Source organism: Excalfactoria chinensis, chromosome 5 (assembly GCF_039878825.1).
Source record: "Excalfactoria chinensis isolate bCotChi1 chromosome 5, bCotChi1.hap2, whole genome shotgun sequence".
Lineage (NCBI taxonomy): Eukaryota > Metazoa > Chordata > Aves > Galliformes > Phasianidae > Excalfactoria > Excalfactoria chinensis.
Window position 1 is genome coordinate 15,320,144 of NC_092829.1, and position 65,581 is coordinate 15,385,724.

The 65,581-nt window shown below is 42.6% G+C and overlaps 2 protein-coding genes across 5 annotated transcripts; one reads left to right on the top strand and one right to left on the bottom strand.

The window, feature by feature from the left end:
- The first annotated feature begins 1,842 nt into the window (after positions 1-1,842).
- Positions 1,843-26,489, top strand: NRDE2 (NRDE-2, necessary for RNA interference, domain containing). Of its 2 annotated transcripts, none has more exons than XM_072337152.1 (14): positions 1,843-2,238; positions 8,652-8,755; positions 9,792-9,983; positions 10,113-10,262; positions 10,833-11,295; positions 11,475-11,877; positions 15,429-15,562; positions 17,288-17,411; positions 18,741-18,916; positions 19,589-19,975; positions 21,002-21,930; positions 22,983-23,121; positions 24,530-24,601; positions 25,235-26,489. In XM_072337152.1, exons 1-14 carry the CDS (start codon positions 2,080-2,082, stop codon positions 25,358-25,360), a joined length of 3,558 nt encoding a protein of 1,185 aa, XP_072193253.1. In that variant the 5' UTR covers positions 1,843-2,079; the 3' UTR covers positions 25,361-26,489. The 2 variants fall into 2 exon arrangements, with proteins under 2 accessions (XP_072193253.1, XP_072193254.1); XM_072337153.1 differs by having other exon boundaries at positions 1,844-2,238; positions 8,652-8,760; positions 9,795-9,983.
- A 1,626-nt stretch (positions 26,490-28,115) lies between these two features.
- On the bottom strand, positions 28,116-35,633 carry PSMC1 (proteasome 26S subunit, ATPase 1). 3 transcript variants are annotated; one of them, XM_072337155.1, is made up of 11 exons: positions 35,551-35,633; positions 35,068-35,121; positions 34,512-34,608; positions 34,208-34,332; positions 33,549-33,734; positions 33,220-33,348; positions 32,375-32,471; positions 32,038-32,227; positions 30,805-30,956; positions 29,191-29,345; positions 28,116-28,395 (listed from the first exon to the last, which is right to left on the bottom strand). In XM_072337155.1, the coding sequence occupies exons 1-11, from the start codon at positions 35,551-35,553 to the stop codon at positions 28,261-28,263; spliced, it is 1,323 nt and encodes a 440-aa protein (XP_072193256.1). In that variant the 5' UTR covers positions 35,554-35,633; the 3' UTR covers positions 28,116-28,260. The 3 variants fall into 3 exon arrangements, with proteins under 3 accessions (XP_072193256.1, XP_072193258.1, XP_072193257.1); XM_072337157.1 differs by lacking the exon at positions 35,551-35,633 and adding an exon at positions 35,461-35,480; XM_072337156.1 differs by lacking the exon at positions 35,551-35,633 and adding an exon at positions 35,344-35,413.
- Positions 35,634-65,581: the final 29,948 nt, after the last annotated feature.

Genomic DNA, 65,581 nt, shown 5'->3' on the forward strand with positions numbered 1-65,581 from the left:
TGCCAGCACAGAGAGGGCACTAATACAGAGGCCACCAAATGCAGCAGCTGTCGGAATGTACCTGTAAAACAAGTGTGAATACAAAAGGTGCTATTAGAATTTGCTCAGGATTATGGTCAATGTAACAGGATTATTACTGCATGGGAACCATAGAATGTATGTAAATTGAGGAGATGGGTGTTTCCTAGGAAGCTGGTCCCACTAAGAAAAATGATAACACAGATAACCTAAACCATGCTAGCATACTCTCTTCTGGTATAGATCCACTAAGTGCAAGGTTGTGCACTAGTACCAGTATACCAAGTAAGGAAAAAAAACTCAGCTGGCCAGGAAGGAAAAATGTGCTGAGAAGAGAAGGCATTTCAGTGTACCAGGTAAGCAAGCATATATTAATGGATATTGAATCAAGACATTTCCAGACGACTGAAATCTAAAGGTGCAATAAAACTTCTGTAACATGATTCACCTAGAGATCAATCTCTGCTTGCCTCTACACCTACTGGATTTAAGTAGCTGCCCATTTCAGAGAGGAGTACATAGAAAACAGCATTCTTAAGACATGTGAACAATTTAAAAATGCTGTTCATCAGCGTGAAGTAAAGAACACTTCCACCCTCATTACTAACTGCCCTATAAAAGCAGACAAAAGGTGAAAAAAACCAAGCTGTGGAGTTCAGGATGGTTTCTAACTGCAAGACAACAACATTCTGCTGTGCAAGTCCAGCTACTAATGAGGGGCAGTACTCCACATCCATGTAAAGAACACTGAAGCTTAAAAAACGGCCAGAAAATGTCCATCTAGGCAAAGTCTACAATGTGTTTTCCCATACTTCGCATAAGCACCTCCCAGTATGAACTGCACACACATTGCAGTTTTCTTCCCACTGAAAATCCTGCTCTAAAATGCCACCCGTTTTCATTTAATTTATAGTAATGCAATAACCTGTAATCTCCATTTAAATTTTGTTGAAATTGGTCATGAGTTCTAAAGACACCTAGAAAAATTATACCAGACAGAAGGACAAGTGCTTGTTCAAGTAGCGTAATTACATTATTTGGTCACAAATTGGCAAGGTGATTTTTTGAGATTATCCATCCTATTTTCTGTGTCAGTTTCAGGTAGATATAAATTTCTATATATAAACACACTACATTTTTCACATTCTAAAGTTTTACTTCAAAATCTGACATGTTCACACACTTAAATGCATTGCTCAACATCAGCATGTGAGCATATATTTTAACGCTTTTTTCATACTAAGTTGGCAGTCAGGCCCTGCTCCTCTTAACCACACACATTTGATGACTTCCAGACCACCAGAGATGAGGACTACCGTTTTGTTCTGAATCCCATTCTCCCACTACCTCACATTCTTCTCTCTAGTTGTTAAAATAATACCTTATACAGTAACAGTAGGTTAAAGGTTGGAAACAAGGATTAAGAAACTGAGCTGGCTTTGGTAAGCAAAGGAAAAATAAACAAACAAAAAACCCAGCAAAACAAAACAGAGCTGTTCATCCAGAAGATAAAAAAACTTTAGTATCTTAATGGCATGTAAAATTGTGTGCAGAAATAAATATGGATGCTTGCATTTTTCCTCACAGTGCACACAGCTCATAATTAAACGTTCCGTGCAAGAGGTCAAAGGAATAAAAGTGTTTGTTGTTATCCCATCTCCTTTATGGAGGGCTTGCTCATTGATGCTATTTAATATAGTGAGCATCTCCTCCGGTTAGAAAGCGTATAAATGCTGAATATGGGAAGAGTTATTTTCCCCTAAGCCACTGCTACCGCCATTTGGGATAGACTCTGTCCAGGCAGACCTGCAGTCAGACCTGCAGTCAGTGTTTGCTCCCAGCGTGCTGCATGAGGGAAAATGGGGCGGTGGGGAGGGAAGGACTGCCTCTGGCTGTAGAAGCCTCATCCCCTATTCTTCCTTACGGACTGAACGGCAGACCCGTCACAAGTCCGGAGAATGCAGGACAGCCGCAGCGCCGAGCCTGCCGGCCTTCTCTAAGCAATAGCCGCCTTCCTGCCGCCATTTTGGGTGCTCGGGCAGGCGGACTACACCTCCCAGCATGCCCGGCGCCGCAGCGCCATCTTTCTCCGGCGCTCCGCGGGGCACTTCGGGCAGGTACTACCGAGGACGAGCTGGGACATGGCCTTGTTCCCGGCTTTTGCCGGCACCCCAGAGCCCGGGGAGGCCCCGGCCGGCAGCAGCGAGGGCTCCAGGAAAGGTAAAGTCGTGGGGAATTCTCTTCCTCCCAGCGGCGCTCCGCGGCCCGGCTGAGCCCTTCCGCTTGCCTAGGGAGCTTCCTGCGCCGTGCCGGGCCGCGCAACCCCGTTCCGGGGGGTCGTTCCGGTGTGCCGTGCCGCCGCTGGGTGCTGTGTGCGGCAACCACGGCCTGCTTGTGGGATCCGCGGGGAGCGTAACCGACCCGAGAGCGCTCCGTGAGCGCTGCTTTATAGGGAGGGGCCGCCCTTGGCTCCGCCCTCGCCTTCCGCGAGATGGAAATGTTGAGAGAATCCGAAATAGGGACATTCCGCCAAAATGGTGCTGGCCTCTCATTGATCGTTTCCAGTGTGCTTTGGGTGTGCTCGGTTTGATCCCAGCTCTTCCTGGAGCCATGACTGTAGCAATGCCCGTCTTTGTTTGGAAAGTATACGCACATCAGCTTTGTATCTGCAAGAGAAGGTGTGCTTTGTCTTGTGCAGCAAATGAGTGTATTTTCCCTACTAGCCCGGATAGCATAAAAAACAGAACTTACTGTGTTATCTCAGTTTCCTTAGTCGCATTTAGAGCTGCAAAGGATCATTTCTGGGAGGTTATTACTGGAATGATGATTCAGTTTGTATTTCTGACAGTCATGGTTGCTGTCTGGTGAGTTATACTTCTATTAAACAAGTAAAGAACTCTGTATAGTGAAGGGGAAGCTCAAAGATAATTCTTGGTCTGGGGTAAGTTTCTTGTAGACTCCATCACGGTGAGCATGTAAGGCTTTCAGGAACACAGGCTGGGTAAGCTTCTTGCCAGGTCCTTACCAGTTCCACGTTTCCCTAAAAGTATTGCAGCTGTTGGTACTGCAGTCTCTGCTGGTACAGAGATGCATTAGCCATGATGGAGAGCCTTTCTGGTAATTACACTTGGTGCAGGGAACAGTGGAGGGAATAAGATCCCAAATTATAGCTTCTAGGAAGAGAGGAGCTGCTGTGCCAAGCAGAGGTGCAGTGAGATTTCTCTAATAGTGAGGCCTCTGCTTATATTTTAGAACTCTGATAATAGATCCCTTTAGGTTTGCCATTCAGAATGTGTCACCACAGCCTGCCTGCCCAGGAGATCAAGTTACACAGTAAAAGATGTTAAGGCTTAGTTTCAGGTATAGAGTATTTATTTATTTATTATTTTCATTGTTCATGAGTTATATTTTGGTCTGCTGGGTGTTTTTTGTGTAACTATTGGCATAGCTTTAAGGATCATCATTCGTTCATTTTATGTTTTAGCCACTTTCATGCTTAGTTTTCTAGTATCGTGTTTCAGTATAAGTCATAAAAATTAAGTATTAACTCAGAACTACATTTATGGTGCCATATATCAAATTTCACACGTTCAGCTTGTGAGAACTTGAGAACTTGATGGGCAACTTCAGTATCTCTGATAGATGGGTTCTGTTTCCTCAGAGCTGATATGAAGCCAAAGTCCATCATGATACAGAGAAAACCAAGTACGTGTTTTTTAACATGATACATTCAGGACTGCTTAGTAGTTTTATCATAAAAGCTGAGGTAGTAATGCAAACATTCTTGCCCTGTTTTGCTCTTCTCACCTCTGTCTGACATTGTTACAAGCTTTCATAACCCATTTATATAAATCTAACTGCTCTCTGAAACAGAAGTAGGGCTGTACATCTGTCCTGCTAGGTGGCTGAATTGCAGCCTCTTCTAGAGTTCAAAGTAATATTGTATGCATTTTCTTACAGTTAGTTATATCGTGAAGATTAATTCATTTTTTGTATAGGCTTGATCACAAATTTATCAGCAGCCTGAGTATCTGTAACTCTTGAAAACTGTCCCTGCAGAAATGCACTGTAATTGCTGTCATTTTTTATTATTGTGGGGAAGGTATGAAAAATGCCACTTGGTTGCTTCTAGAGAATCTAGAGAATCACCAAGGTTGGAAAAGACCTAAAAGATCATCCAGTCCAGCCATTCACCTATTACCAATAGCTCCCACTAAACCATGTTCCTCAGTACAACATCCAAATGTTCCTTGAACACCCTCAGGGTCAGTGACTCTACTCTCCCTGGGCAGCCCATTCCAGTGCCTGACCACCCTTTCTGAGAAGTAGTATTTCCTAATGGAAATAACAAGTCCTAATAACAATAACAATTTCCTAATGGAATAACAAGTACATGTGTATTATCACAAAATAAATGTTTTACGTCTTTCATTTGCTACGTTCTCTCAGAACATGGGTCTGTTTTGCCAGAATACTAAGCTTTTCTGACAGCTGACAAGCAAAAACATTGAGATGGTGGGATTTAAAGTTTGGAATCCATTTTGATGTTTGAAATGTTTGTATCCAGCTAACTGATGCACTGAAGAGATTTACAAGGAAGTTTGGGCTTGTGTGTTGTGTAATGGAAAAAATGGTTCAGTTGTTTCCAGAGTATTAGGTCAGTTTGATTAAATTGTTCAGAAAACGCTGCAGTTGGAGAATTCTAACCATTTCCCTGATGTGTCCACAGGGACATACTGACTGTGCTACAGGGTTTGAGCCTGCTGTGTGATTCTTCAATATTTAAAAAATGCAGCTTGATCTCATCATTCAGGTAGAATGAAGCTACAGGCAGGGATTAATCAGGGATTAATGCTTACGACCCCATTTCTCAAGGTGAGTTTTCTCTAAGGCAGTGAAACACCCATTTGAGCTATCAACAGATTGCTTATGCTCACCACTGCAAGTGTATTGTAGCAAGTTTAGTGGGTTACTTTCTATCGGTAAGGGAGTAACAGGTAAAGCTAAGTCAACATCTTCAAAGTTTGTTAATAACACTCATAGATGATATTAGATGTTATTTCACCATATTTAGTGCAGATTTCCTAAGGAAATGAATCTGGTGTTTGCTGTCTGCTGGTCTGCTCCTTCAGTATCTCTTTTCCCCTTCAGGAATTTTAACCCTTTCAGTAAAGTGCATTTTGAGTGGGAAGTAAAAGTGGCAAATCCAGAGGCAGACAAAGACCTACACTTGCTTAGAATAGAGAAATCTGTGTGAGTACCACTCCTGCAAGAGAGGCTGTAACGTGAATTAAACTGCTTGGCATCAAACAGACATATGCCAACGAATAAGGATCTGGTACAGCACAGGCTGCCTGCTGCCCAGGCAGTGGTGAAGGGATGTGGGGAAGTAGAAGGTTCTGGAGAATCCAAGTAATTCCTGAAGCTCTGGCAGCAGTGGGCAGTATAATGGTTGTAGGATACAGCTCTGAAATCCAGGCTTTATTCTATTGTAAGCTGCAAGATTAATCTGCTGACTTTTGAGGGAGAAGAAAAAGTGGGAGTTTCTCCAACTCACTCTTCATGTAAGAACGTGATTCCTGTCAGCCTTCTAAACAGAGAAATGTAAAGGTGGTGTTCCACTCTTCTGCCAGATCCACTATAGGTGCTGTCAGGACTGACCTGAAGACTTCAAGACTGTGTTGTGCCTCAGGGAGATTTATATGGTTGATCAGCCCCAGGTTTTATTGTTTCTTTTAAAGCAGCTGAAGCTTTACTACTTTCTTGATTAAACTGATAAAATGAACAGAGATTTAACAAATAATGCAATTTAAAAAGGTATATATCAGTGGATTGTGGGGTTTTTTGTTTGTTTTGCTTTTGTTTTAGTTTTTCAGACCGACGCTCTTAGTGCTGCTTAGGACCTGTATCTCCATTTGAAAATTATTTGGTACCGTAATGCCTTAACTCTCAAAGTTAGAGAGGTTAACATACCTGTTGTTGTACACAGGCATTTTTTCTCCATATTTGGGCATTCTGCACCTAATATGTTCCTATGGTTAAGTAATATTGAAAAATGCATTACTTGCATTAATTATTGGGGGGCCAGATACTATGCTTTTGAAATTGGTGAGAAACCTCTTTTGTGATGTATGGCATGTTTAAGGTCTTGACCTAACATCTTTTAACATGTCAGAGACTTTTTTTCCTAGTGGTCTGGATACTGTAAGTCTTGAATTCTGGATCTTATCCCAACAGTTCTGTGTGCTTATAAAAGAAATTATTTAACTTCATTTTGCTTTGGCTTTTTTCTCTGACAAGCCTAAGCCAGTGTTTTATTAAGTGTCGTGAGTATTGGTATTAATATATTTCAAGTGGTTTTGATCCATTATACTTCATTCAAATCAGTACAGAACTATATCACAATAAATTCCTGCCAAAATAAATAACACTAGTAAATGACTTATTACATATTAGAAAGAGAAACGGTAGTTTATCACAGAATTGTAGGGGTTGGAAGGGAGCTCTAGAGAGCATCAAGTCCAACTGGAGTGCATTATGAAAGGTCTGGCCAGTGACAGATTGGATTATGTTCCACATGTCTTTGAAACAGATATAACAATTTGGAGATCTGTCTGCCTGGTGAGTTACAGTTTTGTAGTCATACGCCTTTACACCACTGACTGCCAACCAGTAAATGTTCCTGCTTTGTTGGGTGGATCTGGGTGGTACTAGGCAAATCTAAACAGCGATGGATTCTTTTTCAAGGAATCGGACTTATCCTTCATTTCTGTAAGTAAATAAAAGGTCTTATGCACAGATTAGTTGTATTGACTTAAATCTGGAGTTCTCTGGGCTGATTTATCTTCTCTAAATTTGTCTGTGTAAGGATCACCAGAGTGTGACCAATGGAAAAATATTGTAGGGCTGCATTTTGTTCCTGCATTCCTTGATCCTGCTTCTTCAATACCAGTGTGAGCAGAAATAATTGAATGTATGGAAGATAGCCCATTTTTATTTCTTAAATCAACATCATATTTAATTAATATACTCGAGGTATCTCCTGTGCAAGGCAGCACTCTGCTGTGAAACAGTTATTGAATTACCTCAATTAGGGATGGAGTTTTCAGATGTTAGAATTTTAGTCCTGTGTGTTACACATATGGAACGGTTAAGGAATTTCCTTGGTGGGATGTAAATCTTGTGTTAGTTGGCACCAAAGCATGGCAATGTTTGCCTTGCGCGCGGTGATTCCAGTTGCCAGGCAGAAGGATGCAGTCACATTAGACCGAGTTTTCATCATTCAGTCTCACCTGTCAGGTTTTGGTGAGCTGAGAACCACGTTACTGTGCAGGGCGTTGGGTCGGACTGGGCAGTGAGGCTGTGACCCAGCGCCCCAGCACAGAGGTTTGGCAACCTGGGAGGAGCTCTCCTTGGGGTGCTGCCATGTGGCTGGGCCCCTCTGCTGGGGAATGAGGATGGAGCTGTGCTCCATTACAGGGATTTGAGAGTTCATCTTAGGTTAGCAAGCTGCTCTGTATCCATTTTAAAGCCTTTTGTGGACAACAATTCAGAGACACGAGACAGGAGAAAGCATCTTGGTATGAAAAGAGATTTCTGAAAGAAATACTCTGAAGGAGGAGAGATGTATGGCTTGGCAGACAGTGAGATAGTGCTATTTAAGGATTAGAGGTCAGTGTAGTCAAAAGCACAGAGACAAAAATGTGACAGGAAGAACACGGAGGCAAAAATGGTTGTAAAGAGCATGAAGATGAAATGTGTTCCTTTTGTCCTCTCACATGGGGTGGCACTGCTGTTAAACACAGTGCTTCTGCTAAATAGCATTTCTCATTTAACGATAGCAAATTTCACACACCTAGAAATTTCCAGGATTCCTTTATGAAAATAGGAGTGTTAATATCACTAAAGTTATGGCAGAATCCACATCCCGTCGGCGCCTTATCCAATGACTGACATGGCTGAGGTCTAGATGCTAAATGCCAACTACATCCACATGAACATCAGTTAGCTGCTTCTCACACAATTTCAAAGGGTAACGATATCACAGTGGTTCAAAAACTGAGAATCCAGAGAAATGGATAAGTAGAAAACAGTGTATAAAACATTTGAGTATTCTTAGCAGTAATGGTTGTCCCTATCAGTAAAATAGTGTTAAATGTATTTTCCATACAGTGAGTAAGGTGTATTTTGTTATTTTCTAACTTTGCATATGTTGCATTACATTCATTAACAACACCTCTCAATTAATTATATCCTCCATTTTTTGTCAAATTTACTCTCCATGTTAGAATCTTTCTATGTTAAATGAGTATGGGAGAGATTATTTTGTTCCAAGTGTGTAACAGTAAATGAAATGTGTTATCTGCTTTCCCTATGAACCCTTAAGTATTGTTACATAGTGTCTTTCTAAGAGCTTAGATTGATGTTGCAAGAAGATTCCAGCTCTTAAACCTTTTACCTTGTTGAAACCTAGCCTTCTGCCAAATGGAAATCTGATGGGCTGCTTTCCAGTGCTCAACCATTCCTCACCACTTAGTGACATTTGCTGCAAATTTAGCTGTCTGTTGACTAGATTAACCTCCCAACTTTAAAAAACACAGCAAATTAGTTTGCACTGATCTTTTTATCTGCAGAATTGGACTGGCTTAGTAATCCAAGTTTCTCTACGGAAGATGCCCTGTTACTGCATCAGCGCACTACAGAAGCTGCAAATCTCACCCCTGAAAAATCACCACTAGTAAGGTAGAATATACTTTAGTGTCTCTTTAAATAGCCTCGTTCTTATGTCCTGCTTATCCTTTGTTATGTGAGACCAAAATCAGGAGCTTTTAGTGACGCTTTTCATTCCACTATTCACTATTTTAAAAGTCCTGAGTCATATATAGAAGCATGAATAACACTTCCATGTCCTTTAACTTAAAATAATGAGAAATTATACTTACGTAATTCCCATTTTCGTTTTCTCACAGCTACGTTTAATTCTTTGTAATTTTGGCAGGGAAAGGGGGCTGAGTGATGATTCTTCATTAGCTTCTGAATGTCCTGTGACCCTTGAAATAATGTAAAGATTAAGGATCATCATTGTGATTATTCTTTGAAAACTGGTTCAATCAACCATTTCACAGTCAAGCATAGGAACTATTTTACTTTTTAAGAACTAGTTAAGAATGTGAATTAAAGAGATATTACATGTATCAGTTTGTGCAGCCACATGGAACATGCTCATCACTGAAGTGGCTGATTTTATCCTTTTACAGAAACGTGCTCTCGGCACCATATTTGCTGGAGGACTGGTTGGTTTCCGTACCTTCGCCAGAACAGTTGCTATACTTGACATATCTAGACTATAACTAAAACCTAATAATTTATGGAATCCAGTTGTAGTTGCCAAGTATGAAAACTTAGTCATGTTTAATTTGATACAAGTTCTCACATTCATGTTGACTGTTGGTGGAAATGAGACAATGTCTTTATTATAAGAATCACTGTTGAATACCTCTTTCCATATGCTTCTGCTTACATTTGCATGTGTTGTTTGAGCTAAATGCCATCACAGTTCTGTTTATCAGTCATGTATTCTATTTTTTAATATATTTTCAGAATTTTACTGTATGTTATTTACTGCAGATTTATTGTATTTCATTGTATGGCTTGCTGATAACTCTCTTCTCTCAAAATACAGACAGAATAAAGGTAAAAGGGAACATGATTATGAGCTTTCTTACAGTGATACCTCTTTAGAGTTTTACTAGTCGGATATGCTTGTTTCCAAGTAGGAGTACTTCAAGATCAGATTTATCAGGGGAAAGTGATACAGATGAGAGCCTGAAAAAGTCAAGTAAGAAGAGGAAAAAGAAAAAGAAAAAGCATCACCACTATAAGACAAAAAAGAAAGCCAAGGGGGACTCCAGTAGCAGCGAATCAGACCTGGACACAAAGCACATTAAGGACAAAGCTGCAGCAAAGTATGTACTTAGTAATACTATACTTGGCTAAATTAAGTTATTGTGAACTACAGAAATGAAGTGCATTTTGTTTTTGTAAATGCTGAATATGCACATGAATAATTAGACTATTCTTCTTGTTTTTATCAGTCTAGATGATAAAACATCAAATCTTACCAGCAACCGCTTTGTTTGGCTGGATGATGTCCGGGCTTTCACAGAAGAAACTTTCAGAATAGACAAAAAATCAGACCCTGCAAACTGGGCCTACAAATCCCTGTATCGAGGGGACATTGCAAGGTACAGTAAGTCTCTTGCGGTACTGGTATTCAAGCTGTCATGGGATGCCTGTAAGACTTGGTAAATTGAGACTGACTGTGAAATGTTTGACAGTTCAGATTTGTATAAAGATGAGAAAATTTCTGAACAGCTTTGTTTCTGAGTTTAACTTTGCATTGGGTGGAAATATCTTAAAGGATGCCATGAAATAAAGGGAATAAAGTACATTTTCATATTTTGATTAAACATTTGTTTTGTTGTAGACGGGATTGTTCATCTTTGTCCAAGATTATCTACATGGATGCCTTAAAGTGATAGGAGGAAAAATTTTTTCTTTTGCAAGCATGACATGCTGTTGAACTGAGAGGAAGCTTAGAATGATAGTATCAATTCTGATGGCACTGCAAAAATAATTACATTGGAGCATTAAGTAAGAAGCAGTTTGCCAAGTTCTTGCACTTTTGAAGCTCTGTGCAAATGTTATTTGGGTCACTTTGAATTTATGTACTTTTTCACGTTTTCTTTGAAAAATGAGTTATTTTTTTCTACTCTGTCTTTTAGAAGATGTTTAATTGTATTTTTCCTTCTAAGATACAAAAGGAGAGGAGAGTCCTGTCTTGGCATAGATGCAAAGAAACAGTGTATAGCTTGGGACAGCCCAACATCAGAAAAGAAGCAATTGCAGAAGCGACCTGAGCGCTACTTCTCGAAGAGCAATGTGAAGACTCTGAACACAGATGGGATTCCTGTTTGCAATAGAAGTTCTCCATCTGACCCAGCTGCATTTATACCAGTTTCCCACGTGGAAACCAGTGATCCTTCTGACACAACAGAGGTAAATCCTCTTGGGATTTATGATCCATCAACTACAGAGTGGCTACAAGGAAAAGGGCACAAAGGTGAAGAACATGAGCCTGTAAATACGCAGCAGGAGTTTCAAGAGCCTGGGATAAATGTTAACCCCATTCTAATGGCAAAAGTGGAAGAACATAATAAGAAAGTCAGAGAAAACCCAAGAGATATTCAGGCTTGGATGAATTTTGTTTCATTTCAGGTATGTATGTTGACAGATTGCTTATTTCCGAGTAATAATTACACAAACATTATATTTCACATTCCTTTGTGTAGAACTATGAATCTTCTACATAGAATGAGCTGTTAATTCATTTTCACAAGCGTCAGCATTCTTTTCGTGATGATTCTTCCTAATTTTGTCACCATCTTTGTTTAAAGGATGAATTAATGAGAGGACCTAGCCCTTATGCCAGTATGGGAGAGCAGGAAGTAAGAAGAAAATCACTGAAGTTAATCTTGGAGAAGAAACTAGCTATTTTAGAGAGGGCAATTGAAAGCAATCCAAGTAACGTTGATCTGAAACTCGCCAGGCTGAATGTTTGCACGGAATTCTGGGAGTCACCAGCTGTGATCAAAGAATGGCAGAAGCTAATCTTCATACATCCCAATAATCCAGAGCTGTGGAAGAAATATCTCCTGTTCTGCCAAAGTCAATTCAGTACCTTTTCTGTCTCAAAAATCAATAGCCTCTATGGAAAATGTTTGACTACCTTGGCAGCTGTACAGGATGGCAGTATGGTATCACATCCTCCACTGCCTGGCACAGAAGAAGCTATGCTTGGTAAGGTTCTTTCTCTCTGTTTTGTGTTACCATTGGAAAGGTCTTCATAGGAGTTGACTACATTCCCTAGAAGAATAGAATTTCCTGTCTATTATGGGAATTTTTGTCCTCTTCAAAATCTTGAGTTTTTAGCTGAGAATTGAAGCAGATATTCCACCCAAATATGGATGGAGCAGATGCTTCCTTTCCCTGTAGAGTTTGCGATGTAACATCTAGAAAAGTCTAGTGTGCTGAGGAGTACATGGTACAAATGTCAAGGCTGAAGAAATGCAGTCAGCAGCCAGGAGATGTGCTTTTATCTTTAAAAAGTGTATAAAAGAAAAAAAAAAGGTTGGCTTGTGAAAGCAACAATCAACAATTCCTTTTGTACAAAAGGTTCTTCATTAATTACTTTAAAAAAGAAAATGGAAGGATGGTAAGTTTTCTTGTGAGTCCCAATTAGTAGATTCAGAATCCTGAGCTGTAATACCATACACTTGTGCCTTTTGTATTCATTATATGCGTTTATCTTCAAGTTAAAGTTTATTATATAATTATCCCTAGAAGGATAGTTAGTCAGATGGGTAGGATGCTGGACTGGATCCAGGGAAGAAGCAGGTTCTGCTCAGTTCTGGCACAGCCTTTGAATTTATTTGGAGCCAAATGAATGTAACATATCCCGTTTCAATTATGCTTCCGTACCTCAAAGGGTCGTTGTGATCATTAATCTATGAGCACACCGAGGGGGAAATAATACTGTCGCCGTGAACATGGATTTATTTGTCTATTGTCCATGCTTCTTCATTTGTAGTATAGCTGAAGAAATCTTTTTTGTCCAAATCCTGTAACTGCTGTTTGAGGAATGATGCTATCATCTGTTATACAGCATCCATCTGGGATTTTAAGATTGAGATGCTGGGTTATGAACTATTTTCAATTTCAGATCTGTTATGGTCTCCTTTTGTATTCATTGTGGATCCAGCACTGGACAATGTGCTGTAAAGGAGAAGTCCTGTGCTGGCAGGTGGCTGTTGTACTGCCTGGTATTTTCTAATTGGTCGGACTGTCTCTGATTTCTAATCTTTCAGTCACTTTGTACACCAATTGCAATGACTGTTTCTCAGGACAGACGTTTTATTCAACCTTCTGTACTCTGCAAACAGAATGGTTTTTCTCTCATTTTTCCCTGTGCAGAACATAAATGTCCTGGTAACTCTGCTAGGAGAAACTTGTTTTGTATCATCTCTTTAACTAATTGAGTGTTTTTATGTTGATTGACAATTTCAGAAAACTTCTTTCTTGACACATCTACCCTTATAGACAGTTTGAAAAGAAAATCAACTCTCTTTGAGTTTCTGTTCACTCTTAATTTCTACTTATGTATTAACACTGTAGTGGAGCGGAGAAACTTCCAGTGTGGAGTTTTCTTGGTCTGACAGGAGCTTTGGTTCTTTGGTTGTTTGTTTGCTTGTTTTACTACAATGCCTGTGCAATTCTTGAGCTGATTTTGATCTGCTAGTTTACTTATTAGGAAAATGACCATTTTGTTTATTTACTGTTAACATAAATGCAACAAGCATTTCACCAATTAGTTACAAGAGGAATAGCACTGTAGATGGATGGTAGACTTTATCTTCAACCTTTGACCTTTGATTATGATAAAATATAAGAGCTGGTTTGAAATAGTGTTTGACTGTGCCATCTAGCGTGCAGTTCCGTGCAGTGCATAGGATTGTGCTTGGAAAGAATTGTTTTTTAAAAACATTACATTTAAGAAAGTAGGCAAGCTTTGTTTTAAAATTATAGGCCAGTTTATAAAATATTTAATAGAGTTTGTTACATTTCAAATTTATTGGGGTCTGGGAATGTAAAGCAAGTGAAAATAAGCACTGTCAGGTTTAGCAGTGGGAAGATTGTCCTACGCCTAAAATTGTATGTACAGGTTTGGGCAGAAACATTCGTATTTTAGGTTCATCTGCAGCAGTGTCTTAGCATTGGGGGTGGAATCAGGTACCCATTTGTGACGTCTTCAGCGTTTATCAACAAAAAATGCTCATCTTTTTATTGCCTCAAATACGCTTTGCTTTTTTTTTTTATCATGCAGAAAATCTAAGGTTATCATTTATTTTTGGCTTCCATTTAGCAGTAAGTCCTGATGAGATAATCTCTTCAATCAGAAAATTTTCATCAAAGTTCATTAGCAAGGAAACATTTATTTCCCAGTGGCAATTAGATACCAGAACTGATGGGAAAATTGCCTAAACTGCTTACAATACTTTGGAGGATTTGCTAGGTGAACTACACACACTTCTTGTTGTTTAAATACCTTCAGGAATCTCTTTAAGTCTTTCTTCATTATCAGAAACCATTGATGGCTTCCCAGGACAGTTTATTTAAATGCCTACTCTGTACTGTATGTTTTACCTGAATTCCTAGTTTTGTGTGCACGCATCTGAATTTAAGACAAAAGGGGTAAGATGCTTAATATAAATAGATAGATAAAAGAACCAGTTATATTAACCTACATTGTTACGTGTGTATCTAAACATGAAATCAAGAGGTCTTCAGATTGATCAGGCCACAACAGTTTTGATATTCTTTGATGCCGGTTATTCCCATCTTTTGGATTCTGATATCATAGAATCATAGAATTACTCAGGTTGGAAAAGATCTCAAAGGTCATCAAGTCCAACCACAGCCTAACCGTAGTACCGTAACTCTAACAACCCTCTGCTAAATCACACCACATCCAAACGGCTCTTAAACACATCCAGAGATGGTGACTCAACCACCTCCCTGGGAAGCCTATTCCAGTGTTTAACTACCCTTTCTGTAAAGAAGTGTTTCCTAACGTCCAACCTAAGCTTACCTTGGTGCACTTGAGGCCATTTCGCCTCGTCCTGTCACTTGTCACCAGTGAGAAGAGACCTGCCCCGCTCTCACTGTAAGCATCTTTCAGATACTGGAAGAGAGCAATAAGGTCTCCCCTCAGCCTCCTTTTCCCCAGACTAAACAGCCCCAGCTCCTTCAGCCTCTCCTCGTAGGGCTGATTCTCCAAGCCCTTCACGAGCCTCGTTGCCCTTCTCTGGACCTGCTCCAGTACCTCCGTGTCCTTTTTGTACTGAGGTGTCCAAAACTGGACACAGTACTCAAGGTGAGGCCTCACCAATGCTGAGTACAGGGGCAGGATGACTTCCTTAGTCCTGCTCACTACACCATTCCTGATACAAGCCAGGATGCCATTGGCCCTCTTGGCCACCTGGGCACACTGCCGGCTCATGTTCAACCGACTGTTTATTAGTATACCAAGGTCCCTTTCCATCAGGCAGCTTTCCAGCCACAAATTGCTCAGCTTGGAAAAGACCTTAAAGATCATCGAGTCCAACCACAACCTAACCATACTACCCTAACAACCCTCTGCTAAATCACATCCCTGAGCACCACATATCATTCCAGAACAATTACACCACAAAGCACTTCATTTATGTTTTTGTATATTTGTAAGTTGTAATAAAATACCTCACGACAAAATCTCTTTGAAATATTAACACTTCATCTCCTTTACTTTGCAGCTATATTTATTCAGCAGTGCCACTTTCTGAGACAAGCTGGCCACTCCGAGAAGGCAGTGTCTTTGTTTCAGGCTCTGATTGACTTCACCTTCTTTAAACCTGACAGCGTAAAAGATCTGCCAACAAAGGGACAGGTAGCAATTTCTATTTAAATGTGTCTATGTCCTTGTGCTTTTCCTACTTTTTCACAAAGTAGCTGTTGTCTTGTTCTGTTGTTGATAGGGAAAGCTGATAGGACCTATAAATTAGAACCTTCTCTGGATGGTTTTTGGTTTTTGTAGCCTTTCTTAGATTATTCTTTGTATGTTCTCAGTAATTCTTTGACATTTACATTAAGAGCATCTTCATGCTTTAAAGCATTTTTTAGTTGTCCCGTGATATTCCATCCAGCATTTCCTATCTAAGTATTAAATCATTATTCTCTAGATTTGCTCAGGAGATTGTTAGGCACAGGCCCCAGTAACAGAGATAATGTTCAGAGAGTGAGCCATTGCCAGCATAGCATCATCCCGCTGAATTGCTGGGAGCTACTTCTTTTTTAACCACTGGTGTAGAGAGGCACCAGTTAGGCAGTTAGCCTGCTGTAAGTGACAAAAATCGGGTAATATTAGAAATCCTTTTATTACCCCACCTTCTCCAGCATCTGCTACTTAGCTACCATTTTATTTGCTCTCTAAATTAACACCACTGACTACCAGGAAAGCGATGTTGGAGTTTAGATAATACCAGCATCCTCTTAAAGTCCCAAAAGTTTAAACTTCAATTATTGTGCAGGATGGCAGCTTTGGTATAGCTTCTAGCTATAGTGTACACACAAAAAAACTGAGTTACACTCCCAATTGTACAAAAAATGGTACAATTCTTTGTAGTCACAAGAATGCAGATGGAAATGAAGCAGGATTAACAGGACAGCGTCGAGGCCTGGGAAGTGCAATTATGGAAAATAAGAAAATGTTAGATTTACAGTTGGTGGAACATCTTTAATTCTGCCTTCTTTTAGAAACATTATGACTCAGTCTTGGATTAGTTGTTTCCGTACTGTTTCCATAATTCACTTTCTCACTCGTTGCAAAGAATAAATCCATAAGGAGCAGAAATTAGATTTTGCAGTTGCTGTAAACTCTGCATTTTCTGATATGTTGATGCTTACTTTTTGTTAGACTAAATTTTGTGGTTAACATTCAAATTTGAGCCCCATGTCAATGTCCATTCCAAGGTTTGGTACACAGTAGAAGCACGTAATAGAAGAGATGATCGTTAGAGCTAAGTATACAGAAATCAGGGTAGGAGTTGAATCTAAAGAAGATGGATTGCACACAGGCATTGACAGAGTTAGGCCCAGAACCGTGGACTTTTGACTCACTGGAAAAAAGCCCTGAGGTTGTTAATTATCTTGAAACCTGAGAGATGAGATTTTCTTCTTTGTCTCAATCCAGTCATATTTATGTCTGACTGTAGCATTTTGATTTGGCCATAGCAGTATGGTTATCTGAATCATCTCTCCTTGAACCAATTTCTTCCTGGACCCAAAAAAAGATGAGAGGAGGGAAAATTTGGGTTCAGAAAGCCCCATCCTGGGGACTTCAGATCCTTATCTTCAAAGAATCTTCACAGAACATTTGACAAATAAAGTCTTCTGCTTTCTGTAAAGCTTAATACCATTCCAAAACAATCATTATGTTAATAATAATGACAGCTGTGCTGTGTCACACATGTATTTGAGTTGCTGCAAATTGTTAAGCAGCATCTGACAAGATCTTTAGATACAACCTAAGTTGATTCAATCAGTGTCTGTACTAGAGCAAAAATCATTTTTCTAAGCATGTTCTGTTCTTGTTCCCCCTGCCCAAAAACAACAGGTGGAATTCTTTGAGCCCTTTTGGGATAGTGGAGAACCACGAATTGGAGAAAAAGGAGCAAGAGGCTGGAGAGCATGGATGCACCAACAAGAAAAGGGTGGCTGGGTTGCTGTTGACAATCCTGGTACGTCCAAGCCAATACGTGTAGTTGAGCATCCATTTGATCTAAAAAGTTCATTTAGAATGATGCAAGCTATTTCTGCTCATATTCTTGCATAGAAGCATTAGCAAGCTCAAGATGAACTCTATCACACTTCACGAGGAAAAATGTGTCTGAGTGTTTTCTGTCCCACATTGTTTATGGCATGCTGTTGTCCTTCCTAGGGAAGAGAAATGAGGGAGAGTGGGAGGGATATCTCATTCTGTGTTCTGAAAGGCATGACTGTTTGATTCAGACCTATGTCCATCTAAAGTAAAAGGAAGCTACTTTCCTTAACACTCCGTTAGCACGTAGAGCAGGTAGGATTATAGTATTTAGATGATAGTTGCCTACACATTTCCTAGTTTAATTGTAGGAGCAAATGAGTTTGGTTTCTTACAGCAAATAACACAGTAGCAATAAAAGGAAAAACTGGTCTTTCTCTGTGTGACACAGAATAAAGGAATTGCTTCTTCATCTCACTGGAGTGCTTCTGGGACTGGGAACATGCAGAAGTGAAGGTTGCTGTCTCAACAAGGGATGCAGAAAATGCCTCCTTGCTGCTTACTCCCACACTGTTCTGCCATTTACAGTGCTTCCCTTCATGTCAAGGACTATTTCTTAAACAGATACATCTTTGCCTTAACTTACAAGTGCTCATCAGTTACAGCACAGAATTAACATATTGCTGTCACAGAAAAAACACTCAAATAACATGTGAGTGTCTAGGATCATCAAAAGTAGGATGTGGTTAGACACTCCTTTTTGTGTCTCTTTGACCTCATTGGTTGTTTCTGTTACAGTTGCTTACAATTTTGAAAATACTAGATATTTTAAAGCAACATTGCCAAGCATTGTTTTTAATGTTTGACATCATAATATTTTTTACTTCGAGCATTTTTGTCAGTATGTTTTATGCACAGGAATATTCATAAAACACATTTGAGTTAGCGCTCTCAGGTATGAAGTGAAGAGCCTACGCCTGTGTGAAAAGGTAGCCACTGGCTCTTGGCTGCTGCTTCTAAACTGCTGTTGTCAAGTGTCCCACAGCCTGCTGGCACTTTATTTTATTCCATATGAGAACGTTTGAATGCTGACATTGATTCACTCGTTCAGAAAGTTTAGAAACTGCGGAGTTGCTGTCAAAACTCAGAGCTCTGATGTGAAAATGCTCAGCGCTCTCATATGTCTGGTTTATTAACACTGTATTTGTTTACATTTTTAAAGTAGTTATATTGTATGTCAAGTAGATTTGGTAGATTAATTTTTCTTTAATAATAGCATATCGTGGGGGGTGCCCTGATTTGTTTTTAGATGATGATGATGATGAAGAGGTAGATGAGGATGAAGAAATAAAGGATAAAACTCTCCCCAAGTGGCACATTTGGATGGATATTGAATATTCTCGTGAATCAAGACATTGGTTACCTTGGAGGCCAGACAAAACCAAAAATCAAGCAGAAGACGACTGTGAAGATCCAGAAAGACAGGTCACTCTAACAGAGTAAAACAAGGGGTGGTTAAAAAATTACCCTTGCATTTGGGTTCATTGCCAATGGGTATTTTCTTTTTTTTTCTTCACTTATTTGCAATTCAAAATCCACCTGAGGTTTGATGCTGACTCTGCTGAAATCCTCAGGGATGCTTTGGTAAACTTAGGAAAGGGCTGTAGGCAAACAGTCTGCCTTTGCTGTTCTGTGGTTTCCCTCATGTGTCACAGATAAGAAACGTCACAGATCTTCTGTTCAAAAAGATACCTGCACTAAGTACACAAAGGCTCTGTTGCCTGCTGTTAGCTTCCAGTCAGATCGTTGGAAACTTTTTCTTCTTGGGAGATGGACATTGAGTCAGACATTGATTTTCAAAGAAAAATGTGTTAAATGGCCTCATCAGTATCTTCTCTGGACTTGTATTGCATGAGGTTCCTGTAGAGATCTTTGATATTCCAGGACAAAGAAGTCTCCTGGTAGACTTAAAACCTGACTGGAAAAATGCATTGCTTGTTCAACTCATCTGTTTTTAATTTGAATCAAATTCCTTACTATTTAATAGTAATTATAAATCTTTATTGGCTACAAAAGCTTCTTTAGTTACTTAAGTTGCGGATTTGTTGAATTTTGATTGCATAAATTAATTGAGTTTGTTTTTAATTTTATTTTTAGGTATTATTTGATGATCTTGGGCCATCTTTAATCCAGCTTTCTAATCCGGACATTCAGCGTCAATTACTGTATTCATTTTTGCAATTCCTGGGGGTTCCATGTATAAATAAGCTCTTTCCTCCCAACCTCTATATTGCCATGGATGAAAATGATATCTTTGACAGCATGCTTTCTGATGAAAAGCCACTGACTTGTATTGATACATCACTTTCTGGATTCAGCAATATTGGTCACATGGACACGATGCAAAGGAGGAGACATCACATAGGCCACCGTAAAGATGGAGAGGAGTTCATCCAGAATGTTTTTCAAGCTCTATCCCCACTGTTTTCAGGAAAGGAAAAATCAAACCTGTCCATTTGTTGGTTGCAGTATGAAATATCGAAGGTAAGGAAGAATCTGCATATAATTGCTTTTATGATGTGTAAACTTTCTTGTGTGTTTACGTTCAAGTAAAATAAATACTGGGGAAAATTAAGTCTCATAGGACTGAGTATTCAAAGTAGTTGATGCCAACTAAGAAAAGGAAAGAAACAAACCCTGTTCTTCAGTCTGTGTTCTATAGATGCATATTTTCATGGAATAAAATACGTGTTGCAGTCTTGGGTGGATGTTAGTATATTGTCTCCTGCCGTGTGATACTTCATGTGCTAGGCAAGAATGGATGCAAGTCATTTTTTGCAAGGCAAAATGTGTGAGCCAAGTACTTTCATCAGTGTTCTTCAAAGTGCATATTCCCCCATACCAAGGTATGATCACCTTATCAGGAAACCATCTACTTCCTATACAAGTTTATTTGCAGTGCTATTGGAGGAAGTAACACCTTATCACCTGAGCATGGATTTAGTTCCATAAACCTGTTCGAATAGATGCCCACAGAAGTCAAGTTTGTCCTCGTAGCACTTGAGAAACTTTAACATTGTGTTTACCATGTGGAGAAGTTTCCTGTCTCTTGCCCAAAGACTATCTAACCAGAAGGTCTCTAATGAAACATGCAGGCTTCCCCCCCCCAAATACATTTCTGCTGTGAAAGCTACTTGAAGGTTTAATTGTGCCGGTCATAAGCTTCATCTACCTGCATCTCATATTTTGTTCTGAACCACTGCAGCTTAGCAGTTCTTTTTTTGACTGTTTGGCCTTTTAAAGGAGTGGCATTTGATGCTATTTAAGGTATGCAGTGCCAAGCATGAGAATGATAAGCCTGCATAATTTAGGTGTGTAGAAGGGAGCTGATGACACACAACTCTGACAGCTTTACTCAATAGCAACAGATCTGGCCAGTGGTGAAATATAGAACGATATGAAATCAAAGACAGCAATGAAATAAAAAACAACAGTCAAACCTCACAGTATATTTCTGGTTTCACTTCTCTCGCCTCTCTTAAAACATGTGCTATTTATTCTCCCCTGCAGGTAGTTCAGTGTATCCAAACAAAAAAGAAGAAGAAGCTGAAAGCTCAAGGGAGAAAAAGTAAAAAATTGGCCAAGAATCTCCTTAAAGCACCTGACAACAGAAATAACCTTGCTCTCTGGAAACTCTACGCCTACCTGGAATGGCTGCTTGGTAACACTGACGATGCTAGGAAGGTGTTTGACACAGCCCTGTGCACAGCAGGGACAGGAGGACTGAAGAGCCCCCAGCTGTGCAGCCTTAGTCTGCTTTATGCTCAGCTGGAAGTGGAGCTACTGCAGAGTCTAGAAGGAGCTGTTACCTCACGCGCTGTTCATATATTGACCAAGCTGGGTGAAAGCGGACCATACGTACCCTACAGCGGACAAGTGTTATCTGTCAGCGTTTTGAAAGCTCGTAAGACATACGAGCATGCACTGCAAGACTGTTTAAATAAAGCACCGGTTTCCGATCAAGACCGGACAAGTAATTCTAATCAACTGGTTAACTTAGTTGGCTGTTTCACAGTGTTCCAGTATTTGACTGTAGGAATTGATGCTGCAGAATTAGTGTGTGTGCAGGCTTTAGAAAAGCTTGAAGCTCCTCATCCACAGAAAGGTGAGAATGCTGCAGAGACTTCCAGCATTCAGCATTCTCCCACTGCTCTGGAGGCTGTCACACTGCTGCGTGCCAATTTACTCCGATTCCACATGAAAATTAGCGTTTATCCTTTGAATCCTTTGCGAGAAGCACTAACAGAGGCCCTCAAACGGTTTCCTAGCAACCAGGCTCTATGGAGAGCATACATCCAGAGCCAGAGGAAGTCTCACAGTGCTAGCAAGGCACGAAGATTTTTTGATGGTGTCACAAGGTCTACTGACTCCTTAGAGCCGTGGCTGTTTGCCATCCAAGCAGAGAAGATGAGAAAAAAACTTATTGAGAATGTCCAGAGGTAATATCTTGCAGCTCATTATGACTGTGCTTTTCTTTTAATGTATCTGATTGCTTTACAGGAGAGAAGGCGCTTCTATCGTTCTCATTTTGCAGATGAAGAAGCTGTGACTAGGCAGGGTTCTTTGTCCAAGGCTGAACAGCGGGACAGAATCCTGAACAGAATTACAGACCTAGGTTTTAGTCTCACATCCTTTCTGCTGGATCAGATGGTGTACTGCTTGTGTTTGGCTACTTAGCACTGACATCAGGACAGTGCACATCTTTAAGTAACTTAATTAGCTCTGTCTGCTTAGATGGTCAGAGTAGATACAAGCTTAGAAATGGCTGCGTTTCAGCACATCCAGCAAGGAAGTACTGTAACACAGAGCTGCATCACAGCTTCTTGCTGAGCTCACTGCCCTACTTCACTTGTCACAGCACAGTTGTGGCAGATCAGTTTCCATAGTGAGTACATGAGAGTACAGGTCTCATACGGGGCTGTTGCTAGGTAGAAATTTCCTGAATTTGCAGTACGGTCTGGGCTCAGATGTTTTGTTCATGGGAAAGGAAGGAAGGGTTGGAGTTGTGAGGAATCGAGGTGTGTTTATTCTGAAAGCTTGGTCTCCTTGTCTGCCCATTGCTGGGAGGTACCTTTCTAGGGCCACCTACATACCCCATGTTGGCAGCTGGGCTCTTTGTGCCTCCCACAGAAACAGAGATTTCTAGGAAAATGTTGTCTTGAACCTTTATGTAGCTGTAAGCTTCCCATATCAATGACATTACAGAATTATCAGTATACATTAAAACAAGTGTGCCCACTTCGTGCTTTGCCAGTGTGGCACTGGGCATGCATTCATGGTAGTGGCATTCCTGAACTGTCAGTGAGTGTGATCCGAAACTGGAATTAGAACTCTACAGCCATCAGATGTAAAGTAAGATGATAATTTGATTTGCTGTTAATTACAGACTGGCACTGTGATGGGTTTTCATTATTGTTACTGGAAACCCATGTGAAATCCTATGTTGTGTCTAAGTGACGTGTTTTTCTGCTTTCCCCACTCTGTGTTCCAGGGCAGATGTTGGGGAAATATATTCTACTATTCCTGAAACTGGGTTAACAAATAGGATTATCTCTCTGTTTGAACACGCGATTCAGAGTGAAAGTGGTACCCACTGCCCATTGCTGTGGAGAATGTATTTGAACTTTCTGGTAAGAAGAATTATGTTTTACTGCATTTTATCACATCTGGACTTTCTCATCAGCACAGTATATACAATACCATGGGAAAAAAAACAACGTGAAATGTTCCCTATGTTGTTTTCAAGGTGATACATTTTTGAATTGTAATGCTGCTTGCTTACAGTATTAAGGAGAATTTAATTGCTGTGGATTAGAAGGAGCAGTAGCTTCTGGCGGTGTGGTGTCATGTAGGTGCTAACAGCTTCTTGCCTTTCCAGGCAACCCGTGTTAGCACTCAGGCACCTGTGCAGTACAGAAGTGCTGCCTGATGTTCAGATGGAACCTCCTGTATTCCAGTTTGTACCCAATCAATGCCTCTTGTGCTGGCACTGGGCACCACTGAGAAGAGCCTGCCTTAGTCCTCTTTGCACCTTCATTTATTTTGTGTTGTTAAGATCCTCCTGAGCCTGCTCTTTGCAAGCTCTACATTCCCAGCTCCCTCAGCCTCCCTTGTGGGGAGAGATGTTCCAATCTTTGTGGCCCTTCGTTGGCCTCCCTTCAGTGTCTCTGTTGTGCTGGCAGCCCAGAACTGGCCGAAGCCAGCAGTTCAGCCAGATTTCAGCACAGCTCTAAGAGTGGGGCTTCCAGTATTGAAATGCATTGCTGTCTGGTAAAGGGAGAGCTAGCCAGAACCAGCTGCTACAGCCAACATATCAGTGATACGAGGAACTGACAAGGGATCTGCTGGTTTGTAGCAGTAGTCAGAGCAAGAGAAAATGCGAGTTCACAGCTAAGGAGCTGTTATCCCTGAACATCTCAACACATTTGGTGTATCTTTGGTATCTTGGAATTAATGGATTTTCGGAGATGTCATAAAATCCCATATTTGTAAAGTAGGCTTGAAACTCAAAAGATTTCTTCAGGGGATTGTCAGTACTTCTACCCAGAACTGGGATGACTGAAGTCAAGCAGGCTGACTCAGCATTCTGACCTCTGCTGCCTGTTAGTAAAAACCCACAGCTGTGTTCCCCTTATCAAATAGTCAGGTGAATCGAGGGAGAACTTTTAACTCCTTCCAGCTATGCTCATTTAGTTCCCCATTTTCATATGTAAGGGCATCCAACTTTAACAAGTTATGCAGAGTGAGAAGTGCACACCTGTATAATCTCTTCACACACAAAGGAAACACATTATCACCTCTGTGGGACCAAAGATGCTCATGTGGTGGAAGTTCTGGGTTGTGAATTTGCACTGAAACCCCTTTCAGACTTCCCTGATGGCACCTATCCAACTGTAGAGCTGTTACTGCGTGCAGCAGTAAGGGCTCCCCAACAGAAGAGCACTGTGCTTTGCGGTAGTAATTTCCTTGTCTAAAACAGTTGTTCTATTGTGTCAGCCATTACTGTATTGAAACATGAACGCTCTTTTCCTCACATAGGTTTCAGTTGGAAAAAAAGAAAGAAGTAAAGGATTATTTTATAAAGCCATTCAGAACTGTCCTTGGGCAAAGGTGAGCACAGGAATAAAGAAGCCTATTACTACCCTAGTTTTCAAAGTTGTGTCTTCTCTTAAAGTAATAATTTAGTAGTTATGATAATGAGCAGCGTGCAAATGAAAGTAGACCTTTCTGAAGCAGATCTGCTGCAGGACTTCCTGCAAAAAGGATACACATCTGAAATGGAGACAACCATATCGGTCAGCACAGAAGGGTGCTGTGTGAGATGAGGACAGAATATGCTCCTCTCTGCGTGACCCAGAGGCGGCTGCATCTGGCAAACCACGCTTAACATAAGCACGGTGGTAGCAGAAGCGTATGGGAAAGTTAAAATGCATTTAACTAATAGTGAGAGAAGTTGCTCAAGAGCACCTGCAGCCCCCCAAGTGGTGTCTGTATCTGCTGCAAATGATCCAGCACCTCATGGTCAATACTTTGTTTTAACTCAGTAAGAGTTGAACGTGCTTGGTTAAACAGCTACATTGCTGTGAATACAGCATTGTTGTTTGTATTAATTTTAAGCAGCTTGTGATTGTTCTCGTATCCTTGCTGCAGGGTTGTTTGCATGTCTGCCTGCTTCCCTTACATGTGATGCTCTGACAGAAAGATGGCAGATGAGAAGTTCTCATTCTCTCGTTGCCTTTCTAGGTACTCTACATGGACGCAGTGGAGTACTTTCCTGAGCAGCTGCAGGAGACACTTGATCTCATGACTGAAAAAGAACTAAGAGTGCGGGTACCTATGGAAGAGCTGGATCTACTACTGGAGGTTTAGAAGAAGATAAGGATGAAGAAAATACAAAGCCAGTTCTACAACTAACACCTACAATCCCTTCAAACAAGAACCTGTTGTGACTTGAGCACTGACTTCTCCCCCCCCTAAGTTTGTATACAGACTGCTACCACCACAGAGCTGTAGTTGCAGGCTTTCTGGGATCAAATACTGCATTTAACCCACAAAAATGCATCCGCTCACTGAAGCAGCGCTGGCTTCCACAAGACGCCCTCTTACAAACAGCCATGTTGAACACTGCCCACATTTCTTATTGTACTGTTTGAAGTTACATTCCCTGGAGTTAGCAGAGATTCCACACATGCTAACTGTAGTTTGGTGAGCCACACAGGAAATAAACACCTGTTCCATGAGCACTCTGCTCTCCTCCAATCGGCAGAGCTCAGTCATTTCCTTCAGCTTGGTATGAGTGCATTTATAAGTACTGAGTCGCAGCACGTTACGTCTGTTCACAAACAGCTGGTAAAAGCCAAATCTTATCTTCAGCAGACACCTACTATGGACTTGTATTGGGATGTTTTGATAAACGTTTTAATATGAATATTTAGGAAATATATACTTTAAGTTTTTTATAATTCAAATGGAACTTTTGTTATCTTTTCTTAATTGTGAATTTTAAAATGAAATTATGTCTGAAGTGCATCTCAGTGCAGCCCATTTTGAATCAAGACTGAGTAACCCATTACTCTCTGGGCCCAAACATAAGCAATCACGAGAGAAGCAGAGGTCTGTTCTGCATTCAGTCCTCACCAAAGAAAGCATAATAGCTAAAGCACGACCTTAACGACTAGCTTCTATTCCAAGATACTTTAGGCATGCTCATGGATAAAGAGTATGAAATATGGTAATGATCTAACAGTGTCACTATGCTATATTTATTTGGTAAGACAATGCATGAAAATACATAAACGACTGCATGTAGCATCCCTTCTGCTGGCACTCCAGTACTCAGAAGTTGGACCATCAGAAACAGAGCACCTGCAGCTACTGAGCACCCCGCACCACTTAGAGGGTTATAGGACAAAAGCAACAGCTGGCAGTGAGAGCACCAAAACAGTCTGGAGCTGCTCAGCTATTAAGATCCTATTACACGGAAAACAAAGTCCTGCAACCTCAGCCTCCCCTTTGCCACAGTCATGGCAGTTGTCAGTTCAGGCTGCAACTCATTCACCTTTCTAAAAGTATTTTAAATGCTACAGTGAATGTGCAGAATTTTAAATAGCATCCGAGCATCTTCTGAGAGCCTTCGATCCTGGGAACTGGAGGTGATGCTGGTTTGGCTATGATTTAATCTTTGTAAAAAGCACGTGTTCTGCTTACCAAGAAGCAAGTTGCTTCTGAGAGGTTCTTAGCGATACCAAGCAAAGCATTCCCAGGTAGGCCAAAAGTCACATATAGAAAGAAACGGACTCACCAAGTGGAGCAGGGCTGTTCCGGCCATACAGCAGTCCTTCATAGGAAGCAGCTGAAGTACAAGAGATGTTCCCCCTTCAGTAAGGTGGCCCTTATATGAGTGCAGGGTGGTTTCACCCTGGGTTCACCCCTCCTGGTCACACGGGGAGCACAGGTGTGAACAATTTGCTTGTGCTCCCTGAGCAGCCACAGCCCTTCACCAGGTGCTCCATCACCAGCTGAAGCCTCAAAAAAAAACTGTTGTTTTTAAATTCCACTGTTTTATATGTGACAGAGCTCCTGTGTTGGAGGCAGGGATCGCTTTGTGCACCTAATCAGACATGGTGGATGTGTTGTTTGTTTCTGCTCTCCCATCAGAGCAGAATGCCGCTTCTTCTGAAGTCGTGGGAAGGCCATGAAGGAGTGGGAGGGGCAGCACAGCTGTGCTCCTGCTCTCTTTCTTTTTTCACTCACCTTTTTCTTCCATGCATTCTCCCTCAGGGGTCCTTCTGCTCCTTAGCACAGCTTTTCCTGGTGCACTGCTCACACTGCTCACACTGCTCGCTCACTGGAGCCCCTGAAGTGAAGTCCTACCTTCAATTCAGACCCTGCTGTTTTTTCCTGCATGGGGAACATGCTGGCTTTATTCACTTTTTTTTCCTCCTTGAGTTCCAAAATGTTGGAGATAGAGGCAGGAATTAAATTCTGCTGCACAAGGTGAGAATAAAGGTTTTCAAACTCATGCTGCTTCTTCAGCTACTCTCATGGCAGTCAGTGTACGAGAAGGCAGTTCTAGGTTTAGCATAACACAGTGCAGCTTGCCTTCCTCAGCTGCACCATCCTCTCCATGGTTATCACTCCCAGCATTAACAGCCACATTCCCCCTCCCCCACAAAAAAACCAGAGCCTTGTTTACCACAAGCTATAAAGCCCCTGAGCTCCACAAGCAATGACGAGGCCAGCTGTCACAATTAGGAGTGTTCTCCTAACAGACCTCTTCAGGCTTACAGGAATGCATAACAAAACTTTTTGCCTTTCTTTTTCCCCCTGCTTTCTCTGCAGCTGAAAACCAGCTCTATTTCGGGCTTCCTCTCATCCTCACGAACACTCCAGTCATGCACAGGGTTAGTTTTCAGCAATAAATCACATAATTTTAACATGAAAACCCAACAGCTCTCGGCCTTGCTGCTGCTGCTGTTACAGCACTGTGTCTGTGACAGCACTTCATGTCTAACTTGCTCGTTTCTGTCACTGGCCACGTTTTGCTCCCACAGAAAGTTTCCACAGCAAAGACTGCATTCTGTTCACCGAACAGCTGTGTCAGTAACTCCTCATTGCCTCCAAAGCACTTCAATTCAAATCAATGTTTTATTGGGAAACAAGCCGTCAGGCTTTATAACCTCTTCAAGAATAAGCATTAGCTGGACTATGTGGTTTTACACGACTGTCATCCCAACCAGAGTTCCCAATGGTCCTTGAGCAGAGAAGACTTAAAGATACAGTCCCTCTGGGGTTCCCTCCTGCTTCTTATAGAGAACGTTCTCTTTAGACTTTTTGAAGTCTTCATTTGTTACTTTCATCCGCCGTTCCCTCAAAGCCATCAACCCAGCTTCTGTACAAATTGCCTGCAACAGAGGAAGCCAAACAAGTCACTGGCTCTGCAGCCCTTCAAACAACACCTCGGAAGACAGTCTGAGCTACGTGACAATTCTGCTGAGTTTGTAATATTGGAAGATTGTTAGCACAATTTAAATGCTTTCGTGTGGGATACTGGTCAGTAGCACTGAAAAAGCAGCAGGTAAAACAACATGGACTAAGCTAGATGTCTTTCTGTGAAGTGATACTTCCATGGCACAAGAAAGGCAGCACTGCAGTAATACAATTCCCCTCCTCCACAGGGAGCAGCTCTCAGCAGTTGGCTGTTCTGTTTTACAGGGAGGTAACAGAGGAAAGTTAACATCATGGGGCAGCTCTAACTTAAAGAGCCCAGTTCACTTCACATACATGAGCTGCTTGTCTCAACCTTCCTCATCTACAACTGCATTTTTACCTGCTTGTAACACTGTCCCAAAAATGCTTCTTATCCCGTACTACCTTAAAGTAATGATGAACAGCATCTTGGATGCTTCTGCAAGATTCCACTTCCAATTTCCACTCTGGTGCTTATAGAAGTTCATGCTCAGCTAACACAGGTACATACTTCTACCCACACAAGCTGCCCAATAATGATCTATTTGGCAACAGTTTCCCATTTGTAAAGCTGAGTATGGGGCACTCAGGGGAGGTATTTTAGAGACCCAAATGACGCTCTGGGATGTTACCACAGGAAACTGAAAGAGGGAAGTTTCAACATACAAACATCTGCACACAGTACAAATGGGATCCACGTTTTGAACCATGAGCAGCGGTGACATACACACCTTAATATCTGCACCACTGAGGTCATCTTTTGCCATAATCAGCTCATCCAAGGTCACATCATCTGCCAGTGTCATCCTGCTGGTGTGAATCTGGAAGATGCGTTTCTTGGTTTTCTCATCAGGCAGAGGGAACTCTATCTTCCTGTCGATACGTCCTGCGCAGAAGAGAAGTTCACTCTTAGGGTTTTTTTGCATGCAGCTACTGAAATAGAGCCGGAAGAACATCTCAAATATAGATTGAGAGCAACAGTCTTCACACTGGTATCCATCACGTTTTACAGAAGAAACTGATCAGAATTATGTAGAGCCCTTAAACTGAACTGGAGAAAGAAGGCTCTGCGAAAGAAATTCTGCTGGAAGCTCCTATCAGATGTTTCCCTTTTGTCAGCTGGGACTGGAGTTGTTCCAGCTCCTACGGATCCAACTGTGTACGGATACTCCTCACAGACAGCTTCCAGCTCCGCACTCTGCCTGTTCTTCTCTTCTTTAACGCTGCCTTTTCTGAAAGCAGTTGATGGCACCAGCTGCAGTGCTCCAAACCAACCCACACGATGGTAAATGAGTTTACCAGGCTGCTGGAAGTGCCGTGGTTGCTCAAGCGATGGTAATAGTTTAAACAGCTGGTAGAGCATGCAAATTCCCTTTGTTAGTTTCAGATTACCCCACAGCTTGTCTTTTAATACCACTATAGTATTTTCTGCTCTGTACTCAGGTAACTGTTCTTGACATGAAGGGTAAGGCCACGTGGAGACAAAAGCTTTTTGCAAAGCACAGAGCAGCACCTGAGCAGGTGTTTCCTCTGAATTCCTTGGGTCCTTCCTTACGGAGCTCTGGCTGCTCAGAGATGTTCTCTAACCAATTCAACTTGAATTACATTTGTTCTCTATCTTACCTCTGCTACCCGAGAAGAAAAGTATCTTCACACACCCTCCAGTAGTTGAGATTTACTTCAGAATGCTACCAGGAGGCTCCGTTCATTCCTTTGCGTTGCTTTCTAACTTTGCATTTAACAGACCCAAACGCTCTCAATGCAGGTTGTGTTCAGGTATGTTTTTACTGGCCATCTGCAAGTACTGCCTGAGCCTTTTTGAGCTTTTTGTGCAACATGCAATACATACATCGAAATATGATGTTATTTCTCAATCATTCATCCCCCGGGGGCAGAATATGGCAGGTCTGCAAGGCAGCAGATTGGTTTCCTTGCACTGAAATCCAGACTTATTGCCCAGGTTTAAAGTTCTCATCCATTAACCTCAATTGGTGCTGCCCTACTTCCCCAGCCTCTGCAGATATAAACAAATGTACTTACTCTCCATTATTCAGCCTCCTTAACAATTACTTACAAAGTACCTGTGCCACCTTAATACAAAGGAAGAATATCTCAGTCATTTGTACACACAAGGGAAGTTAATGCAACTCCTGCCTGGGTTTTTTTTCCCATTCAGGAACTGGTGAATGGGTTCTGCTTTGAACAGACACATCAGCACAGCTGAGGTGGTGATTAAAGACAAACCACTGACATGCATTCTTGCCACCAGCCCGCGTGTTAGATGAGCTACTTTGATGAAGTCCTTTCAGAAGAGAAGTGCCGTAAACAAACCAGAATCCCCTTACCTGGCCTAATTAAAGCTGGGTCCAGAGTTTCTATTCTGTTTGTGGCCATGATGACTTTAACATCCCCACGAGAGTCGAATCCATCCAGCTGGTTCAGCAGCTCCAGCATTGTACGCTGGATCTCCCTCTCACCCCCAGAATTTGAGTCGTACCTTTGAGAGAACAATAGTCAGAATAAGTGTTATGCCAACCTCTTCTAAAACCTCTTTTAAACCTTTTTTAAAGTTCACCCATAGGAAGCAAAAAGCAGGTTTTAGATCCAGTTCTGACACGGCAAATGAACACAAACATAAAACACAAACCCCTAACTCTTAAAAGGAAGCGTACCCACTCCACAGAAAACAAAGCCTGCCACTGGCTGTCTTCATTTCCATATTGCAGAGGTTTCCCCTCACGCACACAGACACCAGGGGATGCAGTCTGGTGCTTTCTGGTTCAGTCACTGCACTTTGCAAATATGAGATCAGGTAACCTGCACCCACAAAAGCCTCACTCATGTTTGTGAACGAGACTGAAGCAACAAAAAATATTTATGAAGAATTCTGAGTGTTTGCCATCAGTCCCATCTGTTCTACATATGCTGAAATACATGAGGCAGAAGCTCCCTTCTACCGGAGCTGGAGGCCAGTAACTGCAGTATCACATATGAGCATCACTTCATTTACTTCAAGAAAAACACTTGACTATTATAAAAACTATTTAAGTTGGATGGCTCCAAGCAGCCACAGGAACTTACAAATCCAACTTAGCTACAGGCTGCAGGATACCTTCATGTGACATGAGCAACACTGATCAAATTCCACATCCGTGACATAACGCCGTGTTACTTATCATATCTTATCCAAAAACCTTAACTGTAACTAAGCAGCCTCCTGTGTGGACAGATACCCAGTACACGGACACACTCTGCCACATGTGCTGCTCTGCAGGTGAATCACTGCAGCCAGTTACTCTATGAGGGTACGCACTGAACACGAGACACGTTAACTTACACAGTGACTCTTCCAGCTTAAGGCATCCTGTGATGGTACCAAGCAGCAAAAGAGAAGAGGTTAGACCTCTGCCCATATCGATTTAATACGAAAAGGTTGTGGCATATTTTAGCACCAAAGGAGTCACTTGAATTTTTCCTCGTTAAACTAATTGCCTATAATGGAAGTATGACTATGGAAATGGTTATCAGAGTTCAGAAACTGGATGTGGATACGGCTGCAGAAGAGGAGGGACACGCACCTCTTGGTACCAATGGCATCGATCTCATCAATGAAGACAATGGACGGCGCGTGCTCTTCAGCCACGCGGAACAGCTCGCGCACCAGCTTTGGGCCGTCGCCCAAGTACTTCTGGATGAGCTCGGAACCAACAACTCTCAGGAAGGTCGCCGATGTTTGGTTTGCTACTGCTTTGGCCAGTAAAGTTTTACCTGTTTTTAATCACAAAAACAACTGTCAGTAGTCTGCAGGCTGGAAAAAAAAGCCATACGAGATCAGGGACAGCCCTGGCAGTGCTCTAACACTAACCAAGTGGAAGCTACTTAACTAAAGCCAGCTCAGCACAATGCCACAGATACCTGTGCCAGGGGGGCCGTACAGAATGACGCCTTTGGGTGGCTTTATACCCATCTCTTCATAGTATTCGGGGTGGGTGAGGGGAAGCTCCACAGACTCCTGCATCAAGAGAAAAGCAAGCCAGTGTTTTCATGAACAGTGAGCACTGCAGAAGATCTGTGGAGTTCTTAAGGACTGCATGAATACAAGTAAGAAAGGCAAAAAGAAACAAAGTAATTGGAAAACAGGCTTCGAAAAACTCACATCTTGGATACCTCCAATTATAAGAACTATTCTACCCTAAAGCAGCTCTTTCTACTGCTTCTTTTCCACGCGACAGACAGAAACAGTGAGTGTTCCCCTTCCTCCAGCCTCAGGCATCACACTGACTCTCCAAGTTGGCAGACTGGCTCCCAAACGTTTATGGGAGCCCCCAGAAACTTGGAGGGCCCTTCGTTAAAGGACGCTTCCAACCAACCACCAATAAAGCCCCTCTTCCAAACCCTTGCATGGCACAGCATCTGCACTTCTTAGATTTTAAAGCACATCTTGCAACTCTCAATAACTTTACAAGACACACGCTGCAAAACAGTAAATTACCACAAAGATGATGAGCTCAGCGTTCTGGAGATTCCACAGCAACTGTGAAAGGCTTCTGGCCACACAGTTTGTGATGGGGATGCTACTAACCTAGAACATCTTTCCAGGTCCAGGTGCCTGTCTAATGAAACTGAGCTGAGAACTGCAGGAGCAAGATGCAAAACACCACCAGGTGGACAGCAGCTGGCTCTGCTGTTACTCTTCCGTACTTCTGTCATAATGGCCAAGCTTAGAGCTTACTCAGCAGTGGAAGAAAGCACACCATTACCTTGATTTCCTGAATCTGGTTGTCAAGGCCACCAATGTCAGCGTACGTCTCTTGAGGAGCTTTCTCCACCTTCATCACAGTCACTAAAGGATCTGTGTCATCCATCAGGACTCCGATCACAGCGTGAACCTAATTCAAGCATGAAGAGTTGTCAGAAAGCAAACATCACTATTAACACTAGAACAAGCCCCAACCCAATGCCCACACGTTTAGGTGTATGGAATAAACAGCATTAATCTCACATCGTGTGATCCTGTGACTCTCAGAACAGATGCCAGTTAAAAATAGCAGACCTCGTGCTTTTTTTCATCTCGCTTCACGTGACTCACCTTATGATTGAGCAGAACAGAGCAGCCTGGCTCTAGCAAATCCTTGTCCACAAAAGACAGAATACTGACGTAGTGTTCTGATCCCACTGACGTGGACACGATGGCGTGGTTGTCATCAATGATCTCCTCCAAGGTACCCACAGACATTGGTGTTCCCCTCAGATCATCCACCTTCGATCTTTCCTCCTGTTGTCAAGAAGAATTCAAGTAACAACTCAGGAGCACAGGTAGGAACGTTGCTGCTGGGTTGGTCCAGAGTCTGCGTGTTAACTTCAGATCAGGTACTGCACAGTCAAACACTGGCAGCACGTTCTAAAGGACCATTTTAGTTCTATGGACACTACTACGTGCATGAGCACAAGAAGAATATTCTTCCTTCCTCTGCTGAACTTGGAAAGACTTCTAAGAAGCCAAAAATTGCTGCTGTCACATCTGTAATAACCAATGTTTGGACTAAAGGCATCAAAATGCTTGATGAAAATCCTGCTTTCTGAAAACTAGCTGATGTTTAGTGAAAAATTGTTATGCAATAAGTTGACTTACACAGTTGTGACACTTCATTTCCACTGCCTCTGTGCGAAGCAGTTTCCACTGCCTTTGTGTGAGGCAGTTTACATGACAGCAGTCATTTTAGTACTAGCCGTTCACTCAAAGCTCACCTCCTGTTTCTCTTCCAAAGGCTTCATTTGTTCTTGATTTCTGATAAATTCTTCCTCCATTAGCAGGTAATCTTTAATCCTCTCTAATTTCAGCAGTTTGAGTCTGCACTGTGTGTGAGGAGTCACTGCAATCAAAGCAGAACCACAGCGTTTCAGACTAAGTATGACACACTATCAACTATTCATTAGTTCATTGGGAGAATTCCTGCTTTAGGTTTGGGCTCCACCTGCAGCCAGCGTGGGCTGTGGCTGTGCATGCTGCAGTGCGGGCAGCCCGCAGGGCCCAGGCAGGCCGAGTACTTACCCAGGGGCAGCTTGCTGGCAGCATCTGGTCCCTTCGTCTTCTTCTTCTTCTTCCCCACTCTGGTTGGAACCGGAGGTTCATATTTCTTCTTCTTGTCCTGATGTGCAGTGGGAATTCCAAGGAAAGAAATCAATTAAAAAGGCAGGACATGAGCAATGAAAACACAGAGAGGTGAGGTACGCAGGCTGGCAACGCAGCCAAATGGCTGTGGAACAAAGCCACATCTTTCACCATACAGAAAGACAAGCCCAGAAGTAGGATCACTCTTATTTTAAATGGGATTTTAAAACGTCTCCTCATGCCCAGCTGTTTGTCAGCGAATATGAAACGCAGGGGGCTGGAACCTGCCGTTCCATGACAGAGACAACCAGGCCCAACGCTTCGGGCACACCCTCATCCCTGCCGTGCCGCCGTGCCGCTCACAGCCGCCCGCTGTGCTCCGTGAGGAACGCGGCCTCCGCGGGCCCGCATCGCCAAGCGGCGCACAGCCGGCAGCCCCGGGCATCACCGAAGCTGCACAGAAGGCCGGCCCGGCCCGGCCCGCCGCTCCACGCACCTTGTCGTCCTTCTTGCCGCCGCCGGGCCCGTGGCCGCCGCTCTGACTTTGACCCTAAATGAGAAAAAGCACAACGGCCGCGTTAAGCGCGTCCGCACCGCGACCGCGGAGCCCCCCCCGCAGCTCAGGCGCGCTCCGAGCCCTGCCCGGTACGGAGCGCCGCGCATCGCAGCGTCTCCAGCCGCCGGCGCCCACCGCGTGCTGCGGGGACACGGGCCGCGCCGCTCTCCTGGCCGCCTCTCCAGGGCCGTTCCCCGCCCCGCAGCCCGCCCGGACCCGCGGATGCCGCGGCCGCTCCCCACGGCCCTCCGGGCGGTGACTCGGCAAAACGCGCGGCGGCAGCGGAAAAGCTCCGGAGCGTCCCCGCGGCACCGCAAGGCACCGCGCGCTCACGAACGTCCCCGCGCGCTCCCGCTCCGCCCGCCGCCGCGGCCGCCCCCCGCCCGCAGAGCCCCGCCGGCCCCGGGCCGCGCCGCCGCTCACCATCGCTTCCGCGCCGCACCGGAACCGCCGCGCCCGACGGGACGAGACGGTGGCGTCACTACGGCGCGCGGCGGGACACGAGCGCTCGGGGCGGCTGCGCCCCCTGGCGGCCGCGTGCTGCAGCGGGACTCGTGACCAACCCGCGCGGCCGCCGGGTGTCGCGCCCCCCCGCTGAGCGCCGCGGTGCCACCAGCCGGAACGGAACCCAGCCGGGCTCTCCTGTAACCCTCAGTCCGCCAGAGCCCGCCCTGCCGGCAGCGCCCAGCCCGGAACAGCCCGTTACAATAAGGATAAGTTACAATAAGGATAATGCTTTCAATGCTGCCTCTACACGTGGTCGCTCTGTAAGCCTCAAAGCAATAGGCTTGTTACTGCCCATAGCTGCAGGTGGGTGAGGGGCTGCCTCAAGCTTGTCACCCACCAGCTGCAGGGAGATCACTTTTCTGCATCGGATTCACCCCGCTGCCCCTGCTGGCAGGAACGTCCCCAAAAGTTACAGTGAAGTTCGGTCCAAAGGGCTCCGATGAGCAAAGGCTGCATAGGAGCAAAGCAGCATCCTAAGCCCAACTGGACTTGAGTGGAAGAAAACGCCTTCTTTCCCTCTTTTTGAAACAGAGGATGGCAAAACTCCGGGCACTGCGCGGCTCATTGCTTCTGTTTCTGTAACAGAAGATCCTGCTGCACTTGAGCAGCAAGCAAAGAACAGTGATACAGCAGAGACCTTTGGTAGTGTGACGGGCAAATGCAATGAGCCAGTTTGCTTGTAAGGGCTGACATACCAGTCTGTATTTGAAGGGCTGCTGGTGGCTCCTTGGAAGCTGCCAGGGAATTCCTGATGAGGAAACTGCTCCATTTGTGGCAAGCAGTGGAAGGGGAGGGATGTGGAGGTAAGTCATCTAAATGGGATACGGGATCCTTCACCTGGCCTGTGCAATGCAGTGAGGTTGGAAGGAATCACCCCAGATCCAGCCCATGGATGGACTGCTGGTTTAGGATGGTTCGAACAGCTGAATGCTTCATCATTAACTACATCCACATTCACGTACACTGAGTTTGCTCCAAAGCTGCTTTGCAGGATGCAGTGAGCGATGAACTGGAGAAGACACTGAAATAATTCCCACAGAAAGAGGAATACATGAAACAACCCTTTCCCCTTATTTCCCAGCAGTATTTCTAAAGGCACATATGGATGCTTTCTAAAAACTGCAGTGACTACTTAGAGTGTGGGTATGGAATTCTTGGACAGCACAAGCTGCCTGGCAAAGCTGTGTGCAGTTAATGACTGAGAGCTCAGGGAAGCAGAAAGAGGGGAGAGCAGAGAGAGCTGCTGTTGGTGTAGGAGAATGGGAAGTCATTGAGACATGAGCGAAACACGCAGAAAAATCCTAACGTCCCTGATAACCTTGGAGTCACCAGCTTCACCATGCTGAATTAAGGAGAAACATTAGTTTTAAACGTTCCTCAGTGAAGTCCTGGCTCTGCATTAATCTGTTGGCTGTGGGCTGTAGCATAATCCCCCCCCCCCCCCGGTCATTTCCTGCAGCTCTGTAATCTAATGCTGCACAAGCATCTCGCCGTGTTCGCATCCTCTATTGAATAATTGCAGCTTCAGTTTTGTGATGCACATTCTGCTCCTTCAGCCCGTAATTGCAGCGCTATCAGGAGGTAGGGCTGATATAACTGTCTGTGTTTTCTTTTAGTAATGCAAATTGAATCTGAGTTAGTCAAATCAGTCATCCTCACTTGCAAACAGAAGTTCCCACCCATGATTTCTTCAGACTGCTTTCTGGGGTTCTGCTTTGCTCTCTCATACACAGGACACACTTACTAAGAGAGAACTTCAGAAGCAAGAGCCAAAGCCCCAGTATGGGGCACGAGCACTTACTATAGGGGCTGCGTAGAACTCTTCTATCAGAAAAGCAAACAACTGGAGAAGGTCCTGAGAGCTGCAGAATGAGTGTGGTTCTGGCACATGGGGTGAGAAATGAGAAATGACGGGATCCTGTTTGCTTTGGATGTTGCTTCACTTGGGCCCGTCTGACAACATCCAGGGTGATGACAACGTGGAGATGCCAGTCTCCTCTGGAAAAGCTTAGAAGGAACAGCAGCAGGCATGGCAGTACCGTGGCTTTGCAACTGCGTTTTATCTTCTGTGCTCTCTGTCATTTGTCCCTCCCTGATACATTTTCTCTCCCATACCAACCCCATATAAAGCCAATCTTGGCAAAGATGCTCAGATCTGGGGTTACAAGAAATGACACCATCCATTTCCTGCTGTAAAAATAGCTCTCCTCTTCAGTTCCCGTCTTTTGCATTCGCAGCAGATTCCTTCATAGTGTATAACAAAAGTTATGAGGGCTGCTCTGAAGGTAATGCCTCCTGTGTTATGTTGGTCTGCAACATCAGCGGATGTTGGTGGTACGGCAGTGAAGGTTGAACCTTCCCATCAATATTCCATTCCATTTTGTTGCCATGAGGCAGATGGCAGCAGAGGGGCAGTGTGATGGAATGGTGTCTGACATGGAAGTGCGGATGAAGCAAAGGGGTGTTCTTTAGTTCCCCCATGCAGAAAAAATGGCACCTATTGACATTTGTTGATACTTGCTGAATGTTGATGGGGACCAAACAGTGAATGTGAGTGCAGGGAAGAGGTGGGCACTGCATTTCTGCAGTAGTGACAGTGACAGTGGGTCACCTCCACTGGTCAGACTGTTATGAGTGCAGCATACAGATTCTTGTTCATTGCTGGTGAAAATGCACAGCTCATGGTGATGACTGTGTTAAAAAACAGGTGTTTTGTAGCTCCACCAAACAGCGTTCTTGTGCTCTTTGTACCTGCTGTAGTTTCCATGGAATAGGAGGCACTACTTTCAGAGCAACCTACGTCTGTGAGATATGTGGTGGGATCACGGCACAGCTGCGGCTGCGGGCACCCTGCAGAAGTGTTGCTGTTAATTAAATGTGAAAAGGGGACAGCAGTTGTAGCAATGTCAACATATTCTGCTGTCAGCTCTCAAAGTCATGTCAGCTCACAGCAAACCAAACCTCCCCAGCCTGAGAGCAAAAGAAGCAGATGCCCGCTCAGAGGAACAACATTCCTCTGTGAAACACAAAGAATTCTACCTAGAGTGGCATGTTAAACTCTGGGTGTTGCACTGCAGGCAGTATTACACAGGACAGTAGCTATGATCGGATCTGATTTAATAAGAATTTGACAAATAAATGTTTTCTTATCACTGATTCTATTTTTTTTATCAATATCTGTCTTTGTCAGTGCATGCCCTTCACTCACCTGTGCCTCCCTGCTATCAGCTTCAGAGGCAGTAAGGTGCTTGCTATACATCACCAGCCTAGCACTGAAAGATTCAGGGCAGGAAAACAGTAACAAATGATGCGCTGTGAGAAAGGGCCATGACAACATGACAATGTTCCTCCGCAGACACACAAGTGAGGATTTATGGTTAGAAATAAAATTCATTAAGCGGTTTAACATTCTGAGATGCTTATTCTCCTTCCAGTGACTGTCGAACAGAGCTTGCCAGCAAAGGCTTTTGTCATCGGGAAGAGGTGCACTTTGCTCCAGGTTATCACGGCTTTCCCCACTGTTACTCATGCATTGTTCGCTGCTGCTGTTATTGATGGTGTGCATCTGTGCAGCACTCATACAATTCAAGTGTCTCCCTAAACAGAAAGGTCACATCTGCAGAGGAAAATGAGTGAGACACTTACAAAATATAGGCCAATTTAGCTGTGCCGTAGCTACTGATAAAGAGAGAGGGCTACACAGTGACAGAACGGGATGTGATAATGCAAATCACCCAGGAGGAAATATTTAACACTGCAAATCCAATAATAAACAGAAAAGAAAGTACAGCTAAGCTGTATCTAACTGCACGCCAGGCGTATATGCAGCAGGGCTCGCAAAGAACAGTGTGACAGTTTGTGAACACTTGAAGAATATAGCCACCAAGATGGGAGAGGCAGAATGTACTTGAGAATGCTGGGGTAACAGAAAGAAATAGAACATAGTCGTAGTGCTCAGAAATAAACTACACGGAGATGAGACTATGGAACAGTCTACTAGAGAGAGCATTGGAAATCCAGATCCTAAAGACATCTGAAGGCCAGTGAGCCAAATGTTTGGGCACACACCTGGCCACGTCTGAGCCTGGCACTGAGTGGCTCTGGGCACAGAGCAGGGACTTTCTGGGACCCAGCAGTGTGCCACCTTGTTTCCTCCTGCTGCAGCCTGCTTTGCTGGGTCTCCCACTTGAAGAATTACTCTCTTTGTGGCCTTTGTAGCTCAGGATGCTCCTTTTGTAAACGCACAAGGTATGTATAAGATTTGAAAATGGATCTCTCGAGCACATTTAATTGTGAGTGAATGCAGCAGCACTGTGCAGTGGAACACACGGGTCGCTCTAAAAGTAATGCCTCCTGTTCATTTCCATGGAAACTATGTAGTTATACCAGATACCAAACTGCTAATGCGCTGCTGTTAAAATACAAGGGATTTTTAAAAGAACCTAATATGACTCGTTGCCTTGTAAGGAGACTGTTTTTATTGACTAACTGCAAACTGTGTCTCCCCTCTGTAACTGGAGCAGCTGAGCTGTCTTTCACCTTGTGGCTGGGGTACTGGTTGTCACAACAGGATAAACAGCACCAGAATAACGGTAGGCAAATGTTAATCTGTACAGTGAATGGCAGCACTGACAATTATGGTGTTCATAGACTTCATTGAATGTCTGCAAGTAATTTAGCATCATCTGCAAGACAAGCTAGAAGCAGGAATCTCTATAGCGGGTGGATTTACTGCCCCAACCTGAAGTATTTTCCAGTGATCCTACTGCCAGTTAAAAGGTGATTGGCTGTGTCATTATGGAGATGGTTGTGAATATTAGATCAACAGGCTGACAAAAGTCATGGTCATTTTAGTCTCTGGCACAAATGAGATTAACAATTGAGAAGTCCACTCATGGAGACTAACCAGATTTCCTGTCCGACATAAGCACTCTTTATTAAGCTTGTCAAAGGAAAAGGCCACAGGGTATCCTGAAATAGCAGTTCCAAGAAAACCATTTCATCTGTTTTTCTTCTTCTGAATAGGTCAGTGTGTGGCGTTGCCCTGGCAGTTTGCTCAGTAGACTCTGGCAGTGTGGAATGACAGCCAGGTCTGAGCAACCCTGGCAGGTAAGGAGGCAGGGCTGAATCCCTGCTAAAGAGAGGTGCCTGAATCTAGAGTGGTGAAACTCTCTGGGGTTCTGGGCCAGCAGCGGGAGGTGGGTGCGAGCACAGTTCTGCACAGCAGCCAGGTCTGAACTGCAGTACCCAGAAACCTTTGATGTTCCAGGACAGATGGGCAAAGGTTCTGGCCCAAGGCAGCACAACCCCTGGGAGAGCAGCCAGCACCATCCCCTGGAGGTTCATAGCACTGAGTACCTTCCATTCCTGCCAGTCTGCAGAGTCCAAACACTCTCCCCTAGAAGAGATTCTTCCCGAAGCTCTCTGCTGTCTCCTGGTGGTGCTGCTGTGAAGGCCACCAATAACCCAGCCCCATGCTAACAGCTGCTGGCTGTGATGCCATGAGCAACACGAGCAGCACTGCCAACCCCAAATCCCCAGACATGCTGAAAACACCAGAACGAGAATAGTGACTTTTTCTGTGATTATTAAACTCCCATTTTAACAGTTCCAGTGCCCTTAGCTTTATCACACTTACAGCGTGCACCAGAACCTTGTGTTCAGGCTTTCCTGTGTCACCATGAGAGCGTAATTTCTTTTACAAAATAAGGTTGAGATGCTCCCAGATCACAGTAATGCGTGGGCTGGGACTTCCCAGGAAAGTGTTCAACATCCTCAGTGCTCCAATAAAACCAGCAGTGCTGACTGTAACCCTGATTACTGCCCATTGCTCCAGCAGCAAAGTGGAGAGCTTGCAAGGCAATGATAAAATAGTAGGAGCTGCCTGGCTGTGCAGAGGGCAGCAGCAGCTGAAGTGATGAAGGGAGAGGCAGGGCATTATGGTGGCATGCTGCCTGGCTGACATACTGATGGTTTTCAGCTGATTCCTGTCACCTGTAACCAGAGATTTCCTGAAGGGGACAGTGAGAGTCTGAAGGAGTTGTAGCAGTGAATAGAAAGAGGTGGGACCATCATTTCTTTTTCATCATTAGCACTGGGAAGCCATTGTTTACATGCACCCCAAAGTAAAAATGAAGTGTTGGACAGGCATCTGACATGTCCTCAGCTAAAGCAGAAGTAAAGCCAGCAGGAATATGATGTCTCTAGCTGTGCTACCAGACTCCTGGAGGAGAAGAGCTCAGGGGGAACCCTTAACCTGTAAATGACATTATAGTGTCATGGAGTTGTAAACAATTCTATTCCTCCCGTGGCATAAGAGAAGGGAGGGGGGAAAACAAGACTCAGAGTTGCATTTCTGTGGTGAGATGTCCTGTTAATGCCATGTGTCCTTTGAGGCCACCCCAGGGAGGCTCCCCAGAGCCTTGGGCCCACTGTAGAGCTCTTGTGTTTGATGCTAGCAGCTAAAGGACAAGCAGCCAAGTGGTCGGAACTTTTTTCCTTCTCTCCTCCATTCTCCATGTATTATGGCTGGAGATACTCACCGACAACCTGCTGACTGAATGTTTCTATACATAAAAGGACAGTCTAGATTTCATCCCTACCTGTGCAACCTCAGGAGAAGGATACTCTCCCAAACCTGCTGAACAGCTCAGTTTTGTTGACTCAATCTTTAGCATCTCCGCACAGCTCATGCGATGACCAGGCATCGCACCCACACTGCACCCTGAAGCGGGAGCACCAGCCCCAGAGAAGCTGGACACAGAATGATGACCCACTTCCCAGAACAGCTGCTGAGGAATAACCCTGGGAGCATCCAGAGCCTGCAGCCACCTAGAAGAAGCTCATGGTGACCAGTCCAGAAAGAAAGCCACAGACTTCCACACTCACAGTCCTAGCACAAGCTAAATGGAAATGGACCAAAACTACTCCCACCCAAGCACGAATGCAGTATTCAGGACCAGGTTCAGGCTGTTAAGTTAATTAAGCTTGCTGAATGCAACTCTGCAGCAGGTCTGACTATGTGGGCTTTGCACACAGTGAGACATAGCCAGGGCTGTGAGCTCAGATGGAAGTCCAGGAGCAGCACTAACACAGATATTGAAGGATCCTCAATTCAAAAAAGTAGAATTCTGCTAATGGCTGTACATTCTTTTTGTTTGGCTTGGGCACATGAGACCAGAAGCATCTTATGCTGCTCCAGGATTATGTTACTGAGCAGCTATTTTGACAATTAGCCTTAATGGAAAAATCCTCTTTAAAGCGTATTTCAGACCCCTGTCTGAACTCTGCCTTTAGCTCAGTTATTCATTTCCTACCTAATTACCAAGCCATATTTCCTCTTTGCTACAAATCCACTACTATTTTATCTCTTGTAAAGAGCTGGTCTGAAATGTCACTTCCTTGCTGCTATATACCTAATGTGTAAATATCTTCAGGAATTCAGCTGGGATAGTTTGTTAAGCAAAGCTCATTAGTTTACTTGCCTGGATTGCCCACACAGTTCTCTGCAGTGGAGAGTGTGGGTGCAGAGAAACATTGCTGATCCCCTGTTACCAGGTGCCAGATATTGCTTCCCAGCACACAGCCCTGCCTTCATTGCAACCAGCTTGGTGCTGCTTGGCAAGCACCAGCACAGCATCTTCATTAGCAGCTTCTCCAGAGAGGGAAAATACCACACTGGCTCTGAGATAGGACTAATCTATCAGCACTGTGTTTCTCCTAACTGCAAGGTGATATCATGTTCGGGAACTACAGGGGGATGTGCAAGTCCGAGGCTGATCTGCAAGCCAGTAGAAGCCATTTGATGCTCACCTTTCCACTGCTCACTGCCCCCATAAGTTACACTGTTGGGCTGTTTCTGTGCTCCTTTCCTAGACTACAGGGACATGGGGTGCCTCTGTGGTTTCAACACCAGAAGTACACAGGACTGCAATGTGCAGGAGATGAGAAGAGTTATCACAGTTGCCAGAGTAACACTGGGGCTTTGCGGGGGGGAATGTGCCAGTCTGATCTAGAAACTCACAGCAGCTCACTTGCCCTTCACTTTGGGCTGCAATCTGCAGAGCCTTCCTTTTATTCCCCGGGGACAAGGAATTCAGTGATCCTTTTCTCCCTGTGCACTGCCTGCTGCCTTTGTTGCATCTCTGGGTGTGTCAAATAGCTTCTTATCCAAGCACTTTGCATTGCAAATGACAGACAGTTTACCTACACTTAATTTGGTTTTTCATAAGAAGCCTCAGCCAGAAACCACATCTTTAAGATGAGAGAACAGGGTTGTGTTGCTAATTAATGCCCTACCAATTGACTGCACCAAGCCTAAGCACCCAGCACAGGTGGCCATGTATTATACTCAGCTCCAAATTCGCCCAGGAAATCAAATGGAAATTACATTGGATCTTTTTTAAAAAAAGGGAAAAATTAAGTTAAAGTAAATGTTAAAGATACTCTGAGGGCCTCTGCTGCTCTTAGCAGTGCGTTATTCCCATTGATTCATCTAGAGTGCTTGAAGCATGTCCAAGTTATGGCACGGAGTGAACCGATGCTCCTGGCTTTTCTTTTTCCTTTCAGTTGTGAACATGTGCCCCACTGAGCTCAGACTGAGCTTGCCAGGTAGCACACCCTTTCCTAAGGCAGGGTCAGGGCTGGCAGCCATCCTCCTGCAGCAAGGGGTGACTTCCCATTAGGGCGAAAAGCACAACAGCATTAACACAATGACTGGATAGCATCTGGATAGGGAGCTAGGAGATATGTATAGGGGATGTCTGTGGGTATGGTAAAGGGAGGACGGTTGGACTAGATGATCTTATAGGTCCTTTCCAACCTTGTGGTTCTGTGATTCTATGATTCTATGACTTTTACATTTCGCCCTCCCCTGACTTTGCATCACAGTACAAACTGGAGACACCAGCTGGAGAGTGACTCCTTCCCCTGGCAGCAGCCTCTGAGCTCTTAGTGTGGGGTGGCACGAAGGGAACAGTGCTGTGGCACAGCAGCTCGCAGGATCACCTGGTGTTCACGCACAGGAGATAATTAAGGGTAACTGTGGTGAAACCCCTTATGTCTTTTTCACACTTCTGCAAATCACTCTGACCAGTCAGCACAAGTACCTCCCAGCAGGTGTGTGCCACTGCCACGTGTGCTGCCAGCTGGGGAGAGCAATGGCTCTGGAACAGCTTGGAGGGAGTGCAGTGGCTCAACCCCTCCAGGACAGCTGTGCCATCAACATCTTGCACCACAGGCTCCAGCTGCTCTGTTCACTCTCACAAGATGGTGTCGATCTGTTCACCTTCACAAGACGCTGTGGTGTCGATCTGAATCACTCCATTTTCACAGAAATAAAGAGCTCCAGAACAGGTGACTGATGCTGGAAATGCAGTTCTGTCTTGTACAATGTTACCCAGTTTTTAGATCTCCTTCCTAATCACTGGAGAGGGTTCTATATACCAGTACAGAGCTCTGTATTTGGGGTGGAGACAGGAATGCTAAAATGGATTGGAAGGACACAAGTGCCCATAAAACTGTGGCCACACTGCAGTCAGTAGCTAATGCTGCCATCCGTTGGAACAGTGTGGAGAAAGGAGGCTTTTAGACAGAGGATCTCCCTGCTCAGAGGCATTAGTGTTTCCTCAAATGACTAAAAAGAGCATTCATATCAATCTGATGCCATTACGTTTAATGGAGCTGAATGTGTGACTTCTGCTGAAATAAAATAGTCTTACAGCAGTGGGAGGAGAGAGACACACACATTTTGCATTGTAGCAGCCTCATGGGACAGAGAAGGCGGCTACAGATGCTACCAGGCTAATCGCAGAACCACGATGACTTGGCGCATTGCAGAAGGGAGCATGAGATGGGTACTTAGATAAATTCCCTGGGGAAGGTGACCAAGGCAGAGATGCTTTCTGCAGCACTCCCCCGCTGCCTCCTCTCTCCTCTGTGATTCCTCTTTGCTTTCAGGGTCATGACATTAACTAAAGTATTAGAGCCCGTATCGTGAGGGTGTGGTAAAATTAACCTGCCCAGCAGAACAGCTTTTCTCCCCCCAGATTCAAAGTTTTAACTCTGAAAAGGAACCATGTGCAGGGGCAGATCAGTGGTGTTTACATAGGCCAGAAAACATCCCAAACTAAATGCAAAATAGACATTGGCCTCTGGTTACCTTCCAGAGCTGGGCATCTTATGATGCAGGGCCTTTCTGGGAGGGAAGTAACATAGCTACCAGCTGGATTGGTACCACATCTCACTGCAATCACTCTATTCCTTGTGCATTTTTTCATCATACCATTCAAGTAAATTTTGAAAGAACAGATGATAATGTGACTGGCAGCCAGCTCTTCTGTTATCATTATGGCTCTCTGATCAGTTCTTTATTACTCAAGGAATCTTCAGTTTTACATGCTGCTTTAATTAATCCACTTATTTTCACAATTTACAAATCAGATTTTCAGTTCCTCAATTTATCAGTTTTGGAAGCCACTTGATTCATTCCACAGCACAGAATTCCCATAACATCTGATTATTGCTGTACATCACTGTCTCTCGTCTATCATGTGGGGCTCATTTATTTCAATAATCAGAAGGAGAAGGAAACATTTTGTATTTAAGTGGCATCATTTTGGGCTCTGTTCAGAAGAGCATTTAAATCCATATCCATGGCCCAGCAGATCACCAGGACTCAATATGTGTTCCAGCGAATTAATGGTGTGATGCTGTGCCAGGGCAGGACCTGGAGGAGCTGAGCCGTATGAAAATAGCATATCTGCACCTGACAATTTCCTTGTCATATAATTTGTGACTACTTTTGGGTACACAAAGATAAGTCAAAAGCACTGAATGCAGAGCATAAAAGCTACTATATATATATATATATATATATGTTATAACCAGTGCTTTTCTTCCATAGGTCTTAGTATATCTGACAAAAGTAAGCTACTGCAAACCACTCTGCCTCAGCTCCTTCCTCCTCAAACTGCTCTGAAGAACCATCATCCAGGCAAACTCGTAATTCCACATGTGATTCACTGCAGTGCACGATGCACTGATCCCATACAGAAAAACAGCGGAGCTATGCTCCAAGCCAGAGATTTCACACCTCCACTTGGAACCCACACTACCATTTCCCAAGCCTTGAGTGCACTGGTGTGTTCTGGGTGCAGGTGTTGCTCTGGCTAATTAATAAAAACATATGTATGCCTTGGTCAGTCCGGGGCTGAAATGTTATTGTTTGACATGTGGATCAGAGCTAATAGACCATGATGTAGGTTTGATCACAAGAATAATTCCTAAAATCTCTCCCAGTTGCTCAGTAAAGGACATTACATTCAACAGATAAGCAGTTAAACTAGGAGAGCTAACTCTACTAACTCTCTCAGATAACTGTAGAAAACATAACACACTGTTCCATCTTTTCTGAGGACAGAATTCAACTCGTAAGAGAGAACCATAAAGAAGTCACACAGTCAAAGCACGTACACTGATTTATTCGTTATATGGTGGAGAAATAAATACTCGTCTACTTTTATATCTCAAGCACAACAAGCTTCATTAGAAGTCTATTCACAGCTCATAGCAAGCTATAGACTCAAAAAGAGTCAAGGGAGGTGTAAAAGCCATTGTCAGACAGCAAAGCTGTAATGAGTCATCTCTGGTGACTAACTGGCAATTACATTATAATATTATTCTTGTTTTTTGAAAATACATGGTAGCCTTAAATTGATGAAGAGCAATATTAGCTGTGATCTTAAGTTGCTGAAATACTCTGATATATTCTGGTATTTAATGTTAACATTTTCTGCACTTGTTTGAAGTTATTTCTTGTCTATGACTTTCTCTAGAACAGGTGGAAGGCATTTTTGTTTCCGAATACTGCCATAGTGATGAAGGGTCAAGGATCTCTCAATTATAGTACACCTTTACAACATGCAGCAGCAAATGGAAAGAAAGTGTGTTGTTTTCCTCCTTTGCACATGCAATCAACCAGCAGACTTCAGTATAAGCCGGAGCAAAACAGCCATCCATTTCTGCTGGCTATGCATCTCTCTTTTTCTCCAGAGGTTAACGAGGAAGATGGAGATACACTGTGAGCTGACAGGATAAATATGTTTGGGCTGCATAAGTAAGATGTCGGTTCCAAGGTTTGATTAGAGACATCTTGTTTGGGCAACACTTGTTTTTTAAAATTGAAGATCAACTCTGTCAGTTACAATGAAATGTTGACTGAGACATGGACATGCCCAAACACAGGTGCCAAGAAGAAGATTCTAAGGCTTATAAAATGGGACCCAGTGTGTGACTCAGTTGTATATTTGTTAGGAAAATATCGAACATTTCTGTTTAAAGAACACCCAGTATTACTGGTACCATAGGAAATAATTGCCTAGATGGGCACTGTGGATTGTCTCAATGTGACAGCCATTATTACATCACTGTATTTAAGTGGCTAGAGCCTCATCTTCCCACTGCAGCACCCCAGTCAAGGCTTGCTGCTCTCAAAACCTCCTTTTCCTACAATAACTGTTGTCAGCAAGTCCTGTGGTCCCAGCACAGGGCATTCTGATGCATTTGTCTAAGGACAACACTTCTTCCTTCTCAGACATTCATAGAGCAGCCTACACAAAACAAGAGGTCTGAGAGCTGTTCCTAGGAAGGGCAGACTTGTGTCTTGCCAGGCACACACAGCTTCATCCATCTCACCTCATGAGCTGCCTACGAGCCGTCTGGGATGTTTCAGAACCTGATAGGTCCCACAGCTGACAAAGTCATTCCTGTTTCTGTATCACGCTTCTTTTGCTCCAGTTTGCAGGAAGCATTTGGATGTTAAATTTGATTTGATCCATTATGTTTCATTTTTATTGAGAATCTTTGACTCACCATTCATTTCCATTCTCTAGTTGCTTGCACAGTAGGTTGCCCATTGCCAAGGCCTCTGGATGCCTCATCATCAGTTTAAAATTTGGCAGACAGGTGAGCTCCAAGTCCCAAGAGACTTTACCAGGTGATTAATGTTGTAGCTGACAACTTCCAGCTGCTATTAGTGGGAGTTTTAGTCCTCTGTATTGACAGCACAAACATCTCATCCAATCTTCATCACTTTGTGTAATAGGAAGAGAGACTTCCCTGTGTGTCATACACTGCATGTGCAATTAACTATAATTTTAAGCAGCCTAAGGTGGAGAAGTTAAAATTTATTAGCCTATTAAGCCTGCACAGTAAGTCCAAAGTTTCTAAGATTTGTCCATCAGCCTTTGTAACTGAAGACTTATTAGGTGAGTGTATACAAAGAACAGACATCAAGCAGAGAGGAATTCTTTTGTCTCACTCCCAAAGAACGTGCCTGCCTAAATACACTGGAGAACCCATGTATGGGGCTGTCCCCTGCTCACAGGGTAACACCATTTCGACCTCAAGAATCAATGTTACAGGGCACAAAAGGTCAATCAGAGGTCTGAATAGCAGGATCTGGATCCCAAGAGTTACATGTATTTTATAACAGAAGTGCTTACCAAGGTATACACCTGTATATATCCCTGCATAAATGACTTAACAGGATTGGGCCCCCAGTCACTTGCGTGGTGTTGAAAGACTTGCTTGTCACTAATCCTGAGCGTGCACCATCTCTGACTTCCTTCCTGCACCTTTTGTAAAAAATTTATCATTGCATTTAAAATACGTAGGAAGAAGATGATCGAAAACTGTTCTCATTATGATTTGAAGCATAATCAAAATTAAATTTGTACAGGATGATGAAACAGAGCAGAAAGTGACTTTAATTTTGAATAGATTTGTTTTCTGGTATCTTAGAAAGAGAAGGGGGCAGAAAACCTTGTTCTGCAGCTTTTGATAGTGTTTTGATGTACTCAAAATGCAATCCATTCGCAGCTACATGCAGGCACACAGCCCCTGTAGAAGCCTGACCACTGTTGACAACAAGTGCAAATCCATTTTCTGGCCTCCCCCCAGGAAGGGCTGCAGGGAAGGTCATGGCTCTTTCACCATCAGTCCCTAGATAAGCAGCATGATTTTTTTAGCCCTAGCTCTGGGGTACTCAAGCTGCTACAGGGAAAAATACTTTTATTGGATAACTATCCAACAAACAGTTCAAGTAGTTTTATGCCTCCGGACCTGCCCACTTGCTTTTCTCAAATTAACAGCTTCTCAACTCAAAATACTTCCTAGTGTAAAAACCACTTGTCCTGTTTATTCACACCCATCAGTTTGCCCTGTAGGATCAAAAAGAAATAAGTGTGAAGAAAATAATCATATTGCCTATTTTCATAGGCAATCTAGGGAAATGTGGCCTAAAAGAGACAGCTTAAAGATGAATTAGAACTGAATGAAAATTGTATCGGAGGGCAGTTATGGTTAAAAAAATAGGTTTGGTGTGGTTCTGTGTTTTCAGCAAAGAACAAGAGTTCAAATTTTCCATTTTCTGGGACGAATCCCATGGATGTGAAGGGATGTTTCTGAATAGCAGAAGAAGTCAACAGAGGAGGGGAGAGGCACTACAAGGGGTGCAGACACATCCCAAGTTCTCTCAAAGGGGCACTACGAGAGTTCCCATCTTACTGACAGCTGAAGTAGCTCCAGCTGAAGCAGAACAGACCTGCGCTGCAGAAGGAATTGTAAGAACGCTGAAAACTGAAAGGCTTTCTTTGAATATAAGAAAATTTGTTCTTCACATGTCAGGACTGATTACACCAATTACATGAATGATTAGGTCACAACAATGACTGTGGAGCCCTGCTGCAGCTCTCATCTTGCTCTGTTACTGATTAAATGAAATAAATTTTCAACCTATTTCTCCTCCATTCAGCTTCAAAAGAATAGCTAATATTTGATGTAACTAAATTCCTTAAGCTTAGAGGTCTGGAACCCAGCCAAATATCTTAAAATTGGGTGAGATCATCAAAAAGCATCCTTGTACCATTTTGGAGAGCCAAGTTTATATGGTACAACAAGCTGTGCGTGCAATGTTAATAGCATGCAGCATAATCCACAGTGGAACATGGCTTGCCCTGCTGTTCATGATGGCATACAGTAAATGCAGTTTGGGAACTCCTGGAGTAAAATTAAGGAGTAGAAGTCTGAGCTAACAGACTGCAACACTAATTATGCTCATTAACACTTCTCATTCTATCATTTTGCCTACAGTAAACTATGACATATGGCAAGAACAGGATAAAATTCAATGCACGAGTGCCAAAAACACCCCCTTCCTTCATGTTAAAAACAGAAAGATGAAGTGGTAAGCACTGACAGTATAGCTGTTGGGGCTCAGCAGGGATATATAACACTGTGTCTTTTCATCATGAACTTAAATGCTCCTTGTACTTCCACTAGTCATTGGCCAATTTCATCACCCATGAGCAAAATTCTGAATCGTGTTTGTAGTTCAGGCACTAATACAAGGAGCTTTTACAGCAAAGAACCACTAACGTAGTATTGATCTACGGGTATTTTGGCCAAGAACTTTTCACAACAGGCAAAGCTGAGAAAACTTGCCTGAAACCAAGTATTGATGTCAGACCAACTACAGCACTGTGAGAACTGGAGCTGCAGACAGACACAATTTCCAAAGTGATCCTGCACTGCCTTGGAATGTCTCATACTCTGGGGTCAGCCTTTGAGACCTCAAATTACTCATGGATTACATTCTGGGAAACCAGTCACATTTCTGTACTTGACAGTACTCAGAAGCCACCAAGTTGGTTATTTTTACTATTGCAGGGTAATATTGAGGAGGACAGAAGATCTTGGCTTGCAACCTGTGGCAGGTTGCATATAAATTCTTCCAAGAACAAGTGACTCCTTCACATCCCTTTCAATCGGCCACCTGCACCCTTTTCCCTTGCATGTCCTCCCGTTACTCAGTGTATGGCTTTGCCATACACCTTTGAATGTAAAAAACAGTTTTTAAGGTGAACATTTTTCACATTCAAGTATTGATAGCCTCAGTATTGCTGCTTTCCCTTACACTGAATCTAATGGTTTAATGTTCATCGTGCTACTCACTTCAGGCCCAATAGCACCTACAGGGAACTGAGATGGGCAGGATGGGAAAGTGCAGAAATGACTGTTTCAAAGCAACCAAACATCTTTCCGATGAAAGAAGTTAAACTATTATGCTGCAAGAAAGCACAAAGCAGTAATCCACTGGAAAGACAGGTGCCTTAACATGAAATGATTAATAATTTGGTCAGAGTTAATTAAACTTAGGTAGCTTTTCACACGAGGAATGCTTTACCAGAAGACAGAGAAATACCTTCATTCTTTTTACTACTGCTATTATCATTTTATTGAAGTAGCATCATATGTCATCTTCTAAGAAAAATGAGTACTTTTCCACCAGCGCTGCATACTGTAGCTGAGTGAGACGTGTTTACACAGGTGCAATAGAGACTAATTTATTAGAAGTGAAAAATGTATTATCCCTGTACATTTGGAAGGATGGAGAACAGGCAAACTAGTCATGGGCCAGCTAGAATGTTCTGTGATGACAGGGAAGGTGGGGAAGGTGGTGAAGACAGTTCAGAGATGAAAGTCTTGGAGAGTTTATTTTGGAGACCTTTCTCCAGAAACATCCCAGTTTGAATTCTACTGGTGTTATGCATGTTTTGCAGATGTTTAATATGCTACACTTGACTAATGAAAGTCTGAAGCAGAATTTCTCTCACACAGAATGAAGCAACACAGTAATATCCATCTGGACAGAAATGTTCGATGTTAGATGAGCTAATTATTTTAGCAGTGTAAGCTGTCCTGTTTCTGACCATAAGCTTCATGTTAAGTGAAAGGCATTAAAAAGAACTTTCCCAGATAGGCAGATTATTTCATAATTCTCCTTTAATGGAATTCAGGCAATCTTATCTAAAGCATCTTGAACTGGGTTCTGCCAGACACAGATGGGAATACACCATTACCGTGATTCAGTATTATATTCTTCTCATTCGTGCTAGTGCAACAATTAGTGCAAAGCCCTGTGGCCATTTCGAGATCTGATTCTTGCAATGCTGTCCTTTACTTTCTGGGCTCTAGAAAAATTTTCCAATTTCCTTCCCACAACCCAATGCTCAGACCTTGCCCAGTGCCTCTGCTTACAGCCCGAGTTCAGTATTTCTGCTAGCACGGAAGACATTTGATATAACTTCTATTTCACTCTGACTAATCTGTTGACTTGAATGATTCCTTATCAACTCCGAGCACATCACAATCCAAAGAGACACCAATAAGTATGACATATGTGCAGAAGTCTTAATATACTTTATCCAAGTATGGATGTAACTTGTTATGGTACAAAGTTGAATTTAATTCTCATCTGATTGAGGTAAAGAGGACTGGAAAGCAAAAGAGATTCACCAAGATAATCACTAATGACAACAAAGAGCAATGTCTGAAATACATCAGGGAAGCACCTCCACTCTGGTGCTTTATTACAGCAGTGCTAGTAAGGTGTCTAAACCAACTTGTCAAGAATCGCAGTATTTACGAATTACCTTGCAGCTTTGTGACATATCCTCAGAGTATTAGAGTTATTATAGATCAAAGCGATTTTAACAAAATGAGTGCTTAAGGTAGACTACTTTGGGGATGATAGTACAAAGGAAGTCTAATTAGATACCTAATACAGGTATTCTTTTAACACTGGAAACTGTGCTGGGCTTTCTCTTACCTTTTTGCTGCAATTGAATTGCTTGGTTGTGTGCTAAAGCTGGAGCAAAGTTAACTCCTACTGCTTGAACAAATGCTAAGTTGCTCTTGAAGTATAATGATCAGATTTTTATGCACTGTCAGTGAGAGATTCACCATGACATGCTGTGAGGTAATATCCACAAACTGAAAGGCGGACATGGATTTGTTAACAGCATCACAGCTAAATGATGCTGTCATCCCTTTTTCTACTCCATGTTTCCCCATGTTTCTCTAGCAGATGAAGTAACAGAGTAAGTAATTGAAAATATTTTTACAGTACATCATTAAGAGGCAAACAGTTCTATAAGCTGGGATAGTGGCATAGCAGTAACAACAGCAAAAGCATAAAAAGGGATTAGGAACAAGGAACATGTTAAGATTGATTTAGAGCCATTATAAGGCACACACATGCAAGCAAGAGATAAAAAAAGCAGTTTATAGCTGGGTATGTCTCTGGGACACACCTCAGTCATTCCTCTTGCACAGCCTGGCCTATGAGGTTTTACTGGGAATTTCAGTTCAACCTCATTTCATTGATTGTTACAGATATAATAAGAAATAAGTGTCATCATATGTAGTGCTGTCATTTAATCCATGAAGTATTAGCGTTGTCTTAATCATCATCATAGGAAATGCATGTAGATGTGGGAAATATTTGCAAGATAAAGGAGAAGTTTTGAAGGAGTTAATTCAAATAAGCTAAACTAGATTCTTTTCTGCAGGAATCTTAGAAAATCTTGCATAAATTCGGGTAATTTTAATGTCAATGAATGATGGATGTTTTTACTGTAGATAAAACAGCAATATGTACAAATAAAACCACTGCAAGTTCTTAAATTAGCTGTCTGGACAGCAACAGCAATGAAAATGCAACCTTAAGCACATTAGCAGATACTGTGTATGTACAGCAGTCACATGGGCAGAGTCTGTAGTTGCTCTGGCTCTCAGCTCACAGCAAAACCCAGATTGCCAGATCTTTACTAGACTGTCCCACTGCTGCTGTCATGCCTGATACTTCTTATCTGAACACACTCTGGATCTCCTCAGTGTTGTTCATTTTACAATCACTGCCTCTTATATACCCAGGATTTTGAACTATGTGCTTGTGTTTGCACTCCAAAACCAAATGGACAACCTCATCTGTGAAATCAGCAATTCCAAAGGAAAACGTGAAGCTTTTGCCTGAGATAGAAGATGAAGTCAGTATAATCTTTTCCTATAGTTATTAACAAAGAAGACAGAATGAAGCATTCTGTTTTTCCTGCAAATTAAGCATGGAAAGCAGAAGAAAGTTTTCCTTTTCCTCCTGAGGTCACCTCTCTCATCACAAATTCAATTTAAACAGGCTACAAGAACAATCAGAAAGAAATGGAACCTACAATCTCCACTTCAATCAAACATTTTAGATCAGAAGTAGCAAGCTGAAGTATAGGAAGATATGGAAACTCCTGCTCCTGCAGATCAGATAATTAGCTCATAAGGATGATAGTCCTGCTATATGCAAGGGGAAGAAGGAGGATAAATGCAGAGGAAACAGCCAGTGTAATAAGAAAATTTCCATAAGTGTCCATAGGTTTCTATCAATCTGCATAAATAGAATTCCTCTGAATGCAGCTTCTGACATTCAGGTCTAAAATAATGGTGAAGAGATCATTTACATTTATTTTCATCAGCAACAAGTGGCTTTAAACTATCACATTGGCACTGGCATGTGATGAACACCTTTGAGTCAATTAGGAAGTAATCAGTAACTTCTGGGAATCTTAAAAATAACATGAAGACAAGTTTATCAGGAAGGTCCATGGAACTTGACGTGGTGAAGGGTAAACTCTTTTCCCTCAGCTGCTCTTACTATTCGAAAAAAAAATGTGTTGGCGAAGTTAGTATAACTTTCTTGGCTACTTCATAGAGTAGGAACAAGACTTTCAGAAAGGATCAGAATAACCAAAGAAGAAAGTATCCAAGTCTAATAAACAGCCAAATTCTACCTCAACACTTCAGTAGGACTACATTAATAAACACTAAGAGAAACCAGTCACCACGTAAATGTCAAAAGTAACATTTCTAGTTGGAAAAAATGGAAGAACTGGTGGTTGTTTCATCTGAAGACTGCGATTCTTGGAACTCGAAGATCAAAAGAGAACAAAAGATTATTCACTAAATAAAGTCAGAAAGCTGTGATGGTTTAGCAAGGCTGTGCAGCTAAGCACCTTCATGCCACTCTCTCCTCAACAGAACAGGGGAGTAAAATATGATGACAAAAAAGCTTGTGATTTGAGATAAGGACAAGGAGATCATTCACCAATTACCCTCATGGGCAGAACAGACTCAATGTAAAGGAGACTAAAGTAATTTACTGCCTATTACTAACAGGCAAAACAAGTGAGAAGCTAAATTAAATTAAAAATGCCTTTCCCTTTCCCATCCATCCTCTTCTACCTCCTCCCTGCTGAGCAGCACAGAGGAACAGGGAATTGGGGCTGTGGTAAATCCAGAATGCTTCATCTCTGTCACTACTTCATGATCACTCCACATGCAGTCCATCCCATGGGATGCCATCCTTCCCAAACCAGGCACACATGGGCTTCCCACAGGCTACAGCTCTACAGGCACTGCTCCAACATGAATCTGTACTATGGGGCCCACTCTTCAGGAGCAGAAGGCTCCCCAAGGGTGGCATCTTCCCCAGTCCTCCTGCCCCACTGCAGGCTCCTCTCCACAGGCTGGAGCTCCAGCTTGAGGCTGCTCCTGTGGGGGCTCTTCATGGGCTGTGGCCTCCTCTAGACTACATCGACTGCTGTAACATGTGCTCCTCCATGGCTGCAGGTGGAGATCTGCTCTGTGTGGTGCCCATGGGCTGTAGGGGGACAACCTACATTTCCATGGGCCTTTCTTGCTTCAAGTTGCTTCTTCTACTCTGCTTCTGCTCTGTGCTTGGAGAACCTCCTACACTCCTTGTGCATTGACCCTGATATAAAGGGTCAGAATTTTGATCTTCGGTACCCCTAGCTTCCCAGAAGCTATTCTAGCTGATAGTGATATAAACCAAGGGTAACATCAGGTAATGACAAGCCAGAAGCATGTATTCAGAACTATTAATATCAAACAGTCCTACTGCTCACTGTAGAGCACAACACATTCCTAACAGAGTGCTTTCAGTTGATATCAATTGCACTGAAAATGTGGAAAAGCAAAAGGGAATTAAAATAATATTAATTTCAGTAAAGAACAACTGAATTCACACTGACACATAAATTCATCCTTCTACCTCGGGTTGCTAGTGTTCTTATCAGGCTTGCTCTATTATCGTGCTACAGTGGTCTACAGTGAAAATGAAAATGGCATGATGGCATGAAAATGGCCACTCATGCTTTTCATTAAAACAGATCACGTTGATTTTCTTTTTTGCCTTAGAACAACCTTTCCCGGCAAATAAATAAATAAATAAATACAATAAAAAAGGCAAAGGCAATGGAGTAATATCTCAATTGTGACATTACTTATTGCATCTCCTCTGTGTCAGCATGCTAGAAAGATGAACAAAGTGGAGGTGTGAAACACGCTGACTTTTCTGCTGCAGGACTGAGCTCTCTGCTGCAACCCCAGCCCCACAGCTTTCTCTGGCTATAACTCAGTAGCACATCCAATGACTGGGCATAATTCATATTCATCTCCAGTTTTCCTTTGAAGGAAGTGAAGGCACAAGTGGAGAGAGTGATCAGATCTGATCACCAGCAAGCCTCCAGCAAGGCCTGCTGTGCTCAGGCCCAAGACCTCACATCAACTCTAGGACTATCAGCCCCTGTCCTAGAAAGATTTCAGCAGGGCTGGGCTCCAGCTCCCCACACTCTGGTCCTGCCAAGCTATAGGCCCTGCCAAGCTAGGCTAACACACAGGCCCTTGTCCTGGCCCAGCCCTGTGCCTGCACCCACCCCCAGGGCTGTGCCCAACACCAGTCCCCCTTTGCAGGGTCTCATCCAGATTTACTGCACTCCAAACCCTGCACTGCCCCAACTCCTTACTGCTCTAACACGTTAGACCTATGGAAACACTTATCATTTGTGTTGCAAAGTGCCAAATTCTAACACGACCCCAAGCCACCCGCCATTGCTCTCTATGCCTTGTGAGGGTTGTTCTTCCCACCTTTTTAAGCATCTTGCAATGACATTTGGGAATAAACAAACAAACAAAAAACATGTTTCTTAACAGCTGTAGTAATTTTGCTCAGTGTTATCTTAAAAACAAAAAAGAAAAGGAAAAAAAAAGGAAAAAAGGAAAAAAGAAAAAGCACACATGATAACATTGCTGTCCTTTATTGAATAGAAAAATACCAGCATTCTAACTTTTAGAACACGTACAAACCAGTTCTGGTCATGAAAACAAATGGTTAGTGTGCCATCAGGTACTCTCACACTTTTCACCTGTGGGAACCAAAGTTGGTGACAACAGTGTCAGGTTTTATACTTCCTTATTGCTTGCAGCATGCTTCAGCAATCTTTCTATTAGCAGCTCAATACTTGAATATTTCTCAATGAGAAAAATGTCAAATGAATAGGTAGTTCAAGAAAGAGCAGAAAAATTACTTCAAAACAGACCTGAATCTGATTTAATGTGAGTTTTGAATGATATTGCAGTTGCCTGCCCTCCAAGAACATTAGCTTAATCCTTGATGCTTTCACACCTATTCCCAGCCTCTGCAAAAAGTAAATAGCTTATAAAGTAGAATATGATGATGGAATGCAACGCTTCAAATGCAATTAAAAAAAGATTTATACCGCTACATATATTAGCACACTAGCAATTATTCCCTTTACAGGTCTTGTAACATAAATATACTTCTGCATTTTATCCCTACTGTTATTCTAGTATTTAACTGCTGCATGATTCAGAAATGTGGGCTGTGGGCTCTCCAGAGGTCTTCAGAGAAAGCAAAAATTTAATGAAAGAGAACTGGCCTAACATTTTTCTTAACATTACAAGCATGGAAGAACAAGGACTCAAAAAACATTATTTTATATCATATCACACAATTACAATTACATCCATTTTACAAAATTCTGCTATACTCTTCATGTTCTGCATCTTCTAAACACAATCTGAAACACTGATTTTTTTCCTTTTGCTTGCTTTAAATTTTAATCCAGTTCAATCCTCGCTAATTACCTCAGTGGAGATAAGCAAATGGGGCCCAATATTTATCCATCCTGTGGTCACGCTGCAGTGCAGCTCAGGACTTCAGTGAGACATGTGAGCCTGGCACAGAAAAGATCTGCCCTCCTTAGTCCCTGACACTGCTCCTGCTGAAGCGCTGCCTTTTCCCAGCCGCACATTTCTTGCGCACCTTTTTATTTTCATACAGGTGTACCTTAGAGGTTAGCAAGTAGTGATATCTGATTTGAATACTTCTAATTGCTTTTCATTGGATTTTTATCTTTCTACATCTGTGATCATCTTTTTTGTCAAGGTGCTATGATCATAACTAGAATGAAGACATACATCTAGTCAGTATAGTAGAATAACAGATTGTTAATACAATTTCATGTGCTATTTGTTTTCTGATTGATGCTGCACCTTGAGCAGATGTTGTTATTCAGCTGCCTTTGGAGATAAATTCAGAACCCACTCCATGCAGTTTAATGTTCTTTCTTTAAAATAGAACATACTCAAGAGGTTTGTGATATTATATCCAATAACACTCCAGTATTTCTGAAATGCCACAGAGTTGTCTCTAGCTCATTGTGTGTGAAGTATTCTTCTTCATTTATATTTTGCACTAACTCTTCACCCTGAAATATTCTGATATTCATTGCTGGAATACTGAAGATTTTGATTGATTATTAGAGTATCTATGTTGGCAGCTGGACTGCGTCAGATCCAGGTTCCCTTCCCTCCATCACAATACCTGTTTAGTTGAGAGGTTTGTTATGTTTACTTGCTCCTGCTCACATTTTTTTTTTGTCAGTAATGAGCTGGGAACACAATTGTTTGGATTCTTTGAATGTAAGCTTAGCCCTGCCTACACCGCTTTGCAAATAAGTTATTTCAGAGGGAGTTATTACTTAGGCTTTTTAAATCTGCCAATATCTTCTGTGCAAAGGTACAAAACTACTTTTGAAAATCTGATCAGAGCTGTGTTGCCAGTGTTGCCAGATGACCCATGGTCAGAAAAGGGCAATAGAAAGTTTGGAAATGCAGACCCCTTCAGAGGTTACCAGGCTTCCAGAGTTCCTTCCTTCTCACCTTTCATCTATTTATCTGACAATCTGTGCAGAATTAACACTCAAACCTTTTGGCTATTTTCAACCACATTTGATGCAAGGGTAGAAATCTAAAATATATTAACTGGTTACAAATTTCTGGAAGAGAAGTGACCAGGAGAGAAGCGTACTTGAGGGAAGAGCTAGAGCAGGCTGATCCCTGGCCTATCTGCAGCCTGCCCAGCTTAGGTCCTGCTGGCCAGAGCAGGAGGCCATGAAGGAGACAATGGTATTAAGAATGAGGAAAATTAGACTATCACAGTAGGCTTGCAATGGATACAGGAAGCAGCAGATAATGTTTGAGTATGAGGGTGATTAGGTGGAGTGTCAGTGAGATTAGAAAGAAGAGACTGGATTGCTTTGCTGGTTGCTTAAAGAGTATGTGGATGTTAAATTCAGTTGGAGGGAACATCAGACATAAATTTGTATGAAAACTGTTCTGCTGCTCATGGAAAAAAAATTGCTTATGGGGATTTTTGCTAATAGGGAAAGCTTTTTAAGTATAGGAAGAGACATTCCTTCAGCAGAATCCTACAACTTCATCCTAAAGCTCTCCCAGAAATGCCCATCCCTGTGAGCAGCTCCCCAAGACCATGGGCAACAAGACCTTTGATGGCAGTTGAGCAACAGCCTGAGGTGATATTTGTCAGTCTTTCAGCTGAGGAAATGCGAGTGAGTTCCAAACTATTCATGGAGCTCATTCTCAGAGATAACAACAGTCTTTCAGCCAAGACACAATAGGTCAGGCTGATGATTAAACTCAATGGTCATCAAAGTCTTTTCCAACACAGACGATCGATTCTGATTCCTTATAAGCAGACCATTATTTGTTAGATCAAATAATGGCCCTTGGGGAAGAACCTGGTGCGCAGCACAGTAAGGCATGAGCAGAATTAACATTTGCACAGCTGCTGGTAAAAACAAAGCAAATAGCTAGTCAACTTTTCTCTGGATTGTTTTGTAAAGTGAAGATACTTCCTGTGTTATATGCTACATAAAGAGCCCAGTAGCAAAGTCTCCATTGATTTCACTGAGGCTGAATTAGTTTCTGAGCTGAGAATGCAACCAACCCCACATGTGGAGCCAAACTAAGATCCTCTGTGTTATTTGCCAAAGGGGTAATACCCTGATTATGGCTTACTGCTGGCAGGAACCAATTGACCTTTTCAATCCTTGACATCTCTAATAAGACTACCAACAGTAATGATACCTAGGGATCAAAATACCATCTGCTTTGTAGTAGGCTGAGAAAAACAGCTGCTTAGATGCTATTTACAAAGGAATGTGTTAAACCTAGACTAAGCATCTGCCCAAATGAAGTAGCAACAGAGGAAGGGGCTTTCACTTCCTCTTGGTAGGGGAAAGTAGTCTGTATTTCATGGGAGGAGGGTACTTCCAGGACACTGCAAGTAAAGGCTACACGTGGAGGGAGGATTGCCCAGCATGACAGGGCACAGAGACAAGCAGGAGACATCTGGACCTGCTTTGAACAGGGCTTTGGGCTGGATGGCATCCACAGGCCCCTTCCTGTGGATTCACCAAATAAATTATTTGCTGAATTTCTGAACTAGTGGGTCTGGACAGCATTATCTGTTTACTTCTGTCCCCATACACAGGATGTAGACAATGTGACAGCCCAAGTGCCAGCAGCAGCAGCTGCCCCTACTGCAGCAATCTGGTCCCTAATGGTCCCCAAGCGTCTCCCTGCCTGCTGTGTAGACCTGGTGACCCCAGTCTTCTTAATTCTAAGAGGCTTAGCATAGAGCCCACTCTTCAGATCACCAGCTCATTTCCACCATTTTAAACAGATAGAATAACACAGCTTTAAAGTTCTTTTATTTGAGCTCTGAGTAAGACCAAATCTCTTTGGTGGTAATAAACTCTGACACAAACTTCAAATTAGCAAAAGGGAGAAGACCATAGCAGCTCCAGGCAGGTACATTTTAAGATTTTTTAGGGTTATTTCATTTTTTCTTCTTATGCATCTTTTCCTTCTAAGGGTACTAAAGAACAAGGCTAAAATTCTCAGAAAAGACCACAAACAAAAACTGGCAACGTTCCACTGCTTAGAAAGGAGAATAGCTTTGAAAGGTATTTCTTAAGATAGAGTTTGAAACCTCTACCAGCTTCTGCAAGGACAGCTAATAGGAAATCCATATGGAATCCAGAAAATGGCACACTTGCTTGAAAAGCGAGAGTATTCATTCTTCTTTTCATCAAACTTTTCCTTTAGAAGGCAATAGGAGGAAAAGCAATGAGGAAAAGGATTTCATTTTCAACAAATCTCACCTGCCTTTCAAAATCTTAGAAAATTTATTTTTTTATATGATTGCAAATAATTTCAGTTCATGAAAATGGTAGGAAAACATTAGAGCAGAACTGTAGAAGAGATAAATAGGAATGAGTGTGTCTACTCCACGAGATCGTTCTTCTCTTCTTTAAGGCTTCCAAATAGCTGCAGTGACTGGGTTTTTCTCTGGTTTCACATGAAATATACATGGATCATATCAAAAAGCTTCTGACTACTTGTTATTTTTAGCAGTATTTCTGCCCAGTGGAAAGACAGCTGGTGATTCTCCACAGCTTATAAATGAAATCTTACAAAAGAACTTTTCTACTTCTTAAAGGAGTCCAAGAAATTAAGGTGCTAGCCAAATTTTACTAAACTATGTTGAAATAAGAAAAGAAACAAACTGAGCTGCTATTCCACAAATAGGAACTTTGTGGGGGTCAGAGCAAACAGCTCTGCTTCCACAGCCATAGCCAAGTGGCCAACCTAACACCCAGAGGAAATTCATTCAAATACAGTGTTGATGAGAAAGCACCTTCCCCAGCCTCTTTCTCTTGATTAATTTGGTCTGAGAAACAGAGCCAGTTCATTTTTCATGCCCAGTCCAACAGATTATTTGCTATTCAATTTCTAAATGTGTCAAATATAATTAAAACAGGCAGGGGCCAAGATTAAATCAAGCAAACTGTAAACACTGTTTGTGTTATTGGGTTGATGCAAAGCTTTCACCATAAAAGGCTTTTAAATAAATGAATTCAGCTATTATTGTGTGGCAGCAGAGAAACCTTGCTGCTAGTGTTTGAACTTTTCAGAGACACTGTCAGGTCAGCTTAGATTCAAAATGTAGAACATAGCTGGGTTATGAAATTGCCCAAAGGAAACGGGTACCTGACTTCTGCTGAAAGTCAAAGTGTGGCAAGAGGTGAACTGATTTCCAGCAGGAATTAGATGCCTTCGAAAAGCCTGTTCATATCCTTGCAAATAGAGAACCATGTCCTTTGCAGAGATAAACGAATATGATGCCTTTGATACAAATTGAACAAATTTTACGAAGCCTATCAAAAAACCCTGAGAGCTTCCCTTACTTACGGTATACGGTAGTATTTTTTTAGCATTAAATATTCAATTTTATTGTGCAATAATGATATTTCACAAGAATTATATTGTTACAGCATGGCATAATTTATAAGCCCAACTTCCAGTTCCATCATGGACTTTCAGTGTCAGTGTGCCAGCCTGCAACTTGCTGCTTAGTCCACTGCCTTGAGTGATATTCCTGACCTGAAGTGCTGATCCGGAGCTTCAATACATCCAAGATATTCACAGAAACATTTTTGCATTAAAAAAATAAAGCCCACGCCTCATTAGCCATAATGCAAATTCATATCAGGAAATGGAGAAACAGTAATTCTGAGAGCAGGCTCCTGTCTCCTTGACTGAGATTTTAGTTCTAAGCAATACGAATTAGAATTTAAATTAGCTTTTGAAATAGATCCCTGCCTATCTGACAGTATTTCTTTTCATTTCTCCTCACCATTGCTTTCATTTGTAAGAAATGTGATGTTGCCTGAATTTCTGTTGTCGGTTATATTTTTTTAACACAGAATGGACATTTGGAACTCCTGTGACAAATTCTTCTCTTTTTTGGCACATCTGCACTTCCATCTCCAAGTATGATATGTCTTTAAAAACGTGATGTTACATTATGAACTGAGCTTTCGGGGATTTCATCCAATGGCTTTAAAAAAACAACTGCAGTATCACTGCTGTAGCACCGTCAGAAGTTCCCTTTCCAATCATGAAGGTTTTGTTGTTGTTGTTTTTTCTCAAATCCCTGATATTCCCTTATAATTCAAAAAGAAAGCATTCAGCACAGCTTCTAACTGATAAGTCAGAGGTGTTTTGGGGACAGCATGACTTCACAATACAAGGTGGCACAGTCACAGAATGTACAGCCCTTCGACTCTGGAACAGCAATTCACATCTGAACAGATGTGATTAGATAAAACTAGTGCACTCATTCCCTCTTTACCTTCAGTGGACAAGAAATCTGACCGCAAAACCACTGTAGAGCGCCCTGTGATGGGCAGGCTTGGGTCATGTGAAAACCATAGCCTGAGAGAGAAGGAGGACAGGGCTGATGAGCAAAGGAAGAGCTATTACATGCTAAAAACCTCTTACAGCCTTGACCTAGCCATTTGGTTGATCCTTTGCTTTCGTAACTATACATGGTTTCAGATCTATTGAAAGCAGCTGAGAAAGTTTTCTCCTCGGTGATGGATAACGAGGGGCTGGTATTCCAAAGAATGGAAATGAGCAATGCTGCTGGCTTGCATTTTGGGAGCAATGGGGATCACTCTATGACCATCCTAATGATCTGCTACTGGGCTCTGTCATATTCTGAAAGCTGAATAATCTCTGCTGAACTGACCATGCAGATTGTAACATTTTCCATTAGTTTCCATGCATTCCTCTCTTCTTCAACATGCTTTCCCAAGTATTTGCTATGAATACTGCATGAAATATTATTTCTGCTGTCTCACTGTTGTGCTTAGATCTCCAGAACCACATTTGGAAAGCTAATTAGGTATGGAAGGATTGAGGTTAAAATCCTATATGGCATCTGGATCATTAAAGACAATGTAGAACTGTAGAATAAAATGGACTCGAGGAACTTGCCCATTTTGGTTATTTCATGTGGTTTTGCCTTGATCATCCAGGAAAAGGGATAGCACTGAGTATCTTCTGTCTACAGCACTCAGCAATATGTGACATTTTCAAGTACGTCCAATTTAATAACCAGCATAAATGGAGATGTAAGCTGTACTTTCCAAGGTTGTGGCTGTTCTGATTAGGATGAGAGCTCTGCTTAAGTAATGGGTGAAGTCCTAAATTATTCCTCATAGTTGGCAGCATGAGCAATATTTCTGCAACACTGAAATCCTAGGGTTACAGGCAGTGAACAGAGACACCGCTGAATGAAATCTGAAAGAAGTTATTTTCTCATTTTATACCCAAGTATTTTATTCATTATGGTTGAGACAAAGCTTTGGGAGAAAGAAAACCTGTAACGGTGTGATAGATTTTGGATACTATAATGTAACAAAAACATATCAGCAGCATTCTTTGAAAATAGGTAAAACCACTGGAGACAAATGTAACTGCTTTTCTGTCCAGAGTTAAGGTTTGTGAGTTGATTTGGATCTTACATAAAGGCAAATGTGGAGAGACATTCCATTGCTGCACAGCGGAGCTGACAGTAGGATTTCAAGTAATGGCTGCAGCTTGAAGCTCTCCTTGTAACTAAGGACAGCAAGATCTGACTTTTAATCAGAATATTTTAACTTTAAAATGTCAGAAAGAGCTTGCAATTCTTTTTCATGAGTTAAGTGCAGTTGTTTATTTTCTGAGTTTGCTTTATTGTATGAAAGATCCTAAGAGGTATGTTTTCTTTTCAAATTCAAATATTGCTTGAAATGAGTATTGAAATATTACCTTACAGTATTAGGAACCCCCCAAAAAAGAACTTTGAGGCAGAATGAAGAAAAAGGATATGATACTATTCTGTAAGCTGAAGAAGCTGTTTGCATTGTTCCATATGAGAGAAATTAGGAACTGCATCGGGCTCCTTTAAATGCCCTAAAATTGTAGTATTCTGGAAGGCATCATAGCTAAACAGAAGTGAGAAAATGCTCAGATCTGATACATGTAC

Bases quoted from the DNA above. Each gene is read 5' to 3' on its own strand.
- NRDE2 (XM_072337152.1), top strand. From the start codon at position 2,080: ATGCCCGGCGCCGCAGCGCCATCTTTCTCCGGCGCTCCGCGGGGCACT. The intron at 11,296-11,474 runs GTATGTATGTTG...CTTTGTTTAAAG, and splicing joins TGAATTTTGTTTCATTTCAG to GATGAATTAATGAGAGGACC. The intron at 23,122-24,529 runs GTAAGAAGAATT...TTCCTCACATAG, and splicing joins GAATGTATTTGAACTTTCTG to GTTTCAGTTGGAAAAAAAGA.
- PSMC1 (XM_072337155.1), bottom strand. The intron at 34,609-35,067 runs GTGCGTGGAGCG...ACTGCACATCAG, and splicing joins GCGGCAAGAAGGACGACAAG to GACAAGAAGAAGAAATATGA. The intron at 32,228-32,374 runs GTATCTGTGGCA...GATTAAAAACAG, and splicing joins GTACGGCCCCCCTGGCACAG to GTAAAACTTTACTGGCCAAA.